Source organism: Musa acuminata, chromosome BXJ3-1 (genome assembly GCF_036884655.1).
Source record: "Musa acuminata AAA Group cultivar baxijiao chromosome BXJ3-1, Cavendish_Baxijiao_AAA, whole genome shotgun sequence".
In the NCBI taxonomy this organism is placed as follows: Eukaryota; Viridiplantae; Streptophyta; class Magnoliopsida; order Zingiberales; family Musaceae; genus Musa; species Musa acuminata.
The window spans coordinates 37,894,070-37,966,158 of record NC_088349.1 but is presented as its reverse complement, the minus strand read 5'-3'; the positions used below and the strand labels follow the sequence as shown (position 1 = coordinate 37,966,158).

Sequence of the window (72,089 nt, the reverse complement as noted above, 5' to 3'; positions counted from 1 at the left end):
TTTCCTTGGGGTATCCCACAAATTTACATCGCCCTGTCCTTGATTCTAACTTATCGGGGTTGTGTCTTTTAACATGGGCAGAGCAGCCCCAAATCTTAACTACTTTAAGATCAGGCTTCTTCCCTTTCCATATCTCATATGGTGTAGACACCACCGACTTAGTTGGAACTCTGTTCAGAAGGTAAGCTGTGGTTTCTAGGGCATATCCCCAGAATGAGATGGGTAGGTCAGCGAAACTCATCATGGACCATACCATATCTAATAATGTACGATTTCTCCTTTCAGAGACACCATTGAGCTGAGGTGTATAAGGAGGTGTCCATTGGGATAATATCCCATGGTCCTTGAGGAAGTGAGTAAACTCTGTACTTAAGTACTCACCTCCTCGATCTGATCAAAGAGTTTTGATACTCTTTCCAGTCTGGTTCTCCACCTCATTCTTATACTCTCTGAATTTCTCAAAGGCCTCGGACTTGTACTTCATTAAGTACACATATCCATACCTTGAGAAATCATCAGTAAATGTAATGAAGTAGGAGTAACCTCCAATGGCATGAGTTGACATGGGTCCACATACATCACTATGTATGAGTTCCAACAACTCAGTGGCTCTCTCTCCAGTTCCACTAAATGGAGAGTTGGTCAGTTTTCCACGAATGCAAGGCTCACAAGTTGCATATGACACATAGTCGAATGGATCTAGATATCCATCATTTAGCAACTTTTGAATCCTTCTTTCATGGATGTGACCTAGCCTACAATGCCACATGTATGCACTGTTCAACTCATCTCGTTTCCTTTTGGACACATTTATATTCATGATATGTGGAGTGGTGTCTAACATAAATAAACCATTATGCAATGTTCCTTTCGTGATGATCTTATCATCTAATAATATCGAACAACCATTGTTCTCAAAAACAAATTTATATCCACTAACTGTTAAACATGAAATGGAGATAATGTTTTTGATAATAGAAGGAACAAAATAACATGCATCTAATGCAATAAAAGCTCCACTAGGCAGATGTAGGGCGACCTCGCCAACAGCTAATACAGCAACTTTTGCTCCATTACCCATCTTGAGGTCCATCTCGCCTCTCTCTAGTCTCCTAGGCCTTGCCAGAACCTGCAACGAATTGCATATATGATAAGCACTACCGGTATCTAATACCCATGTGTTATCATAAGAGTCTGACAAATGGAGACTGATCATGAATGTACCTGAAGCTTCATCAAGCTTTTGTTTCGCCCTTTCTGCAAAGTACTCTTTGCAGTTTCTCTTCCAGTGCCCATCTTTACCACAGTGGAAGCACTGGCCTTTGTCCTTTGTTGGGTCTTTCTTAGCAACCTTTGCTTTACCTTGTTTGCCCTTGCCCTTTCCCTTCTTAAGGGACCTTTCTGCTTTCCTTTTCTTTCTGGTCTCACCAGTGTAGAGAACAGGCTTCTCTTTCTTAATAGTACTCTCTGCCTCCCTCAACATATTGAGGAGCTCTGGGAGAGTCACCTCAAGCTTGTTCATATTAAAATTCATTATGAACTGTGAAAAGGAATCTGGTAGGGACTGAAGCACAATGTCCACACACAAGTTATCCTCTAGGACCATTCCTAGACCTGTGAGTTTCTCTATCCACTCAATCATCTTTAGGACATGGTTCTGAACCGGTGTCCCCTCAGTCATCCTAGCGCGGAAAAGGCTCTTGGATATCTCATATCGTTGAGTCCTTCCCTGTTCCTCAAACAATTTGCGGACATGTAGGAGAATGGATCTGGCATCCATCTTTTCATGTTGTCTCTGTAACTCTGGAGTCATAGAGCCCAACATATAGCACTGAGCAAGAGTGGAGTCTGTTGGAAAATCATAGGGGGGGGGCGACATCATATGCGCAGCGGAAGAACAAGAAAACAAAAATCCCCGATTCCCAAAAAGATGTTCATCGTCGTGCGAAGATTGGTGCGCAAAATCCGCAAAAACACAAAAACTGCGTATAGAGATTGTGTTACCTAGGGAGATCGTATATCCCTGTTTCCTTGCAGATCCTTAGGAGAGGGTGAAGGAGGTCAAGCGTCCTCCTCTCTAGCGGTGATCCACACAGCAGGGTTGCGACGACGCTCCTCAAAAACTCCAGGCCTACTCTGAGGTGGAGAGGGAGAGGAGAATAGGAAGGGCAAGCAAAGACTCTAGCCTATGAGGCTGTGAATCCCTCCTATTTATAGAGATCCCGTGTCAAAACCCTAATGGGTCCTTTCCCTAGTGGGTATTGGATCTACATCCAATAAGACAAGGGCTCCGTCGGATATCTCATATCCGAACCTCTACTCATCGCAATGTCTACCATATGTGTGTGACCCTCTAGGCCCAATATCGAGCTGGCCGTGAGTCATACCTGTCAGAACTCCTTCTAACTAAGTGAATTATTATCTCTGTAATAATTCACTCGACTCATCGACTACGGAAGTACTAGGCCACTACGCCGTAGTCCCCAGACGATACAGGGGAATCCAATCCATTGGACCTGTCTGTCCTTAGTTACCATGTACCTATAGTCCTTCATCCATCTAATATCCCAGAGACCGTATATCGAGCATGGTGCTGTCAGACCCATACGGTTTCTACTCGAGTCTCGCTCTAATCGGATTCTCCCGGAGAACTCTTTCTCTCTCAACCCGAATGACCCTGGCCAGGGATTTGTCTGAGCAAGAACACATGGGATATTCCTCTCATGATACCGAGAGTGTATGATCCTCTATCGACACTCAATTGCCCTCGTAAGGTCGACTACCACTCCCAATGACCAGCTGTACTAGATCTGGGAACAGCCAAACCTATAAGTCTGGTATCAAAGAGTGGAGCACTCATACAGGACATCCTTGGTGTCTCAAGTCTAAGAACCAGATACACCACTAGGACTACGGAATTGTTGTCTGACAATAAGGCATCATCAACCATCCAGCATTCCGTAAGCGGATCAATCAGTGAACTCATTCTCCAATGAGCACCTGTACTGTATCCCTAGTGTCCCTACACGAGCAGCTATGAGACCAGCTGCATCCATCATATGGACGGGTATACAGCACACCAGTCTATCCGGTTATCACAATGTCCCTCTCGAGTAACCTATGACCGGGATTATTTAGGATATGTGTTTAAAGGTGAATCGATCTCATTATCGTGATCTCATCACGATCCGATTCCCATTGCATAAATCCAAGGACATCACAATATATATGCATTTATGCAATAGTTATAAAGTGATATACGCCAAAATATAATAAGCAAAAAGATTCTGTATCAAGTCACACGTGCCATCACTCACGTGATTGGCTTGTTGGGCACCTATGACTAGCAATCTCCCACTTGACCTAAAGCCAATCACCTATGTGTCTGATCCCCATCAGACTCCTGTGATGCTCAAAGACAATCTGAGACAACGGCTTTGTCAGTGGATCTGCAATGTTATCTTCGGATGGAACTCTTTCCACTACTATATCTCCTCGGGTTACGATCTCTCTTATAAGCTGGAACCTCCTCAGAACACTTCTAATGAGACCCGGGTTCCCTTATTTGAGTAATCACCCCATAGTTGTCGCAATATAGGGAAATCGGCTCCTCACTATCCAGCACGACTCCCAAATCTGTGATGAACTTCTTCAACCAGACTCCCTCCTTTGCTGCATCTGATGCAGCAATGTACTCCGCCTCTGTGGTCGAGTCAGCAGTGGTATCTTGCTCGGAACTCTTCCAGCACACTGCTCCTCCATTCAAGGTGTACACATACCCTGAATTCGACTTGCTATCATCGACATCAGACTGAAAACTTGAGTCAGTGTAGCCTTCAACCTTAAGGCTATTACCTCCATATACTAGTAAAAGATCCTTAGTCCTTCTCAAGTACTTAAGGATACACTTTACTGCTTTCCAGTGCTCCAAGCCTGGATCCGCCTGATACCTGCTCGTGACACTCAGAGCATGCGCTATATCAGGCCTAGTACATAGCATGGCATACATGATAGACCCTATTGCTGAGGCATAAGGTATCATATCCATGTTCGCCCTTTCTTCTGGAGTCTTTGGGGACATACTCGTAGAAAGCGATATCCCATGTCTCATCGGTATGAGACCTCTTTTGGAATTTTCCATGCCAAACCTTTTGACAATAGTTTCTATGTACCTGGACTGGGACAAGCCAAGCATCCTTTTGGATCTATCTCTATAGATTCTAATCCCCAAGATATAAGATGCTTCTCCTAAGTCCTTCATGGAGAAGTGTCTAGATAACCAAGCCTTTATTGTGGATAGCATTCCTATGTCATTCCCAATGATGAGGATGTCATCAACATATAATACCAAAAAGCTAACAGCGCTCCCACTTACCTTTCTGTATACACAAGGCTCATCTTCGTTCTTACCGAAGTCATAAGATCTGATTGCCTCATCAAATCTTATGTTCCAACTTCGGGAAGCTTGCTTTAGTCCATAAATGGATCTAAGCAACCTACACACCTTATCTGGGCAGTTCTTGGACACGAATCCCTCAGGTTGCATCATATACACCTCCTCCTCCAGGTTCCCGTTGAGGAATGCGGTTTTCAAATCCATCTGCCAGATCTCATAATCATAGTGTGCTGCAATAGCCAATAGAATTCTGATGGATTTTAGCATTGCTACGGGTGAGAAAGTTTCGTCATAGTCAACACCTTGCCTTTGACGATACCCCTTAGCCACTAGCCTTGCTTTATAGGTCTCTACCTTTCCATCTACTCCGATCTTTTTCTTAAAGATCCACTTGCAACCGATGGGTACAATACCTTCGGGTGCATCAACTAGGTTCCAAACCTTATTGGAGTACATAGAATCCATCTCAGAATTCATGGCTTCTTTCCACTTCCCGGAGTCTATACTCATAATAGCCTCCTCGTAGGTCTGAGGATCAATATCCTCTACATCCTCTGCTCTAATATGTCCCACATATCTCTCAGGAGGATGGGATACTCTATCAGACCTGCGTAAAGTTGAAACTTGTGTATTAGATACCTGAACAGACTCGGGCTGTAGAGTGGTGCTTGAGCTTGGTTCTCCAACCTCGCTCAACTCTATCATTCTCCCACTGTCTCCGCCAAGAATGTGTTTCTTCTCAAGGAACACTGCTCTCTTAGCTACAAAGACCTTTTGGTCCTCGAGATGATAGAAATAATACCCACAAGTTTCCTTGGGGTATCCCACAAATTTGCATCGCTCTGTCCTTGATTCTAACTTATCGGGGTTGTGTCTTTTAATGTGGGTAGGGCAGCCTCAAATCTTAACAACCTTAAGATCAGGCTTCTTCCCTTTCCATATCTCATATGGTGTAGACACTACCGACTTAGTTAGAACTCTATTCAGAAGGTAAGCTGCGGTTTCTAGGTCATATCCCTAGAATAAGATGGGTAGGTAAGCAAAACTCATCATGGACCGTACCATATCTAATAATGTACGATTTCTCCTTTCAGAGACACCATTGAGCTGAGGTGTATAAGGAGGTGTCCATTGGGATAATATCCCATGGTCCTTGAGGAAGTGAGTAAACTCTGTACTTAAGTACTCACCTCCTCGATCTGATCGAAGAGTTTTGATACTCTTTCCAGTCTGGTTCTCCACCTCATTCTTATACTCTCTGAATTTCTCAAAGGCCTCGGACTTGTACTTCATTAAGTACACATATCCATACCTTGAGAAATCATCAGTAAATGTAATGAAGTAGGAGTAACCTCCAATGGCATGAGTTGACATGGGTCCACATACATCACTATGTATGAGTTCCAACAACTCAGTGGCTCTCTCTCCAGTTCCACTAAATGGAGAGTTGGTCAGTTTTCCACGAATGCAAGGCTCACAAGTTGCATATGACACATAGTCGAATGGATCTAGATATCCATCATTTAGCAACTTTTGAATCCTTCTTTCATGGATGTGACCTAGCCTACAATGCCATAGGTATGCACTGTTCAACTCATCTCGTTTCCTTTTGGACACATTTATATTCATGATATGTGGAGTGGTGTCTAACATAAATAAACCATTATGCAATGTTCCTTTCGTGATGATCTTATCATCTAATAATATCGAACAACCATTGTTCTCAAAAACAAATTTATATCCACTAACTGTTAAACATGAAATGGAGATAATGTTTTTGATAATAGAAGGAACAAAATAACATGCATCTAATGCAATAAAAGCTCCACTAGGCAGATGTAGGGCGACCTCGCCAACAGCTAATACAGCAACTTTTGCTCCATTACCCATCTTGAGGTCCATCTCGCCTCTCTCTAGTCTCCTAGGCCTTGCCAGAACCTGCAACGAATTACATATATGATAAGCACTACCGGTATCTAATACCCATGTGTTATCATAAGAGTCTGACAAATGGAGACTGATCATGAATGTACCTGAAGCTTCATTAAGCTTTTGTTTCGCCCTTTCTGCAAGGTACTCTTTGCAGTTTCTCTTCCAGTGCCCATCTTTACCACAGTGGAAGCACTGGCCTTTGTCCTTTGTTGGGTCTTTCTTAGCAACCTTTGCTTTACCTTGTTTGCCCTTGCCCTTTCCCTTCTTAAGGGACCTTTCTGCTTTCCTTTTCTTTCTGGTCTCACCAGTGTAGAGAACTGGCTTCTCTTTCTTAATAGTACTCTCTGCCTCCCTCAACATATTGAGGAGCTCTGGGAGAGTCACCTCAAGCTTGTTCATATTAAAGTTCATTATGAACTGTGAAAAGGAATCTGGTAGGGACTGAAGCACAATGTCCACACACAAGTTATCCTCTAGGACCATTCCTAGACCTGTGAGTTTCTCTATCCACTCAATCATCTTTAGGACATGGTTCTGAACCGGTGTCCCCTCAGTCATCCTAGCGCGGAAAAGGCTCTTGGATATCTCATATCGTTGAGTCCTTCCCTGTTCCTCAAACAATTTAAGGACATGTAGGAGAATGGATCTGGCATCCATCTTTTCATGTTGTCTCTGTAACTCTGGAGTCATAGAGCCCAACATATAGCACTGAGCAAGAGTGGAGTCATCAATGTACTTCACGTAGCGAGCGATCTCATCCTCGCTTGCCCCTTCTTCGGGCGTAGGCATCACTGTATCAAGGACGTACACGATTTTCTCCGCTGTGAGAACAATTCTCAAGTTACGGAGCCAATCCGTATAATTTGGACCAGTGAGGCGGTTGACATCAAGTATGCCACGTAAGGGATTTGAAAGCGACATTTTCTGAAAATAAAGATGTAGCAAAAATGAATAACATGCAGATTTTGCAAGAAATAAACTATCAAGATATGGACTTCTATCTTAATATGCTCCCACTATTTTACTAACGAGTCACGCGACACCCTCAGCACGTGAAACGGAAGTCTCCGGCAGACTTCTAGTGGGGATCAGGATCCAATCAGCGTCTTAGTGTAACCTCGAGGGACTCGACCAATCACACTAAGCCTAAAAGGTAGACAACTCTTGCCGATCACAACTCCTTGTGATTCCCGTCCTGTTCGGCCTCCGAATCACCATGGCCTCGAGGGACTCGACCAACCATGATGCTCGGTTAAGTCAACACCTTCGTTACAAGATGAGTCTGATTTGATGATATACCCTCGAGGGACTCGACCAAGCATATCATGCCCTCAGGTCACCGGTGACATCTCTATGTCGTAAGCAAGATAGCGAATCGCGATATAGGTGAGTCTCGAGGGACTCGACCAACTCAACCTACACCGGGATTCGGTTCCTACTCATAACGATGGAAGGCCACGTGGGTCAATCTAATTGCCTCACGTTTACCGACTTAATATTATCGAGAGATGTTTCTATGATTTGGTCTCCTAATATGACATGTCACACATATACATATTTAATATATATCTACATCGCATGCAAATATATATACATATCTAGTATGTGTATAAGCAATCACACCAGATGATCATGGACCACAACCTAATATGATTAGGCCCGAGCCAGTAGGCCTAATCACTCACATCAAGATCTATGTGTGCAACGGTGCATCTCCATGCCTTGTGATCGTCCATCTCGTCCTCGTTGGTTCCGTCGACATCTTGATGCATCACGATCGTCCGTCTCGTGGGTCCCGCTATGGCTTCCACGCTCCCGCTGCGCCTCCTCATGTGATTACAACTTAATCATAGGCACGCAGGCCCGACAATAAACGAGAAATATAATGGAGGTTCGCAGACCTCAATAATAATAATCACAAGTACACACATCACACGGTCCATGATCATCCGTCCACTCATCATACATCACATGTATAAATAATCATCATCATGTAGGACTACTAGATAATAATAAAAATAATAATCAACTAAACCTTTTAATTAATTAATATTTTCTGAAATCAGGGATATATAGGGAATTTCTCAATTCCTAAGGGTATTTTCGTAATTTGGACAAAAGACAGAAACTGGAATTTCTCAAATTCCGAGGGGCAAAACTGTCTTTTGCACAGAAAACCCTAATACCCTTTCCCCTTTTCGCTGCTGCCGCCGCCGCCACCCTGCCGGCGGCGGCCTGTGCGGCGGGGCGAGGGCACTGCCCTCGCCTGCAGGCGGCACGCCCGCTGGCGGCGATGCCGCTGCGGGTGGGCGCCCTCTTCGGGCGCCGCCGCCTCCGCGGGCGGTTCTGCCCGCGAGTCAGCGCCCGCAGGTGGTGCTGCCTCGCTGGCGGCCGCCCCTGCGGGGTTTTTGCCCGTGGGAGCAGCGGCCACAGGCGCCACTGCCCTGCGGTGCCTCAGCCCGCGCTGCTGCCCCGCGGCGCCTCTGCCCGCGGGCTCAGTGGCCGCAGGCGCTTCTACCGAGCGGGCTCCCAGCCCCGCCGGCCGCAAGCCTGCTGCAAGCAGACCGCCGGCCGACTGCTGCAGGCACAGCGCTTGCGCATGCGCCGGCGCTGTGCTGCCTGGCTGCGGCTGCGGCTGGCTGCAGGCATGCAGATTGAGGGCAGCAACTGTTGCTGCCCTTCCTTGCTTTTGCGTCAACGATTTTGACGTCAATATTCTTCCTAAACACAACACACGCAGTTCAAAAACCAATCATTCACACGAACAACCTGGCTCTGATACCACTGTTGGAAAATCATAGGGGGGGGGCGACATCATATGCGCAGCGGAAGAACAAGAAAACAAAAATCCCCGATTCCCAAAAAGATGTTCATCGTCGTGCGAAGATTGGTGCGCAAAATCCGCAAAAACACAAAAACTGCGTATAGAGATTGTGTTACCTAGGGAGATCGTATATCCCTGTTTCCTTGCAGATCCTTAGGAGAGGGTGAAGGAGGTCAAGCGTCCTCCTCTCTAGCGGTGATCCACACAGCAGGGTTACGACGACGCTCCTCAAAAACTCCAGGCCTACTCTGAGGTGGAGAGGGAGAGGAGAATAGGAAGGGCAAGCAAAGACTCTAGCCTATGAGGCTGTGAATCCCTCCTATTTATAGAGATCCCGTGTCAAAACCCTAATGGGTCCTTTCCCTAGTGGGTATTGGATCTGCATCCAATAAGACAAGGGCTCCGTCGGATATCTCATATCCGAACCTCTACTCATCGCAATGCCTACCATATGTGTGTGACCCTCTAGGCCCAATATCGAGCTGGCCGTGAGTCATACCTGTCAGAACTCCTTCTAACTAAGTGAATTATTATCTCTGTAATAATTCACTCGACTCATCGACTACGGAAGTACTAGGCCACTACGCCGTAGTCCCCAGACGATACAGGGGAATCCAATCCATTGGACATGTCTGTCCTTAGTTACCATGTACCTATAGTCCCTCATCCATCTAATATCCCAGAGACCGTATATCGAGCATGGTGCTGTCAGACCCATACGGTTTCTACTCGAGTCTCGCTCTAATCGGATTCTCCCGGAGAACTCTTTCTCTCTCAACCCGAATGACCCTGGCCAGGGATTTGTCTGAGCAAGAACACATGGGATATTCCTCTCATGATACCGAGAGTGGATGATCCTCTATCGACACTCAATAGCCCTCGTAAGGTCGACTACCACTCCCAATGACCAGCTGTACTAGATCTGGGAACAGCCAAACCTATAAGTCTGGTATCAAAGAGTGGAGCACTCATACAGGACATCCTTGGTGTCTCAAGTCTAAGAACCAGATACACCACTAGGACTACGGAATTGTTGTCTGACAATAAGGCATCATCAACCATCCAGCATTCCGTAAGCGGATCAATCAGTGAACTCATTCTCCAATGAGCACCTGTACTGTATCCCTAGTGTCCCTACACGAGCAGCTATGAGACCAGCTGCATCCATCATATGGACGGGTATACAGCACACCAGTCTATCCGGTTATCACGATGTCCCTCTCGAGTAACCTATGACCGGGATTATTTAGGATATGTGTTTAAAGGTGAATCGATCTCATTATCGTGATCTCATCACGATCCGATTCCCATTGCACAAATCCAAGGACATCACAATATATATGCATTTATGCAATAGTTATAAAGTGATATACGCCAAAATATAATAAGCAAAAAGATTCTGTATCAAGTCACACGTGCCATCACTCACGTGATTGGCTTGTTGGGCACCTATGACTAGCAGAGTCATCAATGTACTTCACGTAGCGAGCGATCTCATCCTCGCTTGCCCCTTCTTCGGGCGTAGGCATCACTGTATCAAGGACGTACACGATTTTCTCCGCTGTGAGAACAATTCTCAAGTTACGGAGCCAATCCGTATAATTTGGACCAGTGAGGCGGTTGACATCAAGTATGCCACGTAAGGGATTTGAAAGCGACATTTTCTGAAAATAAAGATGTAGCAAAAATGAATAACATGCAGATTTTGCAAGAAATAAACTATCAAGATATGGACTTCTATCTTAATATGCTCCCACTATTTTACTAACGAGTCACGCGACACCCTCAGCACGTGAAACGGAAGTCTCCGGCAGACTTCTAGTGGGGATCAGGATCCAATCAGCGTCTTAGTGTAACCTCGAGGGACTCGACCAATCACACTAAGCCTAAAAGGTAGACAACTCTTGCCGATCACAACTCCTTGTGATTCCCTTCCTGTTCGGCCTCCGAATCACCATGGCCTCGAGGGACTCGACCAACCATGATGCTCGGTTAAGTCAACACCTTCGTTACAAGATGAGTCTGATTTGATGATATACCCTCGAGGGACTCGACCAAGCATATCATGCCCTCAGGTCACCGGTGACATCTCTATGTCGTAAGCAAGATAGCGAATCGCGATATAGGTGAGTCTCGAGGGACTCGACCAACTCAACCTACACCGGGATTCGGTTCCTACTCATAACGATGGAAGGCCACGTGGGTCAATCTAATTGCCTCACGTTTACCGACTTAATATTATCGAGAGATGTTTCTATGATTTGGTCTCCTAATATGACATGTCACACATATACATATTTAATATATATCTACATCGCATGCAAATATATATACATATCTAGTATGTGTATAAGCAATCACACCAGATGATCATGGACCACAACCTAATATGATTAGGCCCGAGCCAGTAGGCCTAATCACTCACATCAAGATCTATGTGTGCAACGGTGCATCTCCATGCCTTGTGATCGTCCATCTCGTCCTCGTTGGTTCCGTCGACATCTTGATGCATCACGATCGTCCGTCTCGTGGGTCCCGCTATGGCTTCCACGCTCCCGCTGCGCCTCCTCATGTGATTACAACTTAATCATAGGCACGCAGGCCCGACAATAAACGAGAAATATAATGGAGGTTCGCAGACCTCAATAATAATAATCACAAGTACACACATCACACGGTCCATGATCATCCGTCCACTCATCATACATCACATGTATAAATAATCATCATCATGTAGTACTACTAGATAATAATAAAAATAATAATCAACTAAACCTTTTAATTAATTAATATTTTCTGAAATCAGGGATATATAGGGAATTTCTCAATTCCTAAGGGTATTTTCGTAATTTGGACAAAAGACAGAAACTGGAATTTCTCAAATTCCGAGGGGCAAAACTGTCTTTTGCGCAGAAAACCCTAATACCCTTTCCCCTTTTCGCTGCTGCGCCACCGCCGCCGCCACCCTGCTGGCGGCGGCCTGTGCGGCGAGGGCGAGGGCACTGCCCTCGCCTGTAGGTGGCAAGCCCGCTGGGGTCGCTGCCGCTGCAGGTGGGCGCCCCCGCGGGCGCCGCCGCCTTCGCGGGCGGTTCTGCCCGCGAGTCAGCGCCCGCAGGTGGTGCTGTCTCGCTGGCGGCCGCCCCTGCGGGGTTTTTGCCCGTGGGAGCAGCGGCCACAGGCGCCGCTGCCCTGCGGTGCCTCAGCCCGCGCTGCTGCCCCGCGGCGCCTCTGCCCGCGGGCTCAGTGGCCGCAGGCGCTTCTACCGAGCGGGCTCCCAGCCCCGCCGGCCGCAAGCCTGCTGCAAGCAGACCGCCGGCCGGCTGCTGCAGGCACAGCGCTTGCGCATGCGCCGGCGCTGTGCTGCCTGGCTGCGGCTGCGGCTGGCTGCAGGCATGCAGATCGAGGGCAGCAACTGTTGCTGCCCTTCCTTGCTTTTGCGTCAACGATTTTGACGTCAATATTCTTCCTAAACACAACACACGCAGTTCAAAAACCAATCATTCGCACGAACAACCTGGCTCTGATACCACTGTTGGGAAATCATAGGGGGGGGCGACATCATATGCGCAGCGGAAGAACAAGAAAACAAAAATCCCCGATTCCCAAAAAGATGTTCATCGTCGTGCGAAGATTGGTGCGCAAAATCCGCAAAAAACACAAAAACTGCGTATAGAGATTGTGTTACCTAGGGAGATCGTATATCCCTGTTTCCTTGCAGATCCTTAGGAGAGGGTGAAGGAGGTCAAGCGTCCTCCTCTCTAGCGGTGATCCACACAGCAGGGTTGCGACGACGCTCCTCAAAACTCCAGGCCTACTCTGAGGTGGAGAGGGAGAGGAGAATAGGAAGGGCAAGCAAAGACTCTAGCCTATGAGGCTGTGAATCCCTCCTATTTATAGAGATCCCGTGTCAAAACCCTAATGGGTCCTTTCCCTAGTGGGTATTGGATCTGCATCCAATAAGACAAGGGCTCCGTCGGATATCTCATATCCGAACCTCTACTCATCGCAATGCCTACCATATGTGTGTGACCCTCTAGGCCCAATATCGAGCTGGCTGTGAGTCATACCTGTCAGAACTCCTTCTAACTAAGTGAATTATTATCTCTGTAATAATTCACTCGACTCATCGACTACGGAAGTACTAGGCCACTACGCCGTAGTCCCCAGACGATACAGGGGAATCCAATCCATTGGACCTGTCTGTCCTCAGTTACCATGTACCTATAGTCCCTCATCCATCTAATATCCCAGAGACCGTATATCGAGCATGGTGCTGTCAGACCCATACGGTTTCTACTCGAGTCTCGCTCTAATCGGATTCTCCCGGAGAACTCTTTCTCTCTCAACCCGAATGACCCTGGCCAGGGATTTGTCTGAGCAAGAACACATGGGATATTCCTCTCATGATACCGAGAGTGGATGATCCTCTATCGACACTCAATAGCCCTCGTAAGGTCGACTACCACTCCCAATGACCAGCTGTACTAGATCTGGGAACAGCTAAACCTATAAGTCTGGTATCAAAGAGTGGAGCACTCATACAGGACATCCTTGGTGTCTCAAGTCTAAGAACCAGATACACCACTAGGACTACGGAATTGTTGTCTGACAATAAGGCATCATCAACCATCCAGCATTCCGTAAGCGGATCAATCAGTGAACTCATTCTCCAATGAGCACCTGTACTGTATCCCTAGTGTCCCTACACGAGCAGCTATGAGACCAGCTGCATCCATCATATGGACGGGTATACAGCACACCAGTCTATCCGGTTATCACGATGTCCCTCTCGAGTAACCTATGACCGGGATTATTTAGGATATGTGTTTAAAGGTGAATCGATCTCATTATCGTGATCTCATCACGATCCGATTCCCATTGCACAAATCCAAGGACATCACAATATATATGCATTTATGCAATAGTTATAAAGTGATATACGCCAAAATATAATAAGCAAAAAGATTCTGTATCAAGTCACACGTGCCATCACTCACGTGATTGGCTTGCTGGGCACTTATGACTAGCATGGTATACTTGGTCGAGTCCCTCGAGGGTATATCATCGAATCAGACTTATCTTGTAACGATGGTGTTGACTTAACCGAGCATCTTGGTTGGTCGAGTCCCTCGAGACCATGGTGATTCGGAGGCCGAATAGGACGGGAATCACAAGGAGTTGTGATCGACAATAGTTGCCTACCTTTTGGGCTTAGTGTGATTGGTCGTGTCCCTCGAGGTTACTCTAAAATGCTGATTGGATCCTGATCCCCACTAGAAGCTTGCCGGAGAATTTTGTTTCACATGCTGAGGGTGTCGCGTGACTTCCCAGTAAAATAGTGGGAGCATATTAAGATAAAAGTCCATATCTTGATTTTTTATTTCTTGCAAAATCTGTATATTATTCATTTCTGCGGCATCTTTGTTTTCAGAAAATGTCGCTTTCAAATCCCTTACGTGACATACTTGATGTCAACCACCTTACTGGTCCAAATTATATAGATTGGCTCTGCAACTTGAGAATTATTCTCACAGTAGAGAAAATCGCATATGTCCTTGATACAGTGATGCCTACGCCGGAGAAATGGGCAAGCGAGGATGAAATCGCTTTCTACGTAAAGTATATTGATGACTCCACTCTTGCTTAGTGTTACATGTTAGACTCTATAACTCCTAAGTTATAGAGACAATATGAAAAGATGGATACCAGATCCATTCTCCTACATGTCCACAAATTATTTGAGGAACATGGAAGGACTCAGCGATATGAGATATCCAAGAGCCTCTTCGGCGCTACGATGACTGTGGGGATACTAGTTCAGAACTATGTCCTAAAGATGATTGAGTGGATAGAGAAACTCACAGGTCTAGGAATGGTCCTAGAGGATAACTTGTGTGTGGGCATTGTGCTTTAGTCCTTACCAAATTCCTTTTCACATTTCATAATTAATTTTAATATGAACAAGCCTGAGATTACTCTCTTAGAGCTCCTCAATATGTTGAGGGAGGCAGAGAGCACTATAAAAAAGGAGAAGCCAGTTCTCTACACTAGTGAGACAAAAAAGAAAAGGAAAGCAGAAAAGTCCCTTAAGAAGGGCAATGGCAAGGGTAGATCAGGTAAAGCAAAGGTTGCTAAGAAAGACTCGACAAAGGACAAAGGCCAGTGCTTCCACTATGACAAAGATAGGCACTGGAAGAGGAATTATAAATAGTACCTTGTAGAGAGGGCGAAATAGAAGCTTAGAGAAGCTTCAGGTACATTCATGATCAGTCTCCATTTGTTAGACTCTTATGATAACATATGGGTATTGGATATCGATAGTGCTTATCTTATATGCAATTCGTTGCAGGTTCTGGCAAGGCCTAAGAGACTGAAGAGAGGCGAGATGAACCTCAAGATGGGCAATGGAGCAAAAGTTGCTATAGTAGCTATTGGCGAGGTCGCCCTACATCTGCCTGGTGGAGCTATTATTGCATTAGATGCATGTTATTTTATTTCTTCTATTATCAAAAACATTATCCCCATTTCATGTTTGATAGTTAGTGGATATAAATTAGTTTTTTAGAACAATGGTTGTTCGATATTATTAGATGATGAGATCATCAAGAAAGAAACATTGCATAATTATTTATTTATGCTAGACACTACTCCACATATCATGAATGTAAGTGTGTCTAAGAGGAAACAAGATGAGGTGAATAGTGGATACCTATGGCATTGTAGGCTAGGTCACATCCATGAGGGAAGGTTCAAAAGTTGCTAAAGGATGGATATCTAGATCCATTCGACTATGAGTCATATGCAATATGCTAGCCTTGCCTTCGTGGAAAATTGACCAACTCTCTATTTAGTGGAATTGGAGAAAGAGGCACGGAGTTGTTGGAACTCATATATAGTGATGTATATGGACCCATGTCAATTGATGCCATTGGTGGTTACTCCTACTTCATTACCTTCACTGATGATTTCTTAAGGTATGGATATGTATACTTAATGAAGTATAAGTCTGAGGCCTTTGAGAAATTCAGAGAGTATAAGAATGTAGTAGAGAACCAGACTGGAAAGAGTATCAAGACTCTTCGATCAAATCGAGGAGGTGAGTACTTAAGTACAGAGTTTACCCAATTCCTCAAGGACTATGGGATATTATCCCAGTGGACACATCCTTATAAACCTTAGCTCAATAGTGTGTTTGAAAGGAGAAATCGTACGCTGTTAGACATGGTACGATCCATGATGAGTTTCACTGACCTACCCATCTCATTCTAGAGATATGCCCTAGAGACTACAGCTTACATTCTGAACAGAGTTCCAATTAAGTCGGTAGTGTCTATACCATCTGAGATATAGAAAGGGAAGAAACCCGATCTTAAGGTTATTAAGATTTGGGGCTGCCCTATCCACGTTAAAAGACATAACCCTGATAAGTTGGAATCGAGGACAAAGCGATGCAAGTTCGTGGGATACCCCAAGGAAACTTGTGAATATTATTTCTATCATCTCGAGGACCAAAAGGTCATTGTAGCTAAGAGAGCAGTATTCGTTGAGAAGGAACACACTCTTGGCGGAGACAATTGGAGCATAATAGAGTTGAGCGCGGTTGGAGAACCTAACTCAAGCACCACTCTACAGCCCAAGTCTGTTCAAGTACCTAATACACAAGTTCCAACTTTACGTAGGTCCGGCAGAGTATCCCATCCTCCGGAGAGATATGTGAGACATATTAGAGGAGAGGATGTTAAAGATATTGATCCTTAGACCTACAATGAGGCTATTATGAGTATAGACTCTAGGAAGTGGCAAGAAGCCATTAATTCTAAGATGGATTCTATGTACTCTAACAAGGTTTGGAACCTAGTTAATGCGCTTGAAAGTATTGTACCCATCAATTGCAAGTGGATCTTTAAGAAAAAGATCGGAGTATATGGAAAGGTAGACTATAAAGAAAGGCTAGTGGCTAAGGGGTATCGACAAAGGCAAGGTGTTGACTATGATGAAACCTTCTCACCCGTAGTAATACTAAAATCCATCTGAATTCTATTGGCTATTGCAGCACATTATGATTATGAGATCTGACAGATGGATGTGAAAACTACATTCCTCAATGAGAACCTCGAGGAGGAGATATATATGATACAACCCGAGGGATTCGTGTCCAAGGACTGCCCAAATATGGTGTATAGGTTGCTTAGATCCATTTATGGACTAAGGTGTGGATGACATCCTGATCGTTTGGAATGATATAGGAATGCTATCCATAGTAAAGGCTTGGTTATCTAAAAACTTCTCCATGAAGAACTTAGGGGAAGCATCCTATATCTTGGGGATTGTGATCTATATAAATAGATCCAAGATGATACTTGACTTGTCCCAATCCAGGTACATAGAAACCATTGTTAAAAGGTTTAGCATGGAAAATTCCAAGAGAGGTCTCGTTTCGATAAGACATGGGATATCTCTTTCTAGGAGTATGTCCCCAAAGACTCTTGAAGAAAGAGCGAACATGAATATGATACCATATGCCTCAGCGATAGGGTCTATCATGTATGACATGTTCCGTACTAGGCCTGATATAGCGCATGCTCTGAGTGTCATGATCAAGTATTAGGAGGATCCAGCCTTGGAGCATTGAAAAGCAGTAAAGTATATCCTTAAGTACTTGAGAATGACTAAGGATCTTTTACTAGTATATGGAGGTAGTAGCCTTAAGGTTGAAGGCTACACAGACTCAAGCTTTCAGTCCGATGTCGATGATAGCAAGTCAAATTCGGGGTTTGTGTATACCCTGAATGGAGGAGTAGTATGCTAGAAGAGTTCCAAGCATGATACTACTGCTGACTCTACCATAGAGGCGAAGTACATTGCTGCAGCAGAGGCAATAAAGGAGGGAGTCTGGATGAAGAAGTATATCACAGATCTAGGAGTCGGGCTAACTAGCAAGGAGTTGATTCATTCTATTGCGACAACTATGGGGCGATTACTCAAACAAGGGAACCCGGGTCTCATCAGAAGTATTTTAAGGAGGTTCCAACTTATTAGAGAGATCATGACCCGAGGAGATATAATAATGGAAAGAGTTCCATCCGAAGATAACATTACAGATCCATTGACAAAGCCGTTGTCTCAGATTGTCTTTGAGTGTCACAATGGTCTAATGGGGATCAGACACATAGGTGATTGACTTTAGGTCAAGTGGGAGATTATTAGTCATAGGTGCCTAGCAAGCTAATCACGTGAGTGATGGCACGTATAACTTGACACGGAATCTTTTTGCTTATTATATTTTGGCATGTATCACTTTATATTGACTATTGCATATATGCATGCATATATTGTGATGTTCTTGGATCTATACAATAGGAATTGAATCGTGATAAGATCATGATAATAAGATCAATTCACCTTTAAACACATATCCTAAATAATCTCGATCATAGGTTACTCGAGAGGGATATCGAGATAACCGAACAGACTGGTGTGCTATATACCCATCCATATGATAGATGCAGCTGGTCTCATAGTTGCACATGTGGGGACACTAGAGATACAGTACAGGTGCTCATTAGAGAATGAGTTCACTAATTAATCTGCTTATGAAATGCTGCATAGTTGATGATATCTTATTGTCAGACAATGATTTTGTAGTCCTAGTTGTTGAATCTCGTATTTTGATGATGAAACTACTTGATATATGTTTATGATTTAATCTGCGTTTTGAGTAACGCAGGATGCTTTGATCAGGATGAGACAATTAAAGCAGGAAAATCATGTTGTGCCGGAGGAACATGTCAGAAGATTGGACGTCGGGCCGGTGGATCGGTCGACGTATCGACAGAAGGCTTCGGGCCGTGGACTCGGGCATCGGGCCAAGTAGAGCGGGTATTGTGCCAAGGATATCGGAGTTGCGGAGTCAACTGGCCGATTGGGCAATAGGCCGCAGGAGAGGACGATGCGCCGAAGAATCAGACGAAGCGTCGAGGGACCAATGACATGCCGGACAACTTGGTTAATTGCTAAGGATTAATTGTCTCGATCGAAGTTTTGTTTTAAGTGTGCAGGATTAACTACGATGAAAGATAGACAAGCAGCAGGAGTTGCGCCGGAGTCAAGATCATGATCACGTTGGGAGTTCAAGAGTTCGACGGAAGTTCGGACGGTCGTCGGAGGTTCAGCGAGGACAGATCCGAGAAGTCCAGAAGCTTGCCAAGCGAAGCTCGTCGGAACTCGCCAAGTGGATCGTCGCAAAGTCCAAGAGTTTGCCGGAAGTCCGCAGAAGCATCACCGAGGGTTCATCGGATGATCGACGGAAGTTCGCCGGAAACTCGCCGGAAGAAGCGATTGACGCATCGGAGCAAAGCTGCAGAAGTTGTCTTAGAGTTAATCGTAGTTAGCATGATGATTAAGCATGAAAATGGGAGGTGATCCCATTAGCTTAATCTTGGGGCAATTGGGCCCCTGAAAAGATTCAAAGTGGGCCGAATGGAGTGAACCATTCGGACCCTAATTGCACCAGGAGGTGCAACCGCCCCAGCCAGGAGGTGCAACCGCCTGGGCTGTGGGGGTTGGGAGGTGCAACCGCCCCAGCCAGGAGGTGCAACCGCCAGGGCTGCGAGGCTGGGAGGTGCAACCGCCCCAGCCGAGAGGTGCAACCGCCCAGAGCTCAGTCTTCGAGCTAGACTGGGCGGTGCAACCTCCTCTGCCAAGAGGTAGCACCGCCAGAGCTCAAGTTTCGAGCTCTGCCAGGCGATGCAACCACCGAGCTCAGTCTTCGAGCTCTGGCAGAGAGGTGCATCAGCCTGAGCTCAGTCTCGAGCCCTGCTAGGTGATGCAATCACCGAGCTCAGTCTTCGAGCTCTGGCAGAGAGGTGCATCAGCCTGAGCTCAGTTTGGAGCTCTGCCAGGTGATGCAACCACCGAGCTCAGTTTCGAGCTCTGCCAGGTGATGCAATCACCAAGCTCAGTCTTCGAGCTCTGCCAGGTGATGCAATCACCGAGCTCAGTCTTCGAGCTCTGGCAGAGAGAAGCAATCGCCTGAGCTCAGTCTTCGAGCTCTGCCAGGCGGTGCCACCTCTCTAGTCAAGAGGTGCAACCGCCTGATCCCAGAATTCTGGGATTTGATCGATTTGATCGTTTTGAGCTCCAAATTTGAACTGGGTTGGGGCCTATAAATACCCCACCCATTCAGCACTGAAAAGATACAGATCCACACCGAATTCTTGATCTTTTCAGTGATTCTAAGAGCTCAAATTTGTGTAAAGTCCTAAAGTTCTCCTCCTTCTGTTCTTCAAGTCTTGAGTTGTAAAGAGAGGAGAGAAAGGATCTGTAAAGGTTGTCTCCTGAGCCTGTCAAAAGGAGAGAAACTGTAAAAGGGCAGTTAGCCTTCGCCCATTGAAGGAAGGCAGCTAGTTGACGTCGGCAACCTCGTCGGTGGAGGAAGCCAAAAGTGGAGTAGGTCAAGGCTGACCGAACCACTCTAAATCTCTGGTTTGCGTTTATTTTTGAGCACTTTATCATTACTGCAAACCTCCTCCATTACTACTGCTCTCTGCGCTTTCACGAACAAGTTCTAAGTGCTGTTCTTTCAGAATCTGCATTCAAACGTAAATCGTGTTTTCGTACGATCTTCACACTGCAGTTTACGCTTACATTCGGACTCCATTTATAACTGCAAATTGCTTTCTACGTAAAACGCTTTTCCAGGTTCAAAACTGCTTTTAAACGCAAAACTACATTTAGACGTAAATCTGAGTTTAGACGTAAATCTGCGTTTAGACGTAAAACTACGTTTAGACGTAAATCTACGTTTAGACGTAAATCTGAGTTTAGACGTAAACTGCGCTTAGACGCAAAACTGCGCTTAGACGCAAACTGTGTTCAGATGCAAACTGTGTTCAGACGCAAACTGCGCTTAGACGCAATCTGCGCTTAGACGCAAACTGCACTTAGATACAAACTGAGAATTAGCTTTTGCATCATAATAGTTTTTATTGAACGAACGCAGCTTTTAGCTTTTAATCGCTGTAAGATTTCCGCTGCACTAATTCACCCCCCCCCTCTTAGTGCTCTCGATCCTAACAATTGGTATCAGAGCGGGGTATCTCTCATTTCGGATTTACACCCGAGAGAAATGGCTCTTCAAGAGGGCTTTTCGGTCTTTCGTCCACCGTTCTTTAACGGATTGGACTACACTTACTGGAAAACTCGAATGAGAGTTTTCTTGATTTCTCTAAATCTGGATTTATGGAATATCGTTGAAAATGGTTTTCAACTTCCCTCTAAACCGACGAACGAATGGTCGGATTTAGAGAAGAAGTATTTTTCTTTAAACGCAAAGGCTATGAATGCCTTATTTTGCGCTTTGGACAAAAATGAGTTCAATCGGGTTTCTTTGTGCGAAACGGCTTTCGATATTTGGCGCACTCTTGAAATCACGCATGAGGGAACTAGTAGAGTCAAAGACTCGAAAGTTAATATTTTACTGCATGATTTCGAGCTTTTTCATATGAAACCAAGCGAAACCATTGTTGACATGTACACCCGTTTTACGGATGTCGTCAATGGTTTAAATTCACTTGGTAAAAGCTTTTCGGATTTTGAACTCGTTAACAAAGTTTTGCGCTCACTTTCTAAAACTTGGGATTCAAAAGTAACTGCTATTCAAGAATCGAAAAACTTGAACCAATTTCCACTTGAAGAACTAATTGGTTCATTGATCACATATGAAATGACGTGCAATGCACGTGAAGAACTTGAGAACCACCTTCCAAAGAACAGGAAGGATTTGGAACTCTGGACAAATGAATGCCACTTGAGCGATGACTCAAGTGATGAGGACAATGATGAACAAAACAACCTTCCAAAGAACAGGAAGGATTTGGGACATAGAACATTTGAAGACCACTCGAGCATAAGCTCAAGTGATGGTGAACTTAAACTACAAATGAAACGAAAATTAAAAAGCAAAAAGAATCAAACTACTTGCTTTAAACGCAAGAAGAAGAACAAAAATTGGGATGAATCGAGCTCCTCCGAAGAAGAGAAAGTCAACAAAAGCAAGGCGGCAAACTACGCCTTAACAGCCTACGACGTTGAGGTAATTAGAATGCCTTTGATTTATTTTGAAATTACTTGACGCTTTCATGATGTATTTTCTTTTTAGTTTAGAATTAATTTTCTTGAAAATTACATGATCATGCTAGTAATTTCGAAAATGATAATATTGCATATGCTATAATAAATAAATAAAATGATCTTGATTGAAAATATGAAATCATGGTTAAGAAGTAAAAATGTGTATTACGTTGATTTCCATTGATATTTCTCGACTTTAATTAAAGATCATGTTTGATTTGAAGAAATGCATAATGATGAAATTAAATATTTTGATTAACAATTTTATGCATGAGGTTTTAAGCCAATGATAAGCATGTGTTATTCTCATGAGTATATTTGAAAAACTATGGCAAAAATGTGCTCGAATGCATGAACGTGTTAAGATTATTTTTCGGACATTCTTGATTCAATGTTCAAATCACTTAATTGCCATGATGATTTTACACTATAACATGTTGGAAATTATATGTTTTGGATACATAAATTTTTATGATCATGAGCATGTTTTATCTTCATTGAACTTGAAAATCTATAGCAAAATCTTATCCGAATGCATGAAAGTACTAATTTCATTTTCGGATTCACTTAACAATTGGTATCCTAACAATCGGGTTTTCTCATACACTTATGAAAAATATTTTTCTAAAATGGAATGATTCCTGCTTATAAATTCCATCTTGAAATATGAATGATAGTGTCTTTGCTTGCAAAGATTTGTTTCACATACATATCTCCTATGATTCATGTGCAGAAAAAGAATTTATAAATCATAATACAATGAGAATTCTAATGCAAAAATAAAGTGCTTTTGTGATTCTTTGCTAAAGAGAATAATTATTAAAATCATGATCTTGATAATTATAACATGAAGCTCTTTATAAATCAAGATCGTTCATTATGCTCCCTAGATTTATCAAAAAGGAGTTCTTCAAATGAAATGCAACTTGTCTTTTGATTTCATGATATTTTGTGAATCTCGAAATTAATTTTAATGACTTGATTATGAATTGATTTGAATAAGTTTTATTTGAATCATAATCTTGATCTTGCAAAATTGAAGTCACAAATAATATCCTGTGGTATTCATAAATTGATACTCACAATATGAAAGCATTGATATTCATGACTTGAATTGGATTGAAACATTGTATGCTTAAATTAATCATTCTCCTATGTTTCAAAAATTCCTTAAATGCCTTATGTGATGATTGAAAACTAACTTGCTTTATGATGAATCACGAATCATAACTTGATCTATGATGCCTTGAAATGATTAAAATATTTAATACTTTTATGCTCTACCCCCTACTTTCTTCTTGTTTTCAATGATAAAATGGGGAGAAGTTTTGATCATGCATGGTAGGATATAATTTGACAAAATTGATACCATCATGATATGAAACATTTATGATGTGCAATTATGCATGCAATACTTGTGCTTTCTAATTATGATGTGATGTATTGCATATGATGTAAATCATGATCTAAAATGCTATGAGTGCCAAGTTACACATTTTGAGAAGAAATTGCTATATTGAAACATTAATGTAATTATGAATGGTGATATGATATCATGCATGTAATACTTCAACTTATGATAATGATGCATGCAATGATAAAATATTCATGATGAAAAATTGTCTTGACATTCATAACTTGATTATTCATCCTTTGTCATGATTTTGAAATCGTTGTAAAAGGAAAAAAGAAGTACAAAACTATATTCTCTCTTCCTTTTTACAATGACAAAGGGGGAGATAGCTAGCTTGTACAAGTCAAGAAGATGCAAAAACTTGACTGCTTGCTTGCCTATCTTAAGTAGCAAAGATTGCTAACTTGCTCATTTCAAGAAGAAAAATTGTCTTCTTGAACATCACTATCTTGAATATCTTAGTTGAAGCAAAACTTGCAATTTGCACATTGCAATAGGAAGCAAGAATCATGAGCTTACACAAGAAAGCTATCTTGTATTTGCTTTCGAAATTTTTGCTAGCTTATATATTGTGAAACTTGTATATCGTAAAAATTGCTAGCTTGTTGGTCTAAAGAGAAGCAAAAAGTTGCTATCTCAAAAGAGGCAAAAATGCTAACTTGCGCATCTAGCAAAGTGAGCAAAATTTTCAAGAAGCAAGAGTTGCCTTCTTGAACATCTCAAAACTGCTAGCTTGCATGTTCTAAAAGTGCTATCTTGTATGCTGTAAAACTTGCATATCTAAAACTTGATAGCCTGAATATTCTAAGCATGATGTAACATTTGCTAAATTTTCTGGCTTCAAAACTGCATGATGATAAAACTTGATAATATGTTTTTCATGCAATAAGTTGAACCAATATCACAAACACTTGATTGTGGTACTTCTCCTTTTTGTTGATGACAAAGGGGGAGAAGTATGTTGATGACATGACATGTGATGCATAAGTTTATGCATATGTTCATGTTGACGTGTTGCAAGTATTCATGATGAATATTGCAATGACTTGAATTCAGGTTGAATTCAAGGTTCTATCAATATGGCATATTGATAGGGGGAGTTTGTTTAAACTCCGGGAGTTAAGTTTAACTCCGTCATCAAGTGGTTGTCATCATCAAAAAGGGGGAGATTGTTGAATCTCGTATTTTGATGATGAAACTACTTGATATATGTTTATGATTTAATCTGCGTTTTGAGTAACGCAGGATGCTTTGATCAGGATGAGACAATTAAAGCAGGAAAATCATGTTGTGCCGGAGGAACATGTCAGAAGATTGGACGTCGGGCCGGTGGATCGGTCGACGTATCGACAGAAGGCTTCGGGCCGTGGACTCGGGCATCGGGCCAAGTAGAGCGGGTATTGTGCCAAGGATATCGGAGTTGCGGAGTCAACTGGCCGATTGGGCAATAGGCCGCAGGAGAGGACGATGCGCCGAAGAATCAGACGAAGCGTCGAGGGACCAATGACATGCCGGACAACTTGGTTAATTGCTAAGGATTAATTGTCTCGATCGAAGTTTTGTTTTAAGTGTGCAGGATTAACTACGATGAAAGATAGACAAGCAGCAGGAGTTGCGCCGGAGTCAAGATCATGATCACGTTGGGAGTTCAAGAGTTCGACGGAAGTTCGGACGGTCGTCGGAGGTTCAGCGAGGACAGATCCGAGAAGTCCAGAAGCTTGCCAAGCGAAGCTCGTCGGAACTCGCCAAGTGGATCGTCGCAAAGTCCAGGAGTTTGCCGGAAGTCCGCAGAAGCATCACCGAGGGTTCATCGGATGATCGACGGAAGTTCGCCGGAAACTCGCCGGAAGAAGCGATTGACGCATCGGAGCAAAGCTGCAGAAGTTGTCTTAGAGTTAATCGTAGTTAGCATGATGATTAAGCATGAAAATGGGAGGTGATCCCATTAGCTTAATCTTGGGGCAATTGGGCCCCTGAAAAGATTCAAAGTGGGCCGAATGGAGTGAACCATTCGGACCCTGATTGCACCAGGAGGTGCAACCGCCCCAGCCAGGAGGTGCAACCGCCTGGGCTGTGGGGGTTGGGAGGTGCAACCGCCCCAGCCAGGAGGTGCAACCGCCAGGGCTGCGAGGCTGGGAGGTGCAACCGCCCCAGCCGAGAGGTGCAACCGCCCAGAGCTCAGTCTTCGAGCTAGACTGGGCGGTGCAACCTCCTCTGCCAAGAGGTAGCACCGCCAGAGCTCAAGTTTCGAGCTCTGCCAGGCGATGCAACCACCGAGCTCAGTCTTCGAGCTCTGGCAGAGAGGTGCATCAGCCTGAGCTCAGTCTCGAGCCCTGCTAGGTGATGCAATCACCGAGCTCAGTCTTCGAGCTCTGGCAGAGAGGTGCATCAGCCTGAGCTCAGTTTGGAGCTCTGCCAGGTGATGCAACCACCGAGCTCAGTTTCGAGCTCTGCCAGGTGATGCAATCACCAAGCTCAGTCTTCGAGCTCTGCCAGGTGATGCAATCACCGAGCTCAGTCTTCGAGCTCTGGCAGAGAGAAGCAATCGCCTGAGCTCAGTCTTCGAGCTCTGCCAGGCGGTGCCACCTCTCCAGTCAAGAGGTGCAACCGCCTGATCCCAGAATTCTGGGATTTGATCGATTTGATCGTTTTGAGCTCCAAATTTGAACTGGGTTGGGGCCTATAAATACCCCACCCATTCAGCACTGAAAAGATACAGATCCACACCGAATTCTTGATCTTTTCAGTGATTCTAAGAGCTCAAATTTGTGTAAAGTCCTAAAGTTCTCCTCCTTCTGTTCTTCAAGTCTTGAGTTGTAAAGAGAGGAGAGAAAGGATCTGTAAAGGTTGTCTCCTGAGCCTGTCAAAAGGAGAGAAACTGTAAAAGGGCAGTTAGCCTTCGCCCATTGAAGGAAGGCAGCTAGTTGACGTCGGCAACCTCGTCGGTGGAGGAAGCCAAAAGTGGAGTAGGTCAAGGCTGACCGAACCACTCTAAATCTCTGGTTTGCGTTTATTTTTGAGCACTTTATCATTACTGCAAACCTCCTCCATTACTACTGCTCTCTGCGCTTTCACGAACAAGTTCTAAGTGCTGTTCTTTCAGAATCTGCATTCAAACGTAAATCGTGTTTTCGTACGATCTTCACACTGCAGTTTACGCTTACATTCGGACTCCATTTATAACTGCAAATTGCTTTCTACGTAAAACGCTTTTCCAGGTTCAAAACTGCTTTTAAACGCAAAACTACATTTAGACGTAAATCTGAGTTTAGACGTAAATCTGCGTTTAGACGTAAAACTACGTTTAGACGTAAATCTACATTTAGACGTAAATCTGAGTTTAGACGTAAACTGCGCTTAGACGCAAAACTGCGCTTAGACGCAAACTGTGTTCAGACGCAAACTGTGTTCAGACGCAAACTGCGCTTAGACGCAATCTGCGCTTAGACGCAAACTGCACTTAGATACAAACTGAGAATTAGCTTTTGCATCATAATAGTTTTTATTGAACGAACGCAGCTTTTAGCTTTTAATCGCTGTAAGATTTCCGCTGCACTAATTCACCCCCCCCCTCTTAGTGCTCTCGATCCTAACACTAGTGGTATATCTAGTCCTTAGACTTAAGACACAAAGGATGTCCTATATGAGTGCTCCATTCTTTGATACCAAACTTGTAGGCTTAGATGTCCTAGATCTATTATAGTTGATCATTGGGAGTGACAGTCGACCTTACGAGGGCTATTGAGTGTCGAAAGAGGAGCATCCACTTTCGGCGTCATGAAAGGAATATTCCATGTGTGCTTGCTCAAACAAATCCCTGGCCAGGGTCATTCGAATTGAGAGAGAAAAAGTTCTCCGGGAGAATCCGATTAGAGCGAGACTCGAGTAGAAACCATATGGGTCTAACAGCACCATACCCGGTATATGGACTTTGGGATATTAGATAAATGAGAGACTATAGGTACACTATAATTGAGGATAGACATGTCCAATGGATTGGATTCCCTTGTAATATCTGGGACTATGGCGTAGTGGCCTAGTACGTCCGTAGTCGATAAGTTGAGTAAATTGTTATGGAGATAATAATTTACTAAGCTAGAAGGAGTTATAACAGGTATGACTCACGGCCAGCTCGATATTGGGCATAGAGGGTCACACATATATGGTATGCATTGCGATGAGTAGAGGTTCGGATATGAGATATCCGTCGGAGCCCCTAACTTATTGGATATTCAAGAAGCCCCTGAATTATTGAATCCTATGGATGAGATTCAATAAGAGCCCATAAGAGATTATTAGATAGAGATCCACTAATCTAAGAGACTTTGGTAATTGGATGCAGATCCAATACCCAATAGGGGAGGATCCATTAGGGTTTGACAGGGGACCTCTATAAATAGGAGGGATTCAGTGGTTCATAGGCTAGAGCATTTACTTGCCTCTCTTATTCTCCTCTCCCTCTCTAGCTCAGAGCAGGCCTAGAGTTTTGAGGAGTGTCGTCATAGCCCTGTTGTGTGGATCACCGCTAGAGAGGAGGACGCTTGACCTCATTCACCCTCTCCTAGAGATCTACAAGGATTCAGGGATATACAATCTCTCTAGGTAACATAATCTACTCTATATGCAATTTTAAGTTTCGTGAATTTTTACGCATCAATCTTTGCATGACATCGAATATCTCTTTGAGAATAGGGGATTTTGTTTTTGTTCTTCAACTGCGAATGTGATGTCGCCCCCAGATTTCCCAATAGCATGCCTAGTCATGTGTAATGCACATGACTAATAGATGAGTTGGCCCAATCTAGCCTAATATTGTTATTCGATTTGAGCTCAAATATTGATTGAACTAAACTAGGCTTAATTAGTCTAGATCAATTCAGGGTGATTCCGAATCGATTGACTTATTTAAGTCAGTTTTACCTAAATTGAACCTAATCTAGTCCAAATTATACTAGGCTAGGGTGGTTCTAGACCAGTTAAATAAGGATTAAAGATCGGTTCGGTTAGGTTCTGGTAAATTGAGTTCAATTGGATTGATTGAACTCTAGGGTTCAAGTCAATTGAGGACTAATTTGTATTATTTGATATTGATAATATTTGAAAGAGATGTTTTAAATGTGTTATTTCATCCCGATATGGACATGACAAGTGTGAGATTATGTTATTTCCCTACAAAGAGTAGGTAGGGCGATTCCCTTCGGGGATTAGCGGGCCGTCAGACGTGACGGTTGGACGGTTCCTCCATCTGTTGTTGGGAGGAACGTGTCCCCACTTTGGCTGGTGAGGGATACCACTTCATCCGCTGTTGAGAGTGCGATATGAGATTGCCTCCATCCGTTGTTGGGAGAACACAAACTCATCCCATAGGATAAAGCCTCTCCATCCGTTATTAGGGGAGTGCTCCTTCGGGTATTTGATATACACCAATGGGATGATTAAATTTTGATCATGTATTCATTTTGAGTTGACTTTTAGGGTTCCTACTCAGTATTGTTGAATTTTCTTTGTTTTTAATTTTCAGAGTAACCTCCCTCTAGTACTAAATTGGATTCCAGTGGAGAGCAGACCTTCCTCTACCACTAAGTAGAGCCACTTGTATGATTTTTGAAGTTAACATCACTATGTTTATTTTTCTACTTGTGATTTGATGAATAAATGAATTATAATAAATATTTATAAATGATGAATAAAGTGATGTTTATCTACTTGACTCTGTATAAAAAAATATGGAAAAAAAAAATTCACCATTAACTATTGCATCTCATCATCAAGACCCCTAGTTTCTAAATTTGGTGGTATTCAATAGTTGCAAAATTCATTTAAATATAGATCGACATAATATTTGGGAACTTTAAGACCAGAAGGGTAGATGAAGAACTCATTTATACATAATATCCTTATAAGTGCACTAATAAGGTAAAACTGAAGCTATGCTTTCAGTGAAACCAAGTTATAATTAAGTGTACTACCTCATCTCCGTTCTAAACGAAAGGGATTCTAGAGGAGTGTAACTCGGTTTATGTGATAAACTTGAAAAATATCTCGGGGATATAAATAAACAAACTATTCTACTGTCATTGCTGTTTGCTAATGATAAGCTTTCAATCCCTCCCTTATCAGAACAAGTATAATTGTGCTAAGAGTTGGTTTCTAAGAAGGAGTGACGTCTAGAGCAGAGAAAATTGGCTCAACATGGTCCCCAAAGATCATTACACGATCGAGGTAACTGAGGCCAACCTTTTGAGGTATTGGATCTTCTATTTATAATACGAAGAGATTTGTATGCATATCTTGAGTAACAATGAAGCTTATGTGTTGCAATAGAGATGCACTAAACTATTTCTTAAACATTAGTTCAAAATATCAAGTTTATAGGTACATTAAAGAGCTTATTTATCCTATTTCACTCTGATCACATGGTTTAATACTTTTAGGTTCTTAATATCGTGTCCAAATGTTGGTATGACTTTTTCATATTCAATTACCAAAGATTACTATTTTAAATGTTTTTGCTGGCTTTTCCTTTGAACTATAATTTTTGTCTTAACATCAAGTTTGCATTTCTTGTCGTTTGACTAGTATCATTTTCAATTTAGGCTTTTCATGGTTGCTAATTTTTGGCATCTAGAATTGATAGTAGTAATTAAATTTAGTCAATGAGATTAACTACAATAACATATATGTGTTAAGTATTTGTATTTCAAATTTAGAAGGGCTCATACGAAAAAACCATCAACATTGAAAAATCTGCATGCAATTTCCCAAATAAATAGAAACATAATTTAAACTTTTTAAATAAAATTAAGAAATCAGAAATTTACATCTACAAAAAGGGAATTATATTTTTGGGATTTTTTGTTCAATGAGTTTTTGAGAGGGATAAGAGGATCACACTAGAATATGACATAATATAAAAAATAAGCAAAAAGTTATCAATTAAACCATTGACCTTCCAAATCTAATTTCATGAACAAAAACTTGAATTTTCTTCAGCCACAAGGAGAAACTCCTGAAGGTATGATCTTAAATTCTTAATTATGGATAATTTTGTGGTGTCCATAATTGTATAAGGAAGACTTACCGAGTGGAAAGCATGATTTGCAGATATAACTACAGTTGAAGGTTACACAGATATAATTGTTTTAAAACACTTCAAAAGTGGAGTTGCTAGATGGCAGCTTCGACAGCCAATATTCTTTTTTATAAAAGCTGGGATGATCAAGGACAGCATCCAACACAGGTAAAAGGAATAGTATCTCAAGTTATCTTGTTCAGGAAGGATGATAAAAACAGAAAAACACAACTGGAGGTTTTTATGCTGCATTTGCTCTCTGATGATTCTGATGTATGCATGATATGTAGACAGCCAGGTTTTCTATGTAGGGAAGTTTGCTTCACCATTAGAACTACATGTGAAAAAATACTTGAAACCTCAATGAATTATGATGACATAATTGTTCTTACTTGTCATATTAGGAAGTACATTACTTCATCAGAAAATATTCCTTAAGGTTGCTGTGAATTCTTTGAGGTCACCATAGGGAAATAGAAGTCAACCAGTTCATGATGCTAGTTGTAATAGAAAAATCAGATATTGGTATGAATTGCTAGCCTCAGTGTATAAGTACTATCGAGAGATATTTCACAAGCTGATAAGCACCACAATAATGCATTAATTTTCTTGGCATGTACATTGTGAACAAAGCTCTAGTTTTCTAGACATGGCTTCGAGGAGTGATGTTGCCTATCAAGCTCGCAAGTGCATTGTGGAAAAAGAGGTGTTAGATGTGCTTCCTAAGCATCGTGCTTTCATGCAAATCCTCACCCAAGACCTGAACATGTCTGAAACCATTTCTTTCGTAGTATGTGGAACAAAAGATCCATCGTCTCAGCAACCAACACTTCATTTTCACAAAGATAATTGCTAAAGAAATACAAGGTTTACTTTAATTTGAGATTTTCTTTTTTTTCTTTTCAAATACTGCAATCTCTATTTGTATTTGGACCTCGTAAATAAAATCACTTGATATCTCTTAAGCAACCATTCATTGCGAAGTGACTAAAACTTGGTTAATGTTATGCAACAAAGGATCAAAATTTAAAATTTATGAAATTGCATGGATGGTGATCCTAGAGCTGCATATTTCAAACAAGCCAAGAATGGTTTTTATGTTTGAATCACTCCATCGATGTTGTTGCTGCTTTGCTGGTAAGTATCGATACAAACTATGTCTTTTATTTGTTTTACGTAATTCGATAGGCCATTTTGACATTGTTCGTTGTTACATAATTATTTTTTCTACTTCTGTGTCCAAAAAATAAGTAGCATAATTTCATCAAAAGATTGTTGAGCTAATGTTATAAAGAGATTAGGTTGACTGATACTGTTTCTTAAAGATGTGATATGATCAACAAAAGCACAAAGGAGTATGAAAATTTAATACCATTTTGCCTATCTCATCTTGATGAGAAACACTAATTGTATTTATGCTCTGAATAATTGCTTGCTTGTTTCTTGTAAGATTAACTGTGTATTTATTTATTTATTTTATGTATTTTGGATGGGATCCCTTCTAAAATTTGGCTTTGATTGTAATAATATTATTCTACGTAGTAAATGTCAAATGAGTTTTATTTATCATAATGGAGTAATGTGGCGAAGCAATAAAGAGAGAAAAAAAACATCATGATGATTAAGGTCAAGAATTTAAGTCTTGATCTAAATAATTGGCTATATTATATTTGAATAAAAATAATTAAATTTTAATATAACATATGTGTTTTATTATTCTAATATAAAATTTTCATATGGCATCCCTAATAATTGGAATCATGTGTTATCTGTATTTTTAATAAGTCGTAATGCCTCAACTATTTAAGGTGGATAAATTCTTTTTATATCTAGTCTATTTTATATCATTCACATGACTTATTTATTTTGTGAATATTTTATATATATTTTTAGTTTAATCTACTATTACAGTCATGTCTAGTCCCATACATAATATAACTTAAATATATTTTAAAATAAAAATAATTTTTAAAGTATTCATATCAGATAAGATTGATGTAAATTATAATTTTAAGTGTTAAATGTAACTTAAATATATTTAAAATAAAATTTGATTATTTAAGAATTGTTGTCATATAATATAGAATGTTGATATAAATTAAAATCTTAAGAATTAAATAGATGGTGATTGGAGGGTACCTTAAAATTATAATGCTAATAACTATATTTAGACTCATGTATTTGCAATTTTGTGTCACTGTGAAGGCAAATAAGAATTGAGATCGGCTTCTCCTTTTATCGTCTCTCTTTCGAAGCCAAACCTTCTATGCTTACTTTCGATCTCGAGCTCTCTCGGTGGTACTCCACAAAACCCTAGGTTCCATGGGCCAGGGAACCCCCGGAGGCATGGGGAACTAGGGGCACCCCGGCGATCAGAAGCACGATGGCGACAAGAAGGATAAAAAGATTGAGTTGGCAGCATCGCCGTCCCAAGTCAAACGGAAGCAATGCAGGCAGAAGGGTTCTGAGGTTGTTGCTTGGTTCCCCACCATCACCTTGCTCTCTAAGTGCCGCCTCCACATCCTCAAGGTCGAGCTCGTCAAAGACTACCTCCTCATGGAGGTGGCGTTCGCCGCCAACCAGGAGCGCCTTTGTCCCTACGAGGAGAAGAACGAGGAGGATTGCTCCAAGTTCGATGATCTTCGAGAGTCGCCGATAAGTGTCAGAAACCTGGACGAGCTCATCGATGAGAACCATGTCATCGTTTCGTCATCGATTAGAATGAAGTACTACGTTACGATCCTATCTTTTGTCGACAAGGATCAACTGGTATTGGACTATGCTATTTTTATGCACAACAAGGTCAGTTTTGCTGGTTTAATGATTTATGGTTTTAGTCGCATGATCTCGGATTGGTGAAGATTTTTAGTGTTTAGGGTGCGAATTGGTTGTGGTTTTCTTGATATACCTAATTTGCTAGCATTCTAATAAAAATAACTTAAAATATTATGTGTATTTACATAGATCACTGGTATTTAGGCTCGACGAACATGGTTAACTGGAGATTTAGGGTTCGAGTGTTTTGTGGTCAATTTTTATGAGTGAGCATTGTGAAGCATTTGTAGGCATCATACGTTTGCCCATATAATTTCTATTGCCGGGGGTACCTTAAATCTCCAAAAGTTAAGAAGATAACAAAATAATTGAAATCTATAAGGTAAATGGAGCCCCATTTTGCTAGGATACATAGTAATATGTTAGATTCATGGGTTGGACTGTAGGAGATCCAAGTTCTGATGCATAATGTCTGCTTAATAATCATCAAGTTTTTTTCTTTTTAGGCACTTTGTTTCTTTTGAATGTATCTAAAAGTTTATGTGTTGAATCACTCAATGGTTGCTCCCTCAGATTGATTAACCAGCAATACCGATTGCTATTTTTGCCCATTTCTTGACCTCAGTCAGGTTTTGATAGTCGCAACTGCTATGCTGATGAACACTATCTTCCAACTCTGTCGAGTGTAAGTACATTAGATCATTTTGCATTTTGGCTTTCCTGAGTAATGGCTTATCTGGAAATTTAATAGTATCACTAACTAGACAGGACATTTCGACATCCTGTAGATAGTGGATCCAATTGGAAGTGCCAATTGGTCTGTGATGCGTGTTGATTGGTCTGAAAGAAAGTGGCATCCAAAAGCATATTGAGCACAAGATGTCACTTTTGAGCTCCCGAAGAATATTTCTGTAAGCATTCTCTCTTTCAAAAATTCATACTTTAGGATGTCCATATGCCTCTAAATTCTTGTTGACTGATATGGGTTTTGTTGACAGTCTATTGATGAGAGTTATCATGTCACCATTGATGAAAAGGTAAATCTTTTAGAACTTGTGTTCATATATGCTGATTCTTTCCTTTTTCTGGTTCACCTATTCCTGATTTACTTTCGTTAGTGTTGTCACAATCACCGAAAGCACATCAGATTAGGCAAAAGTAACTTAATCTTTGCAAGCTGACTGCCAAGTTCTATAGTTTTTCGTTTCCTCTGAGCTACTTCAGTGTATTCATGTGCTTAAGTTTAATGAAGCATATAAAAGGAAATTGGAATATGTTGCAGATATCCATCTAAAATTCTTGCATTTTTGTCATAGATAGTGATAAGTGGTAGGACTTTGCAAGAAAATGCTTGTTCTACATGACTACGTCAACCAAAACCTTTGAGACATTATGCAATCATACAGAGTAGCACGATACATGCATGAGGCACAGTACAAATTCGAAGGGATTGATGACCCTTAATCTGAGCCTTTAGAGAAATAAATAAAAAAATAATCCGATGGATGAAATTGAATTATTCAATTAGAAGCCGATATGACTTGTAAGAAAATAATGTCATATGTCAAAAGAAGTCAAATATTTTCTCAGCATGTTCACTATTTGGAGGATTGAACTCCAAAACACCAAAAGCATCTATTTTCATTTTTGTTTAGATAGTATTATTTGGTCCTTTACTATCTCTTACCCATTATGCAAATTCTGCATACTAAAATATTTATTCATGCTTAAAAATAATAACAACAATGGGTTACAAATCATGACAAGCATGTAAACTACATTGGAATATCGGATAATTGTTCAAAGTGATCGACTATGCAGTGTTCCGAATACTGTTACTGTTGAAGCTATCAAATAATTGTTTAATGCCATCGACTGTAACAAATCTGGTTAGTTCATGCCGAATCATAACTAATACTAGAAGAATTTCATTTTCTTTCCATGTTTGACTTGTATTTATCATCACAAAATCATTGCTGCTATCTGTTTTCAGCTAACAATTATACAACACAATCTGGAAGAGAAACTAATCACTCAAACTTGAGTACACCAAATCTGCTATTTAACTGTCCTTCCAGTGTTTTATAATCAAAGACCAACCTCAGCAATCATGTATTTATTTATTTATTTTGCAGAAAGTGGTGACAGTGAAACCTTGTTTGTGGAATGGAATGAAGAGACTTTGCCACTTGTTTGCTAGGAAATTTTATCCTGAAGCTCTTCACAACCTGATGCAGTTGTTCTCTAATGACACCCTCATATGAGACACATCAGCAGGAACACCATTGTTTGGTCTGGTTGTGCCTCCTGACATCACATTGTTGAGTCAATTGCTCCATGAAATCCATGCCAATTCTTGAACTCAAGCCACCTCATTTTGACACCAAACTCCACCATGTAGCAGCAGAAGATTGTTGGAGGCAATTGGGATGATTTGAATCTATGTTTCTCTTTAAGTAGGGATGAGGTGGATACTACTTTATTTGATGGTGCACTCCACCAAGTACTGGTCGTCTCTCTGTTTTGTGTTTTCCTGGTTATTTGATCTCTTGAGCAGCAAAATTTTGTTAGTCCATTTAACTTTATAGAGTGCTCAATTCTTTTGTAGAGAGAGAGAGAGAGAGAGAGAGAGATTATAAAACACTTTCTTTGTGAAGTCTTTATGGCAAATCTCTTTTTTTTTTTTGAAAGAAAACTGAAGCACAAAAAGAAGTGAATAATTTGGTTAGCAGATTCATAAAAGATGTCATTAAAAAAACTTAAAACAATAGAGAACAACTTAAAAGTTCTGAACAACTTAACTACTTTAACTCAATGAACATTGCCAAATTATTTCTCGATATAATATTGCTCATGTTAATGGATAAGGGAACCAAACATATGCTTTATTTCTCTGACTGAACTTGCCAATTAATTAAGCATTATCATCCGAGTGCTGAACATTGACTTATAGTTTAATGAAAAGGATTAATGGAGGTGAAGTCCTATGATATTGATGTGAAAAATGAGATCATGGGAAAATGGAAAGCTTATTTGCATTATCTATAGCAATATGAATCAGTGAAATCTAAAAATGCACTTTGTTAAGGATCATTTTTCCAGTGGTTTGGACTGACCATTGACTGATGCATATCATCATCAAGACTCCCAGTTTCTAATTTTGGTGGTATTCAACAGTTGCAAAATTTATTTAAATATAGATCGACATAATATTTAGGAACTTTAAGACCAGAAGGATAGATGAAGAACTCATTCATACATAATATCCTTATAAGTGCACTAATAAGATGCATAAAGCAAACTTGCACTATAATTTCTTCATTCATATTCCTTATGGTAGATAAATTGATGAGTTTCTTTAAGCTAAGGCAAAATTGAGGTTATGCATTCTATGAAACCAAGTTATAATTAAGTATACTATCTCATTTCCGTTCTATACTATAAGAATTCTTGAGGAGTGTAATTGGGTTTATGTGATAAACTTGAAAATTTTCCCAAGGATATAAATAAACAAACTGTTCTACTGTTGTCGTTGGTGTTTGCTAATGATAGGTTTTCAATCTCTCCCTTATTAGAACAAGTATAATTTTGCTGAGTATTGGTTGCCAATGAAGAGTGATGTCTGGAGTAGAGAAAATTAGCTCAACATGGTCTCCAAAGATCTTTCCACGGTAGAGGTAACTGAGGCCAACCTTTTGAGGTATTGGATCTTCTATTTATAATATGAAGAGATTTGTTTGCATATCTTGAGTAACAATGAAGCTTATGTGTTGCAATAGAGATGCATTAAACTATTTCTTAAACATTAGTTCAAAATATTAAGTTTATAGAGACATTAAAGAGCTTATTTATCCTATTTCACTCTGATCATATGGTTTAATTATTTTCGGTTCCGAATATCGTGTCTAAATGCTAGTATGTCTTTTTCATATTCAATTATCAAAAATCACTATTTTGAATGTTTATGCTGGCTTTTACTTTGAACTATAACTTTTGTCTTAACATCATGTTTGCATTTCCTGTAGTTTGACTAGTATCATTTTCAATTTTAGGCTTTTCATGGTTGCTAATTTTTGGCATCTAGAATTGATAGTAGTAATAAAATTTAGTTAATGAGATTAACTATAATAACATATATGTGTTAAGTATTTGTATTTCAAATTTAGAAGGGCTCATACGAAAAAACCATCAACATTGCAAAAATCTGCATGCAATTTCCCAAATAAATAGAAACATAATTTAAACTTTTTAAATAAAATTAAGAAATCAGAAACTTACATCTACAAAAAGGGAATTATATTTTGGATTTTTTTGTTCAATGAGTTTTTAAGAGGGATCAGAGGATCACACTGGAATATGACATAATATAAAAATTTAGCAAAAAGTTATCAATTAAACCATTGACCTTCCAAATCTAATTTCATGAACAAAAACTTGAAAAAAAGGTAATATTTCAGTTCAGATTGACTCTCATGAATCAAACTTGGCCAATCTACTATTACTGTTTTACTTGTGATTAATTGAGATTATTGGAGTTATAAGAAAGAGTGGAAAAAAAAGGGAAAGATGATGGCCTCAACTTCAACTGTCCCTAACATGCAACACTCCCCTGGCCGTGCTATCATGGCCAAGCATGACTCACCACAAATCCTTTTAATACTTACAGTAGAAAAAGTTCCTTGTACAAACAAATGATTTGCATAACTAAAATGATGAATTTCTCGTATCTCATTTATATATATTGTTGTTCATGTTACCACCAATTCTTTTTCTTTCTCCTCTAACTATCAAAATGAATGGCAAATTAACACTGTTTAGGATGTTGGTTTCATGTTAATTAGTTCTCACATTAGTTCTGTGCTTGTAGTTAATCTATGTTTGTTCAGTTCTTCCCCTTTAATTAACTTCTGATTTCTATTATGATATAGTTTTTGTATAATACATTCTTTTTATCACTTAATTTTTCTTATACTCCTCAAATTTGTCTGAAGAAATGATTTTGCGTTGTTTTAGTTGCCTCTTAATCTGCAATGGCTTTGTTCACTCCATCAGTTCTTGTAATGCAGAAGGATTTGCTGACTTCAAGTGATCGCTCAACGAGATGCCATCAAGCATCTATCTTTTCTCATTCAACTAGCAGTGTTGAGAACTTGCTCTTTCTCAGAGCACATCCTGTCTCCACCAATCTACTATGCAAACCATCATCTTTGACAAGACACCCTGAAGGAGGCCATTTTTAGATTTACCCATGAGTGGCAGCCAGTGCTATTTATTTGATTCTTAGAAGTTTTCAGCTTCATGTGGCAACAAGTTCTAGCTTGATGATGTCAGTGAATCTCAACAGTTTGTTCCAGATATTTTGAATGGAATATTTGAAATAGCAATTGAGATGGAAAAGATTGAGAAGAATTCATTGAGAAGCAAAATGCTGGAGGGGTATCTTATGGTAGCTCTGTTTGTGCCATCAACATCAACCAGACTTTCCTTTGAGCCAGCTATAAAAAGGTTCGGAGGAGAAGTTTTTGATTACAGAAGAAGCACGTGAATTTTCTTCAGCCATGAATAGAAACTCCTGAAGGTATGATCTTAATTATGGATAATTTTGTGGTGTCCAGAATTGTATAAGGAAGACTTAACGAGTGGAAAGCATGATTTGCAGATATAACTACAGTTGAAGGTTACACAGATATAATTGTTTTAAAACATTTCAAAAGTGGAGTTGCTAGATGGCAGCTTCAACAGCCAATATTCTTTTTTATAAAAGCTGGGATGATCAAGGACAGCATCCAACACAGGTAAAAGGAATAGTATCTCAATGTTATCTTGTTCAGGAAGGATGATAAAAACAGAAGAAGACAACTGGAGGTTTTTATGCTGCATTTTCTCTCAGATGATTCTGATGTATGCATGATTTGTTGACAGCCAGGTTTTCTATGTACGGAAGTTTGCTTCACCATTAGAACTACATGGGAAAAAAATACTTGAAACCTCAATGAATTATGATGACATAATTGTTCTTACTTGTCAGATTAGGAAGTACATTACTTCATCAGAAAATGTTCCTTAAGGTTGCTGTGAATTCTTTGAGGTCATCATAAGGAAATAGAAGTCAACCGGTTCATGATGCTAGTTGTAATAGAAAAATCAGATATTGGTATGAATTGCTAGCCTCAGTGTATAGGTACTATCGAGAGATATTTCACAAGCTGATAAGCACCACAATAATGCATTAATTTTCTTGGCATGTACATTGTGAACAAAGCTCTGGTTTTCTAGAAGTGGCTTCGAGGAGTGATGTTGCCTTATCAAGCTTGCGTTCAGAAAGAATGATTTGGTGAGATTATGCATAGACCTTTATAAAGAAATTCATGGCAAGTGCATTGTGGACAAAGAGGTGTTAGATGTGCTTCCTAAGCATCCTCACCCAAGACTTGATGAGGTACGTGAACATGTCTGGAACCATTTCTTTCTTAGTATGTAGAACAAAAGATCCATTGTCTCAGCAACCAACACTTAATTTTCACAAAGATAATTGCCGAAGAAATGCAAGGTTTACTTTTATTTGAGACTTCCTTTTTTTTCTTTTCTAAATACTGCATCCTCTATTTGTGTCAGTGATTTAAAAAGCGCTAAGCGTCAAGGTTCATAAACGCCTAAGGCGCTAGGCGCTCGCCTGAGCGAAGCGAGTCACTAAAATATAAAAATATATAATATAATTATTTAAAATTTTAAATATAATTATTTAAATATAATAAATTTAAAAAAATGAAAAATAATTGTATTAAAATCAAAATAATATATTATTAATCTAATAAATATAAATACTATTATTAATATATTGTTAATAGTATACTGTATACTGTTAACAATATACTGAAGGAGAAGAAGGAAGAGGTGTGTTAGGGAGTGCTGATTGAGAAAAGAGGAAGCGGGAGCGGGAGCGGGAGCGGAAGCGAGAGCGACGAGCGGCGACAGCGGCAGTAGCAGCGAGCAGCGGCAACGGGAGCGGGAGCAATGTCTGTTGTTTTCTGTTGTTTTTTCCTTCTCTTATTTGAATATTTTCAAAGTGGCTCAGAATATTTCTTGAAAATAAAGGAGAAATGTCTTATTTAGCTTGTCTACCTCTTGTTTTGGACTTCTCCTAGGAGTAAAAACAAGTGTTCGGTGCAATCCTTATTGAAGAGACAGCTGCAGAGATTGAAATATAGTTTTCTTGAAAAGCTTTCTTACAGCTGGTTGATACTTATTTTGTCTCCTCTGCAGTGTAACCTACACTGAATGGTCTGGAATATTTTTTTTGGTTGAATCAATATGCAACTTGACTTGTTTATAGGTGTGGGTGAAGAAACCGGTCAAGCTACATCTAGCTCTGGATTTTTCCAATCCAATTTTGCAGAATTATTATGTACCTGTATGTTATTCAACTGAAGTGTAAAATAATTATTGGTCTTTGTCCTTTTTATCTTAGCCTGTGCTTTAGATGTTTCTAATCCTTACCTTTTATGCATCTTCACATGACATGATACATAATGATATGCTTTTTACTTGGCGGCTTTTGTTCACATAATTGTTAAATTCTGAAATATTATATCAAGATATGTTATTATTGAGTGGATAAATGGGTGATTAGATTAAAATGTATTTTGCAGATCTTGTCTGTTGTTGGGCTTCTTCAGGATGAACTTGATCCTATGGTTTCTGTCATGAAAGTTGAAAAAGCTCATTTGGAATCTTATGCTGATATTGGTGGCTTAGATGCACAAATTCAATAAATTAAAGAAGCTGTTGACTTCCTTTTACTCATCCTGAGCTGTATGAAGATATTGGAATTAGGCTTCCCAAGGGAGTTATACCATATGGGGAGCCAAGGTGAGAGTGTAGCATGTGAATTTCCATAACATGGACTTTACAACTTTGCCCCACACATTCTTTACCCTCCCTCTTCTCTATTCTCTCGATCTCTATTTAGTTACATTTATATTTTGTGTTTATGTGTGCTATTTATTGGCTCTAACTCTAGCGACAACACTTTATTGATTTGTATAGTTTAGTATATCTATCAGCATTTATTATGAGTAAATAGAGAAGAGAAATGAGAAAGGATGTTTTTATTGCCTATGTACTTCTTCTTTACCAATGGATGTCTTTTTTTAAAAAAAATTGACCTTCTATTATTGCAAATTTACAATCTAGATGGTGGTGGCCAATTAAAAAAAAAAGCTTAACTGAGTTTCACTTTAGAATTGGAATTATCTTTCTCTTGTGGGTTTGCGACCTAAAAGGTTTTTGCTATACAATTTGTGTTGCATGGTGATCTGAATGCTATGGTATCTGCATTGGTTATTGCAAAGTCCTTATTTTCGTACTATTTATGAATGCTTAATTTCAGGCTGTGGCAAACTCAACTTGAGAAACTTTCTTGCATGTTTTTGGAAGTGAGTTGATTCAGAAATATTTGGGTGATGGCCCAAAACTTGTTAGAGAACTGTTTAGAGTGGCAGATGAACTTTCTCCTTCGATAGTCTTTATTGATGAGATAGAAGCAGTTGGCACCAAAAGGTCAGTCGATGAGAAATAAAAGTCCCACTTTTTTCTTTCTCTTGTATGTAAATCATAGTTAAAATTATCAGACTATTCTATCTGACCAATTTTAGATATGATGCTCATTCGGGTGGTGAGCGTGAAATACAGAGAACGATGTTGGAGTTGTTGAACCAGTTAGATGGTTTTGACTCAAGGGGGGATGTTAAGGTCTTGCAACCAACAGAATTGAAAGCCTTGATCCAGCCTTGCTTCGGCCTGGTCGTATTGATGGGAAGATTGAATTCCCGCTGCCAGACATTAAAACTAGATATCGTATTTTTCAGGTTTGTTATGCTTCATGAACAAATACAGGATGCTTACAGAACACCAGTGCATGTTTTTGTACACTTTGCGGGTTCTTGCTAAATTCTTATTTTCATGTTAATTTCTTTAGATACATACCTCTAGAATGACGCCGGCCAATAATGTCAACCTGGAAGAATTTGTCATGACGAAGGATGAGTTCTCTGGAGCTGATATCAAGACAATCTATACTGAATCTGGCTTGCTTGCTTTAAGAGAGTGTAGGATGAAGGTGTGTCACATATTTACATGTAAAATTGTATTCTTTTATATAGAAGGTTATTGTTAGATAAAGCTTTTGTTATTACACTAATATTATCAGCAATTGTTATTGTGGTTTTATATACCTTTTGTTTGGGATATATACATGCTTTTTAAAATGGATATTGACTTTTGAATGCCAATTGTCCATACCCTAGGGATTTTATGAATTTTTCCTATGTTCCTATTAATGTTCAGAAATTGATCACTTAAAAAGTTAACCACTAAAAGAGAGGAGAACTTTTCATATTACCTCTCCTATTCTATAAAGGTAACTCATTTCTTTATAATTTAAATGTGATGGTTCATGTAAGTTGTATTTAGTCTATGTTCTCCATTAGATTGCTTTTCAGATTCATATTATAAAGCTATATTGTCCAGATGACTTCTTCTGACCCCAGTTATAGTTCCTGGTATGTATTTATAAAGCCACTAATTTACCCGAATGAGGGTTCCTTATTGATTCAAGTTTTTATTACTTCTCTTTCTTGGGGCAAGAGGAGCATGACCATTTGAGGAAGCATCAATCTTTATTAGTGTATCATTGCTCTGGATAAAACTTGTTATAAGAAGTAGAATAAAGAACTAGAAACGATCATTCTTTGGGCTAGATGTAATAAAGTTATTTACCTGTTGAGGGAGATTTACTTACAAAAGCATATTGGAAATTTGTTCAGGTGACATTTTTGGTGATCTCTGAACACTCAAGTCTATGCTTCGTGTTTTCAAGTCTAAAGGTCTACAACCAGGTTTAGAAGCTCGGTCGACCTCTGGTCTTGACACCTTGTTGCATTGGTATCTCACCAGTTTATCGGGCAATATTCCAACCTTTTTCACACATTATCAGTAAAAGATAATACAAAAACAACACCATTTGATACTGAACCATATGATCCATACAGGTCCTTACTCAGGCTAATTAAGGTTTGTTATAGGCTCTAAACCTCCACCAATGTGTCTTAACAGTGGTTGACCACTGAAATAGTTTGTCATGCTACTAGAATAGAGATCCTCTTCTTCCTCCAAAAATAGAAAATGGAAAGGAAAGATGCTACTTATCTATTTTGTTCCCATTTCTTATGACAGCTTATCTCTCGTATAGAGAAGTGATGTGGTGATGCCTTGGCTCTTGGAAATGTCTTGATCTCGTCTTAATTTCTGATTCTCTGTTCTTTGTTTTTCTTTTCCCAATTCTCTTCTATAGCCTTGAGAAGTGAGACAATTTGGGAGAGAATCATTCAAGGCCCTAAATAATGAAATAAAGAAAAATTCAACTTAAAAAGTAAAATATAAACTGAATAAGATCAGTTCAACGTAAAAGAATATGGTTTGGCTTATAAGTAAAATTCTTGCTCTTGGGCACATGTTGGATCATATAGTTGATAAGAAACAATACGAATAATTCAAAACTAATATTGTTGATATGGATTCTGATGGTTTTCAAATGTTTGTTTTAATCAAAAGTTTTTCAAACAAGATCGTCAAATACTTGAATATTATCCTTGGTTTGGTGCATATTAAGTTTGACAAATCTGAGATGGTAGGGACATACCCAACAAATGGAATATTAACTAGTCTTCTTTGAAGAGACACTCTCACTTGACTAGTTTGAGTTGGACTACACGTCTTTAGTGGTTGGATCGGCTAGTTGAATTTGACTTGCATTGGATTAAGAGTTTAAACTAATACCCATTTGCTTTATCTTGCATTCCCAAAGTGCCCTAAGTTACATATCTCAGTAATTTATAGCTACATCATCTTACGCTCAGGTAACTCATGTAGACTTCAAGAAGGCCAAGGAGAAGGTGACGTTTAAGAAGAAGGGGTGCCTAAGGGACTCTACATGTGAGTTATTAATTCGCTTGCCTCATAACATGAAGGTTTGTCTCATATGTCGCTTTTGATTATCGTGATTCTCAATATATTATTTTTAGATGTTTGTTTGTGGACCTTGATGATCGCAAATTGGATAACAAAAATGGTTCAACATAAATAATCTTTTGAGAAATATTGTGCATCTTCATGCCCAAGTTGTAATCACATACCTTTTATATAAATGTGTTGTGTTTATATGTCTTAAGAAATCAAAGAACTAATTACAGAATACCCCTTGTATTTAACTACCTTGAGCATCTCGGTCCTTATGTTTTAAAAAGTTTCATTGGCATCCCTATAATTATGAAGGTAAAACATTTAGGTCTATTTACCATAATGTTGTTTGTTTTATCAACGGAAATTCAAAAACAAAAAAAAGGTAATTTAGCATTCTAGTTGACGGTAGTGGATGACGTCGGTGGTGGCGGATGGTGGCATTGTTGGGGGTTGCAGGTGGCTATTGTGGATGAGGAGAGTAGCGGTGAGAGGTAAGAGTGCCTCTGCTTCGGCGTCAGCGTCGACATCGTTGCCATTGTTGAGTGGCGAAAGGGCTGCTCGGCATCTGCATTGGTGGCTCTTTCGTCGCTTGGCAATTGCATCAACGTTGATGTAGATGCAAAGCGGTGTCGCTCTGCATCTGCGTAGGCGCCGACGCAAATGTAGAGCGACTGATGTAGTTGCCGAGTGACGTCGCTCTGTATCTGCGACGACGTCGATGCAGTTGCCGAGTGACGTTGCTTTACATTTACATTTACATTTACGATGCCGAGTGACTTTGTATCTACGTCGACGCGACGTAGTTGCCGAGCAAAAGGGCCATTGATGCATATGCCAAGTAGCGTCGCTTTACATCTGCATCGGTGACCCTTTCCCCGCTCGGCAACTGTATCGATGTCGATGTAGATGCATAGCAACCTTTATCTTTCGTCATCGCTCTCCTCATCCACAACAGTCACCCGTGGCGTTGTCGGGTTGCCACCACTGACGTTGTTTGCACATCATCAACTGGAACATTAAGGGTACCTTTTTGCTCTTTATTTTTATATTTCTATCGGTAAAATTAATGGTGTAATGGTAAATTGACTTAGATGTTTCATTTTCGTAACTATAGGGATGCCAATGTAAATTTCTGAAGTGTAGGGATCGAGATGCTAAAGAAAGCTAATTATGAGGGGTAATATGTAATTAGTTTGAAATCAAAAGTCATATGCTAAATTGTTTCATGTTGGAACATGTCTTTTAAGGAATTACGAAAGATAAACTAGAATGGCAATTCAGTAGGTGGGAGCTTCAACTTGTCACAAATGAAAATTGAAATGGGACAAAATATACATTGATTCATGTGTTGGCACATGACATTTCGGTCAGGATTCATGCTGACTAAGTTGAACTATTGATCTTTTGGGTTTTGGCTAAAGCATAAAGAAGGATCACTGATTCACTCACAGTTTTTCTCTCGGAATGTTTAATTGCCGCATGAACAAGTGGTCTCAGGTATTTGTTATTGTCACTGTGGACCACTACCTTCAAGATATTATTGTCTAAACCGTTTCATGTCTGATATTAAATAAGTTTTTAGACATCAAAAGGATAAATCAGTTTATTCTTGATGAAACTTGTGGTTGTGTTAATTCCATTGAGTTTTAGACCACTAGTCTTTGTTTTTGCCGGCCTTATTTCATTTGGTTATTTGGCAAATCTTTACACAAGTGTTTTGGTCTCTCTTTATTGATCTATGTTGTTGAGTAGTTTTCTGTCTCCCTTAATTCACCATATTCATTCTGCCTTCAAGTATAATTGCTCACACTTCAAGCAAAGACTATTTCCCGGTGATCGACTATGCAGTGTTCCGAATACTGTTTCTGTTGAAGCTATTAAATAATTGTTTAATGCCATCGCAACACAATCGGGAAGAGAAACTAATCGCTCAAACTTGAGTACACCAAATCTGCTATTTAACTGTCCTTCCAGTGTTTTATAATCAAAGACCAACCTCAACAGTAGTATTGAGTTCTTTTTTGTTTATATCAATCATGTATTTATTTATTTATTTTGCAGAAAGTGGTGACTGTGAAACTTTGTTTGTGGAATGGAATGAAGAGACTTTGCTACTTGTTTGCTAGGAAATTTTATCCTGAAGCTCTTCACAACCTGATGCAGTTCTCTAATTACACCCTCATACGAGACACATCAGCATGAACACCATTGTTTGGTCTGGTTGTGCCTCCTGACATCACATTGTTGAGTCATTTGCTCCATGAAATCCCTGCCAATTCTTGAACTCAAGCCACCTCATTTTGACACCAAACTCCACCATGTAGCAGCAGACGATTGTTGGAGGCAATTGGGATGATTTGAATCTATGTTTCTCACTAAGTAAGGATGAGGTGGATACTACTTTATTTGATGGTGCACTCCACCCAGTACTGGCCTTCTCTCTGTTTTGTGTTTTCCTGGTTATTTGATCTCTTGAGCAGCAAAATTTTGTTAGTCCATTTTACTTTATAGAGTGCTCAATTCTTTTGTAGAGAGAGAGAGAGAGTGAGAGACATTATAAAACACTTTCTTTGTGAAGTCTTTATGGCAAATCTCTTTTTTTTTTTTTTGAAAGAAAACTGAAGCACAAAAGGAAGTGAATAATTTGGTTAGCAGTTTCATAAAAGATGTCATTAAAAAAACTTAAACAATAGAGAACAACTTAAAAGTTCTGAACTTCTAAGATCTGATCTCAAACACATGCTATATGGTATATTGTGAACATATTGAATGACAATTATTATCTAATGGATGTTAATATGTACAACATACTTGTAATGTTATGATGTATAAATCAAATGTAATGTTCTAAATCTCATTAAAATCTGATATAATTTCTAAATTATACATAGAAATGATATAATAATATTTCAAATAATAAAAGCCTATCTATTGTGAGGAGGAAGAACAACTTCATGGCTTACTCAGCTCTTTCACAGGATAATTGATATCAAAATTAGTTGCCCGTGATGTTTAGAGAGAGAGAGATTATCTTCTACTCCTTTGCTTTAAAAATTATATACATATATATATATATATATATATGTATATATATTATTGGTGAGAATTCTGAAAACATTTTATGCTAATTATTAAATCATTATAGAGATCATTTTTTGGCTAAATACTGAAGACAGCATTTTATTGTGTTTGTAATGAATAAGCACACCGCAACCTTTTTTCTCTCCCGTACGACTACTCAGCACGTGAATCGCACATGTTTCGGATCCGTTTCGAGTGGATGTCGCATCGCACATGCTTCGGACCCGCTTCACTAGAAGATCCGATTCCAGTTGAACTTAACGCGGCCTATATATACATATATCCTCAGTCTCCACCCCCATCCCACTCCCGCTCTCGCTCTCTCTTCTCTTCCTCCTTCGATCTCTCTCCCTCTCTTCGTGTTTGGCTTCGCCGTCCTTGGTCAATCCTCCGCCGTGCCCTCCTCTCTCTCTGTCTCTCTTCGGGCGAAGATGAAGCGGCCGGTGAAGTTCATCGCCGACCCTAGGGCACGGCGCACCGCGTTCAAGAAGAGGAGGGCCTGCTTCCTCAAGAAGGCCTATGAGCTCTCCACCCTCACCGCCACCGACGTCGCCGCCATCTCCTTCGCTCCACATGATGCACCTCCCGGCGCCGTCCCCGACCTCCTCACCTGGCCTCAGGACCGGAAAGAGGTGGTCCGCATTATCCGCCGCCTCCCTAAGTACGGCGACGGCGCCGGTCCCGGCATCAATAAAACGCCGAAAATCAAGCCCCCGGAGGAGGTTGCCGTCGACCAGGCGTGGGACGACCAGGGGGCGCTTTGGACCATCGTGAGGTCCCTGCTGGAACCAGAGATCCTGGCCCTGAGAAATAGCGGAACTAAGTTACCGGAGGAACCGGAGTGCTCGAGCTCCCATCACATCCTAGGGCTTCAAGATCCTCTTCCTCCTCCTCCTCCTCTCGCGGCGGCGATCGTCGACGATGCCTCCGACCCCACTGCCATGAGGATTCACGAGCTCCTGAGTATGCCCGATACCTTCTACGGGAACGATGAGGCCTCCTTCGCTGAGTTGCTGCACCTGATGCAACAAGAGTAGACCAGCAACATCTGCGATAACTTCTTCAGCTACAAGGAAAATGGGTATTTTTTTTCTTTTTATTGCGAAGTTGGATACACAGTCAAAATCTGTCCTCTGATTCCACGAGCAATAAAATCAGCTTCTTTTTAAACAAAAATCGTGCAAAATTTTACTGGTAACATCTATTCAGCAACCAGAGTGCCAAATAGATGACTTGCATACACCATTGTTTCATACTTGTTTACCTCTCAGTACTTCTTTACATTTAGATTAGCTCAAGAAATAATAAGATTTTCTTATGCATTTTGTCTTTCCGACAAGAGTTACTTGACAGCAGTATCCAATTTTAGGCTTTTAGCCAATGATCTAACACTAGCGAGTTAAGAACTGCTTTCATATTTTATCCTTTCTCAATCAGTGCCATCTTGTGTTTCAATGGGTCATAGAGGAACTCTCAATTGTTCATCTCCTTATAAGTACATTTATAAGAGATGAATTATCCTACTTTGCTTTGATCATATGTTTTAATTGTTTATTTTTGGGGTTTTAAGTATGCTGTCTGCAGTCCTATCACAATCACTTTTGCCTCGAGTGCAGGTATGTCTTTGGCAGGCATATTCATCTACCAAGTTAGCTGTTTTTAAATGTTTATGCTTGCCTTTACTCTGAACTATAACCTACATTGTCTTACATTATCTTGGCATTTACTGTAGTTTAACAAGTATCATTTTCAGTTTAGGCTTTTATTCATGATTATTCAATTTTGGCACCTAATTCATGATTGTTCCATTATACTAATACATCCACCGTGTCCCCATTTTTTCTATTGGACATCATGTCTCGTAGTCAGCCTTAACAACATTAACTCAATGAACATTGCCAAATTATTTCTCGATATAATATTGCCCATGCTAATGGATAAGGGAACCAAACATATGCTTTATTTCTCTGGCTGAACTTGCCAATTAATTAAGTATTATCATTCGAGTGCTGAACATTGACTTATAGTTTAATGAAAAGGATTAATGGTGGTGAAGTCCTATAATATTGATGTGAAAAATGAGACCATGGGAAAATGGAAAGCTTATTTGAATTATCTGTAGCAATATGAATCAGTGAAATCTAAAAATGCTCTTTGTTAAGGATCATTTTTCCAGTGGTTTGGACTGACCATTGACTGATGCATCTCATCATCAAGACTCTCAGTTTCTAATTTTGGTGGTATTCAATAGTTGCAAAATTCATTTAAATATAGATCGACATAATATTTAGGAACTTTAAGACCAGAAGGGTGGATGAAGAACTCATTCATACATAATATCCTTATAAGTGCACTAATAAGATGCATAAAGCAGACTCGCACTATAATTTCTTCATTCATATTGCTTATGGCAGATAAATTGATGAGTTTCTTTAAGCTAAGGCAAAACTGAGGCTATGCATTCTATGAAACCAAGTTATAATTAAGTGTACTATCTCATTTCCGTTCTATACTATAAGAATTCCAGAGGAGTGTAACTGGGTTTATGTGATAAACTTGAAAAATGTCCCGGGGATATAAATAAACAAACTGTTCTACTGTCGTTGGTGTTTGCCAATGATAGGTTTTCAATCTCTCCCTTATCAGAACAAGTATAATTTTGCTGAGCGTTGGTTGCTAATGAAGAGTGATGTCTGGAGCAGAGAAAATTGGCTCAACATGGTCTCCAAAGATCTTTACATGGTAGAGGTAACTGAGGCCAACCTTTTGAGGTCTTGGATCTTCTATTTATAATATGAAGAGATTTGTTTGCATATCTTGAGTAACAATGAAGCTTATGTGTTGCAATTGAGATGCACTAAACTATTTCTTAAACATTAGTTCAAAATATCAAGTTTATAGAGACATTAAAGAGCTTATTTATCCTATTTCACTCTGATCATATGGTTTATTTCTTTTCGGTTCTGAATACCGTGTCTAAATGCTGGTATGTCTTTTTCATATTCAATTACCAAAGATCACTATTTTGAATGTTTATGCTGGCTTTTACTTTGAACTATAACTTTTGTCGTAACATCATGTTTGCATTTCCTGTAGTTTGACTAGTATCATTTTCAATTTAGGCTTTTCATGGTTGCTAATTTTTGGCATCTAGAATTGGTAGTAGTAATTAAATTTAGTTAATGAGATTAACTACAATAACATATATGTGTTAAGTATTTGTATTTCAAATTTAGAAGGGCTCATACAAAAAAACCATCAACATTGCAAAAATCTGCATGCAATTTCCCAAATAAATAGAAACATAATTTAAACTTTTTAAATAAAATTAAGAAATCAAAAACTTACATCTACAAAAAGGGAATTATATTTTGGGATTTTTTGTTCAATGAGTGTTTGAGAGGGATCAGAGGATCACACTGGAATATGACATAATATAAAAAATTAGCAAAAAGTTATCAATTAAACCATTGACCTTCCAAATCTAATTTCATTAACAAAAACTTGAAAAAAGGTAATATTTCAGTTCAGATTGACTCTCATGAATCAAACTTGGCCAATCTACTATTACTGTTTTACTTGTGATTAATTGAGATTATTGGAGTTATAAGAAAGAGTGGAAAAAAAAGGGAAAGATGATGGCCTCAACTTCAACTGTCCCTAACATTCAACACTCCCCTGGCCGTGCTGTCATGGCCCAAGCATGACTCACCACAAATCCTTCTAATACTTACAGTAGAAAAAGTTCCTTGTACAAACAAATGATTTGCATAACTAAAATGATGAATTTCTCGTATCTCATTTATATATATTGTTGTTCATGTTACCACCAATTCTTTTTCTTTCTCCTCTAACTATCAAAATGAATGGCAAATTAACACTGTTTAGGATGTTGGTTTCATGTTAATTAGTTCTCACATTAGTTCTGTGCTTGTAGTTAATCTATGTTTGTTCTGTTCTTCCCCTTTAATTAACTTCTGATTTCTATTATGATATAGTTTTTGTATAATACATTCTTTTTATCACTTAATTTTTCTTATACTCCTCAAATTTGTCTGAAGAAATGATTTTGCGTTGTTTTAGTTGCCTCTTAATCTGCAATGGCTTTGTTCACTCCATCAGTTCTTGTAATGCAGAAGGATTTGCTGACTTCAAGCGATCGCTCAACGAGATGCCATCAAGCATCTATCTTTTCTCATTCAACTAGCAGTGTTGAGAACTTGCTCTTTCTCATAGCACATCCTGTCTCCACCAATCTACTATGCAAACCATCATCTTTGACAAGACACCCTGAAGGAGGCCATTTTTAGATTTACCCATGAGTGGCAGCCAGTGCTATTTATTTGATTCTTAGAAGTTTTCAGCTTCATGTGGCAACAAGTTCTAGCTTGATGATGTCAGTGAATCTCAACAGTTTGTTCCAGATATTTTGAATGGAATATTTGAAATAGCAATTGAGATGGAAAAGATTGAGAAGAATTCATTGAGAAGCAAAATGCTGGAGGGGTATCTTATGGTAGCTCTGTTTGTGCCATCAACATCAACCAGACTTTCCTTTGAGCCAGCTATAAAAAGGTTCGGAGGAGAAGTTTTTGATTACAGAAGAAGCACGTGAATTTTCTTCAGCCATGAAGAGAAACTCCTGAAGGTATGATCTTAATTATGGATAATTTTGTGGTGTCCAGAATTGTATAAGGAAGACTTAACGAGTGGAAAGCATGATTTGCAGATATAACTACAGTTGAAGGTTACACAGATATAATTGTTTTAAAACATTTCAAAAGTGAGTTGCTAGATGGCAGCTTCAACAGCCAATATTCTTTTTTATAAAAGCTGGGATGATCAAGGACAGCATCCAACACAGGTAAAAGGAATAGTATCTCAATGTTATCTTGTTCAGGAAGGATGATAAAAACAGAAGAAGACAACTGGAGGTTTTTATGCTGCATTTTCTCTCAGATGATTCTGATGTATGCATGATTTGTTGACAGCCAGGTTTTCTATGTACGGAAGTTTGCTTCACCATTAGAACTACAGGGGAAAAAATACTTGAAACCTCAATGAATTATGATGACATAATTGTTCTTACTTGTCAGATTAGGAAGTACATTACTTCATCAGAAAATGTTCCTTAAGGTTGCTGTGAATTCTTTGAGGTCATCACAAGGAAATAGAAGTCAACCGGTTCATGATGCTAGTTGTAATAGAAAAATCAGATATTGGTATGAATAGCTAGCCTCAGTGTATAGGTACTATCGAGAGATATTTCACAAGCTGATAAGCACCATTATAATGCATTAATTTTCTTGGCATGTACATTGTGAACAAAGCTCTGGTTTTCTAGAAGTGGCTTCGAGGAGTGATGTTGCCTTATCAAGCTTGCGTTCAGAAAGAAAGATTTGGTGAGATTATGCATAGACCTTTATAAAGAAATTCATGGCAAGTGCATTGTGGACAAAGAGGTGTTAGATGTGCTTCCTAAGCATCCTCACCCAAGACTTGATGAGGTACGTGAACATGTCTGGAACCATTTCTTTCTTAGTATGTAGAACAAAAGATCCATTGTCTCAGCAACCAACACTTAATTTTCACAAAGATAATTGCCGAAGAAATGCAAGGTATACTTTTATTTGAGACTTCCTTTTTTTTCTTTTCTAAATACTGCATCCTCTATTTGTGTTTTGCCCCCCATAAACAAAATCACCTGATATCTCTTAAACAACCATTCATGGCGAAGTGACTAAAACTTGATTAATGTTATGCAACAAAGGACCAAAATTTATGAAATTGCAAGGATGATGATCCTAGAGCTGTATATTTCAAACAAGCCAAGAATGGTCTTTATGTTTGAATCACTCCATTGATGCTGCTGCTGCTTTGCTGGTAAGTATCGATACAAACTATTTCTTTTATTTGTTTTACGTAATTCGATAGGCCATTTTGACATTGTCCATTGTTACAGAATTCTTTTTTCTGCTTCTGTGTCCATTGTTAATGGCTGAAAAACAAGTATCTTAATTTCGTCAAAAGATTGCTAAGCTAATGTTATAAAGAGATTAGATTGACTGATTCTGTTTCTTAAAGATGTGATGTGATTAACAGAAGCAGAAAGGAGTATGAAAATTTAATGCTATTTTGCCCATCTCATCATGATGAGAAACACTAATTGTATTTATGCTCTGAATACTTGCTTGCTTGTTTCTTGTAAGATTAACTGTGTATTTATTTATTAATTTTATATATTTTGGATGGAATCCCTTCTAAAATCTAGCTTTGATTGCAATCATATTATTCCACATAGTAAGTGTCAAATGAGTTTTATTTACCGTAATGGAGTAATGTGGTGAATCATTAAATAGAGAAAAAAAAACATCCTGATTATTAAAGTTAAGAATTTAAGTCTTGCTCTAAATAATTGGCTATATTATATTTGAATGAAAATAATTAAATTTTAATATAACATATGTGTTTTATTATTTTAATACAAATTTTTCATAAGGCATCCCTAATAATTGGAATAATGTGTTATCTCTTCCACGGTATTTCTAATAAGTCGTAATGCCTCAACTATTAGGATTGATGAATTCTTTTTATGTCTGGTCTATTTTTATATCATTCACATTGACTTGTTTGTTTTTTGAATATTTTATATAATTTTTTTAGTTTATTCTTCTATTACAGTCATGCCTAATCCCATATATAATATTACTTAAATATATTTAAAATAAAACTAATTTTTAAAGTATTCCAATCAGATAAGATTGATGTAAATTATAATTTTAAGAGTTAAATGTAACTTAAATATATTTAAAATAAAATTTAATTTTTTAAGCATTCTTGTCATATAATATAGAATGTTGATGTAAGTTAGAATCTTAAGAATTAAATAGATGGTGATTGGAGGGTACCTTAAAATTAGAAGGATAATAACTATATTTAGAGGGGTGTATTTGTAATTTTGTGTCACTTTGAAGGCAAATGAAAACTGAGATCGGCTTCTCTTTTTTCGCCTCTTTTCCAAAGCCAAATCCCCAAGCCTTACTCTCGATCTCGAGCTCTCATGGTGGTACTCCTCGAAACCCTAGGATCCATGGGCCAGGGAACCCCCGGAGGCATGGGAAACTAGTGGTGCCTCGACGATAGGAAGCACGATAGCGACAAAAAGGACAAAAAGTTCGAGTACTACGTTAGGATCCCGTCTTTTGTCGACAAGGATCAACTAGAACTAGACTTTGCCATTCTTATGCCCAATAAGGTCAGTTTTGCTGGTTTAATGATTATGGTTTGGTCGCATGATCTCGGATTGGTGAAGATTTTTAGTGTTTAGGGTGCAAATTTGATGTGGTTTTATTGATATACCTAATTTGCTAGTTTTCTATGGAAAATAACTTGCAATATTATGTGCATTTGCATAGATCACTGGTATTTAGGCTCGACGAACTTGGTTAGCTGAAGATCTGGGGTTCGAGTGATTTGTGGTCAATTTTTATGGGAGAGAATTTCTTGCATTATGAAGCCTTTGTGGGCATCATACGTTTGCCAACATAATTTCTATGGCCGGGGGTATCTTAAATGTCCAAAAGTTAAGAATATAACGAAAGAATTGAAGTCTAGAAGGTAAATTGAGCCCCATTTTGCTAGGATACATGGTAATATATTAGATTCATGGGCTGGACTGTAGGAGATCCAAGTTCTGTTGCATATGCCTGCTTAAGAATCATCATGTTCTTTTCTTCTTAGGAACTTTGTTTCTTTTGAATGTATCTAAATGTTTGTGTGTTGAGTCACTCAATCTAGGAAACCTATGTTGGGTAGCTAGAGCATTGATTTTGTTTTTACAAATTATATTATCTACTCTGTTTGATTTGAATTCTAATCCTTTAAGATTGTTTCATTTATTTTCAGTGGTTATTTAATTCTGTGAGTTAGTCAAAGTCTTTGATAAAGTGACAGTTTGGGTTCATTTTTTATCTATATGTTTGAATAATTAGATATTATTCAAATGGTGGCCTCATTAGCTTCTTAATAGATGGGTTGTGTACTTGCTTTCAACAATCGTAGAAATTCTAAATGTGAGAAGAAATTTGGGTCACCCACTCCTGTATGTCTTGCCTCCATCTCCACCTCCACCTCCACCTCCACCTCTTCCTTTTGTTTTCTGTTGTTTTTTCCTTCTTCTCTTATTTGAATATTTTCGAAGTGACTCAAAACATTTCTTGAAAATAAATGAGAAATGTCTTATTTAGCTTGTCTACCTCTTGTTTTGGACTTCTCCTAGGAGTAGAAACAAGTGTTCGGTCCAATCCTTATTGAAGAGACAGCTGTAGAGATTGAAATATAGTTTTCTTGAAAAGCTTTCTTACAGTTGGTTGACACTTATTTTGTCTCCTCTGCAGTGTAACCTACACTGAATGGGCTGAAATATTTTTATTGGTTGAATCAATATACAACTTGACTTGTTTATAGGTGTGGGTGAAGAAACCGGTCAAGCTACATCTAACTCTGGATTTTTCCAATCCAGAAGATTTTGCAGAATTATTATGTACCTGTATCTTATTCAACTGAAGTGTAAAATAATTATTGGTCTTTGTCCTTTTTATTTTAGCCTGTGCTTTAGATGTTTCTAATCCTTACCTTTTATGCATCTTTACATGACATGATACATAATGATATGCTTCTTACTTGGTGGCTTTTGTTCACATAATTGTTAAATTCTGAAATATTATATCAGGATATGTTGTTATTGAGTGGATAAATGGGTGATTAGATTAAAATGTATTTTGCAGATCTTGTCTGTTGTTGGGCTTCTTCAGGATGAACTTGATCCTATGGTTTCTGTCATGAAAGTTGAAAAAGCTCCTTTGGAATCTTATGCTGATATTGGTGGCTTAGATGCACAAATTCAATAAATTAAAGAAGCTGTTGAAATTCCTCTTACTCATTCTGAGCTGTATGAAGATATTGGAATTAGGCTTCCCAAGGGAGTTATACCATATGGGGAGCCTGGAACTGGGAAAACTTTACTTGCCAAGGTGAGAGTGTAGCATGTGAATTTCCATAACATGGACTTTACAACTTTGCCCCACACATTAGTATATCTACCAGCATTTATTATGAGTAAATAGAGAAGAGAAATGAGAAAGGATGTTTTTATTGCCTGTGCACTTCTTCTTTACCAATGGATGTCTTTTTTTTAAAAAAATTGACCTTCTATTATTACAAATTTACAATCTAGATGGTGGTGGCCAATTAAAAAAAAAAAGCTTAACTGAGTTTCACTTTAGAATTGGAATTATCTTTCTCTTGTGGGTTTGCGACCTAAAAGGTTTTTGCCATCCAATTTGTGTTGCATGGTGATCTGAATGCTGTGGTATCTGCATTGGTTATTGCAAAGTCCTAATTTTTGTACTATTTATGAATGCTTAATTTCAGGCTGTGGCTAACTCAACTTAAGCAACTTTCTTGCATGTTTTTGGAAGTGAGTTGATTCAGAAATATTTGGGTGATGGCCCAAAACTTGTTAGAGAACTGTTTAGAGTGGCAGATGAACCTTCTCCTTCGATAGTCTTTATTGATGAGATAGAAGCAGTTGGCACCAAAAGGTCTGTCGATGAGAAATAAAATTATCAGACTATTCTATCTGACCAATTTTAGATATGATGCTCATTCTGGTAGTGAGCATGAAATACAGAGAACCATGTTGGAATTGCTGAACCAATTAGATGGTTTGGACTCAAGGGGGGATGTTAAGGTCTTGCAACCAACAGAATTGAAAGCCTTGATCCAGCCTTGCTTCGGCCTGGTCGTATTGATGGGAAGATTGAATTCCCGCTGCCAGACATTAAACATCGTATTTTTCAGGTTTGTTATGTTTCATGAACAAATATAGGATACTTATAGAACACCGGTGCATGTTTTTGTACACTTTGCGGGTTCTTGCTAAATTCTTATTTTCATGTTAATTTCTTTAGATACATACCTCTAGAATGACGCTAGCCAATAATGTCAACCTGGAAGAATTTGTCATGACAAAGGACGAGTTCTCTGGAGCTGATATCAAGACAATCTGTACTGAATCTGGCTTCCTTGCTTTAAGAGAGCGTAGGATGAAGGTGTGTCACATATTTACATGTAAAATTGTATTCTTTTATATAGAAGGTCATTGTTAGATAAAGCTTTTGTTATTACACTAATATTATCAGCAATTGTTATTGTGGTCTTATATACCTTTTGTTTGGGATGTATACATGCTTTTTTAAATGGATATTGACTTTTGAATGCCAGTTGTCCATACCCTAGGGATTTTATGAATTTTTCCTATGTTCCTATTAAATGTTCAGAAATTGATCACTTAAAAAGTTAACCACTAAAAGACAGGAGAACTTTTCATATTACCTCTCCTATTCTATAAAGGTAACTCATTTCTTTATAATTTAAATGTGATGGTTCATGTAAGCTGTATTTAGTCTACGTTCTCCATTAGATTGCTTTTCAGATTCATATTATAAAGCTGTATTGTCCAGATGACTTCTTTTGACCCCAATTATAGTTTCTGGTTTGTATTTTATAAAGCCACTAATTTACCCGAATGGGGGTTCCTTGATGATTCAAGTTCTTATTACTTCTCTTTCTTGGGCCAAGAGGATCATGACCATTTTAGGAAGCTAAATTTTGCATCAATCTTTATTAGTGTATCATTGCTTTGGATAAAACTTGTTATAAGAAGTAGAATAAAGAACCGGAAACGATCATTCTTTGGGCTGGATGTAATAAAGTTATTTACATGTTGAGGGAGATTTACTTACAAAAGCATATTGGAAATTTGTTCAAGTGACATTTTTGGTGATCTCTGAACACTCAAGTCTATGCTTCATGTTTTCAAGTCTAAAGGTCTACAACCAGGTTTAGAAGCTCGGTCGACTTCTGGTCTTGACACCTTGTTGCATTGGTATCTCACCAGTTTATCGGGCAATATTCCAACCTTTTTCACACATTATCAGTAAAAGATAATACAAAAACAACACCATTTGGTATTAAACCATATGATCCATATAGGTCCTTACTCAGGCTAATTAAGGTTTGTCATAGGCTCTAAACCTCCACCAATGTGTCTTAACAGTGGTTGACCGCTGAAACAGTTTGTCATGCTGCTAGAATAGAGATCCTCTTCTTCCTCCGAAAATAAAAAATGGAAAGGAAAGATACTACTTATCTATTTTGTTCCCATTTCTTATTACAGCTTATCTCTGGTATAAAGAAGTGATGTGGTGATGCCTTGGCTCTTGGAAATGTCATGATCTCGTCTTAATTTCTGATTCTCTGTTTTTTGTTTTTCTTTTCCCCATTCTCTTTCATAGTCTTGAGAAGTGAGACAATTTGGGAGAGAATCATTCAAGGCCCTACATAATGAATTAAAGAAAAATTCAACTTAAAAAGTAAAATATAAACTAAATAAGATCAGTTCAACGTAAAAGAATATGGTTTGGCTTATAAGTAAAATTCTTGCTCTTGGGCACATGTTGGATCATATAGTTGATAAGAAAAAATACGAATAATTCAAAACTAATATTGTTGATATGGATTATGATGGTTTTCAAACGTTTGTTTTAATCAAAGGTTTTTCAAACAAGATCATCAAATACTTGAATATTTTCCTTGGCTTGGTGCATATTAAGTTTGACAAATCTGATATGGTAGGGACATACCCAACAAATGGAACATTAACTAGTCTTCTTTGAAGAGACACCACTTGACTAGTTTGAGTTGGACTACACGTCTTTAGTGGTTGGATTGGCTAGTTGAATTTGACCTGCATTGGATTGAGAGTTTAATACCCATTTGCTTTATCTTGCATTCCCAAAGTGCCCTCAGTTACATATCAAAGTAATTTGTAGCTACATCATCTTACGCTCAGCTAACTCATGTAGACTTCAAGAAGGCCAAGGAGAAGGTGACGTTTAAGAAGAAGGAAGGGGTGCCTAAGGGACTACATGTGAGCTATTAATTTGCTTGCCTCATAACATGAGGGTTTGTCTCATTTGTCGCTTTTGATTATCGTGATTCTCAATATATTATTTTTAGATGTTTGTTTGTGGACCTTGATAATCGCAAATTGGATAACAAAAATGGTTCAACATAAATAATCTTTTGAGAAATATTGTGCATCTTCATGCCCAAGTTGTAATCATATACCTTTTATATAAATGTGTTGTGTTTATATGCTTTAAGAAATCAAAGAACTAATTAAAGAATACCTCTTGTATTTAACTACCTTTAGCATCTCGGTCCTTATGCTTTAAAAAGTTTCATTGGCATCCCTATAATTACGAAAATAAACATTTAGTTCTATTTACCATAACGTTGTTTGTTTTATCGACGGAAATATAAAAACAAAAGACAAAAAGGTAATTTTAGCATTCTAGTTGACGATGGTGGATGACGTCGGTGGTGGCGGATGGTGGCATTGTTTGGAGTTGCGAGTGGCTATTGTGGATGAGGAGAGTAGCAGTGAGAGGTAAGAGTGCCTCTGCATCGGCATCGGCGTCGGCGTCGTTGGCATTGTCGAGTGGCTAAAGGGCTGCTCAGCATCTGCATTGGTGGCTCTTTCTTCACTTGGCAATTGCATCAGCGTTGATGTAGATGCAAAGCGGTGTCGCTCTGCATCTGCGTAGGCGTCGATGCAAATGCAGAGCGACCGACGTAGTTGCCGAGTGATGTCGCTCTGTATTTGTGTCGACGTCGATGCAGTTGCCGAGTGACGTTGCTTTACATTTACGTCGACATTGATGTAGTTGCCTAGCGACATCACTTTGCATCTGCAAGGGTCGTCGATGCAGATGCTGAGTGATGCTACTTTGCATCTACGTCGGCGCGACGTAGTTGCCGAGCAAAAGGGCCATCGATGCATATGCCGAGTAGCGTCACCTTACATCTGCATCGGTGACCCTTTCCCCGCTCGGCAACTGCGTCGACGTCGATGTAGATGCATAGCGACCCTTATCTTTCATCGTCGTTCTCCTCATCCACAATAGTCACCCGCGGCGTTGCCGTTTGCCACCACTGACGTTGTTTGCCATGACCAACTGGAACATTAAGAGTACATTTTTGCTCTTTATTTTTATGTTTATATCGGTAAAATTAATGGTGTATGGGTAAATTGACTTAGATGTTTCACTTTCGTAACTATAGGGATGCCAATAGTTTTCGCCTCTCTTAATTCACTAGATTCATTTTGCCTTTAGGTACAATTGCTCACACTTCAAGCAAAGACTATTTCCAGGTGACTTTAATGCCCCTAAGTCGGAGCTTAAAGATCATTTTTATCTTTATCTTTTTTGCTTTTTTTGCATGTTTCTTTCCTCTCACCTCAATTATGTGGATTGTATTATAATTATTTGAATTTATTATATTTGCACATTTAATATTTGGGATTTGCCACATGACGAAGATATGATTGAATGTTTCTGAGCCAATTAAGCTTTTACCTTATTGTTTGATGATTATACTCAAACGTCAATGATGGGAAATAATTCACATAATTGACCCTAAATAGTTGGATTATAGTGTTTTTGTTGGTATAATGTAGTTCAAATATTGATTTAATTGTATCGAAATGTTTGCCTTGATAGCGCTAAACCATTTTGACCAAATTTCTGCATAGGACAAGTAGCACATTTAACATTAATATCCTGTGGAACTTTATTTTGTTAAGGGGAAAGGATTTTTGGTTACATGAAAACATCATGAGGTAAATCTAAAACTGATATTCCTGTAAAGTTAGGAGTTTAACAATGCAAGCATGCTACGTGGTTCTGTTCTTGGATATTTGGAATCTACATATTCATATAGCAGTAGTAAGATCTTATGATAAATTACCATTTCTGAAATTATATCTAATTAGCCCTCATTTTCCATGAGACTGGGTGTATACCCCATCAGTAGAAAGAGTTTTGGTTTGTACTCATGATATGCATGACTTTAGTTCAATTGATATCAAAGAAAGATGTAGAATGTCAAAAACTAGCAGAATTGACTATAAGATTTCTTGTGGGTTAATTTATGGGATGTTGTTTTGTTTAGACCGGTATGAGATGGGCGATGTTTAGCAGTCTCTGAATAGATACGCGGACCTCCCTTGTTTTGGGTGTTTAGATCTAACTTATTAAAAAAAAAAACTATTTATTAAATGGTTTAGAATGCGAGCCCTCTTTGCCCACGAGCTGCCTGCTATCAGTTGTCGTCGCGCATATGCTGCTCATAGTGCGCACCATGTGCCACTAATTCTGGGTATGCTTCCTCCTCTTTGCTTTCATCTTCCTTCCAGTGATTTAAAAAGCGCTAGGCGCCAAGGTCCAAAAACGCCCGAGGCGCTAGGCGCTCGCCCGAGCGAAGCGAGGGCTAAAATATAAAAATATATAATATAATTAATAAATATAATTATTTAAAATTTTAAATAAAAATATGCTATTAAATTAAGAAAATCTAAGATACAAAATCACAATGTCACATTAACAAAAAGTTTTAACATTCAAAATAATAAAATTTTACATCAAAGTCATTCATCATAATCAATATTATCGTCATTTTCATACAAATAATCTTCATTAAATTCGTCTTTTTCCTCTTATCCTTCGACTTCTTCCTCTTCATCAAAATATGTTTAATTCTCTATGTCTTCAATAATAGCAGGAGCCGAGCTTTATGCTTTTGCACTCATTTTTCTCTTTGTCATATGTCTTATATATGTTTGTAATTCTCCAGCACCTGAAGCTCTTGCCACATCTCCTTATGTCAATCTATCATCTTCAAATACAAGCTCGTCTTCGGCATCTTGCAAGTTAGCACCCATTTCTCCTACCAACCACTCATTTGAATCATCAATATCTTACGATGAGATTGAATCGATTCTATTTTACAAATCATGATGAGCCTTCAAAGCTTAATTATACTTTATGTAAAAAAGATCGTGCAATCGTTGATGTTCCAACCGATTTCTTCTCTTCGAGTGAATCTGTCATGTCATATAATTTAAAAATATATTAATATATCTATCTAAATAAATTAATTAATTAAAATAAAAATATTTAGTGATCCTTACATGCTCAAAGACACTCTAGTTTCGCTCACAACCCGAAGCACTACATGTCAAACTAAGTACTTTGATAGCAAATTGCTGTAAGTTCGGAGTGAAGTTTCCAAATAGACTCCACCATTCAGCTACAAAATTTATGTTATTATTAGCAATAACATAGTAACATAATATATATGAAATTAATTATATCAAATTATTAATACTTGGAGACGTAGTTGTCCTGGATCGAACGACCATTGGAATTCCAAAAAGACCTTCGGTATTTTTATATAAAGATAATTCATGAATAATCTTATCTTGAACCTCAAGGCTGGGAACTAATCTTGCAACGCACTGATATAACCGATCCAAAACTTATGCATCAAACCCAACAGATTTAATTTTATAAAAGAATTCAGGGTTCAAATAATATCCTGCTGCATGTAAGGGACGATGAAATTGATAATTCCATCTTTCATCAATTATTGTAAAAAATTTCTCATATTTTTCTTCATTTTCATTAAAAAACCTTTTAATCGTCTCCTTTGCTCTATCCATAGCCTCATAAATATATCCCATTACAGGCTTATTTTCATTATCCACCAACCGAATGACTTGAACAAAAGGGCTCATTACCTTTAATGTATAAACTACATGATTCCAAAAGGATGGCATTAAGATGATATCAGTAGCCCTCTTGCCTTTTGCTTCTTTTGCCCATTTGTTTGTCACCCATTTCTCAGAGGTAAACATGTTTCTCGGATTATGTTTTTGACGATGTACGCTCTGTAATGTCAAGAATGAAGTAGCAAATCGGGTGACACCATATCTCACTAATTCTTTATTCCCTATAAATTCTCTCATCATATTCAAAGCCCCAATATGATTATAAAAAAATCCAACAACAAAAATTGCCATTTCTAGGGTTTTCTTGATGTCTAAGATCTTTCTAATATCCTCCAACATTAAATTAATACAATGTGCTGCACATGAAGTCCAATATAAGTGGTCTTTTTGTTTCAAGCAATTTACTTGAGACAAATGATAATAAAAATGATAAGACTTAAGAGTTTAACACATTTAATTGAAGATAAAATAATTAAAAATTTTAAAAGATTAATATTACCAGCTAATACATAGTTGCTTCCATTGTCGATTATTATTTGAACGATATTTTGTTCTCTAATTTCTTTCACGAAGTTGTCAAGTAAATCATATATCTTATCTTAAGATTTTACAAAAGATGAAGCATCTATTGACTTTACAAACATAGTCCCTGAAGAACAATTAACCATAAAATTAATTATACTCTTGCGCCTCCTGTCAATCCAAATATCTGACATAATAGAGCAACAATGTGTTGCCCATGATTCTTTATGACCCTTTAGTAAGTCATTTGTATAATTCAACTCTTTTTGCAACAATGGAACTCGCATCTCATAATATTAACTTGGAGGTTTTAATCCTGCACTATATTTTCCAATAGCTTCAATCATATCCTTAAAACTGTCTAAACGAGTTGTAATAAGGGGAAGACCAGCCTGATAGAAGAAGCGAGCAATGTGCTGAATTGTTCTTCCTTTTATTTTTTATCACAAGCATCACTTATATTTGTTTGTCTAAATTTTGAGCCTCCTACTTGGCCTTGTTGTTTCTGGGATCCTTGAAACATATATAGATCCATCGGTCCTTTTTTACCATTTTTAGTACTCAGAACTTCTTTTTCTCTTTTGTCGTATACTTTTTTTCCACTTGAGTTAATACTCATAAAATAATCTTCTTCTTCGTCCCTGAGATGTTCAACATTGTCTTCTGGTAAATTCTCATAAGATTCATTCTTTTGTGTCTTCTTTTCATTCATATAACTCAGCAACTCTTCTTTTACCTCAGGTGGACACTTTTTGCAAGCTACTGTATTCTTGAAATTTCCTACTAGGTGTTGTTTTGCACGAAAAATACCACCTCCAGTAGTCTTATCGCAGAATATGCAAGTCACTGCATTAGGATCTTTCGGATCCTTCAGATAATTATAACTCCATGCAGGATCTTTTTTTGATGCTATTGGAGACTCTATTGAGTTGCTCTGTATACTTGCCATTTATCTTGAAACCTAACAATAATTTCAAATAAATAAAAATTAATAGTATTAAAATCAAAATAATATATTGTTAATCTAATAAATACAAATACTATTATTACTCTATTATTAACAGTATATAGTATACTGTTAACAGTATACAGAAGGAGAAGATGGAAGAGGAGTGTAAGGGGGTGCTGACTGAGAAAAGAGGAAGCGGCAACGGCGACAGCGGCAACGAGCAGCGGTGAGCAGCGGGAGCGGGAGTGGGAGTAGGAGCGGCGAGCAGTAGGAGCGGCGACAGCGGCGAGCAGCGACAGCGGCGAGCAGCGGGAGCGGGAGCGGGAGCGGCAACGAGCAGGGTTAGGGTTGGGCAGCGACAACTGATATCGGTTTTAGTTGGTTTGATTGAACCAACTAAAGCACCAAGACCGAACCATACCTAAAATCCTGGTTCGGTCGCCTGGTTTAACCCAAGCGCTGGGCGCTGGGTGCTTGGCTCGGGCGAGCGCCCAAGTAGCACCTCTTTGAAGCGCGCCGCCTGGAAGTGAAGTGAGGCTCTCGGGCCTCGCCTCGCCTCGCCCGAGCGCCTAGGTGAGCGCCCGAGCGCCTTTTTAAATCACTGCTTCCTTCACCACTTTCTCCACGTCTTTCTTGTTTCCCTTCCTCTTCCTCCACCATCTCATCTTCTTCCTTTCTCTTCCTCCTTTCTCCTTCTCTTATCCTTTTATCTTCTTCCTCTTCCTCCATCACCTCCTCTTCTTCCTACCTACTTCGTCTTCCTCCTCTTTCTCCACTGCCATCTGTGCCTTTCTTATCTCCTTTTTCCTCTTTGAGTCTTCTGTACATACTAGCGTACAATATGTCGATACACATACCAACTAGTACATATCGGTCTGGCTAGGGACCGATACCGGTGGTCATACGAGACAACAATCCTTGGGTTACTTAACAATGATGTTAATGTGAACAATTATTCTTGGGTTTCAATACAAACACATGCTTAAGAGTTAAGAAATTAAAAGCGTGAAGGACGTTGAGAATCAGGAGAGGGGAAAGATGGTCGCAATATTTTCTTTCATTGGTAATCTTTTAAAGTGCTAATAAGTAATAACTATATATTTCATGCGAGATGGTATTCTACTCTAGGATTTATTTGAAGCAAAAGTATCTTCTTTCTTCAAATCCTTGCTTGGCACTTGTATTTTTGCCAATCTAGCAACATCTTTGGAAAGAAGTTCTTAATTTATCTAGTTGTTTTGTGTCACCATTCAGTATTTTGTACTCTTTGCAGTGTGATTGTTGAAGCTTTGAAAATGGACAGTCTGCAGAAAATTTGCTCATCATTGGAGCCCATTCTTCGAAGAGTTGTAAGAGAGCTTAAAACTTATTCCACACCAGAGTTTTCTTAAAATCATTTTCCAGCATTCTATGATCTGCCAATTTAAGTTACTTAATTTCATTAAAGAATTTGCACTTGAAGAATCCACAACATGCCCATGTTATCATTTCTCACTTTGATTTTCCAGTGCGACATCTGATTATTGTATAAATACATCTTTGACACCATTATTTGAGATAATACATTTTTTAACTAGTTTGTTTGTGTACACAAGGAACTTATTCAATCAAATAATATAAGAAGATAAGCTCTATTTTTTTAATCTTGATTAGTATTTAAAGTTAAGTCATGTCGTGTTGACTTTCTATGTAAATGATGTTTGTTTGGAAGAATTTGAGTGACACCTCTAAATTACATGTGTAATATACTATAGTTAAATTGCTCATGTAGCAGATATTTCTCTCATCTTGAGATTCTATAGAGAGAAAGAGATCTGCAAAAGCGATTGCCTCTTGTTGGTGACTGACAACCAGACAACCTGAGTCCTTTCCTATTCATTGGGATGCTAAGTCTTCTCTATGAGTGGTTTTCAGTCTCTAAAAATTGCATTCGGCTAATTTGTAAATCTATCTATAGTTTGGTCAGATAATTAATGCTTAAGATTGTTTGAATCCTTTTATTCTTAAGTTAGTGTAAAGTATCTCTTTCTTTTTGTCTGATTGCTTTGGATATATGTTGTGATTTGTAAAACTTCATTTCTTTATTCCATAATTGTGTTGTTTTCTCATTCTGTTGGATGTTGAAACATGGCCCCTAAAAATTATTCTCGATCTTTTTCTATGACATTGATAACTCACCTTCTATGAACTTTCAATTTTTTGGTCTCGAAGTTCTATATTCTGAATGGACCCTATTTATTAGTAATATCTGATGTTTCTTCTTGACAATCTGATGCTGTATGGTGCTTCATTAGGTCAGTGAAGAAGTTGAACGAGCCTTAGCAAAGCTAAGTCCTCCAAAAATTGGTGGAAGGTAAGACATATTATGACATCATACATCATGAATCAGATGGATTCTTTGAGAATGAACTTATTTTGGATTTTTTTTCCTCTGCATGGAATTATAAGTGACTAAGATGTTATAACCAAATAGTTATGTTGCCATGCTTTCTGATACAATCTTTCCGGTAAAATATCTGAAAGCATGTCAAGTTTCTTGTGAACTTGTTACAGGCTGCACAACAAGTGTTTAAATTTAATGAAATGAAGGATGGTTGAGACAGATAACAGCTGTATATTATGATTTTTAAATTGTTGTCCTAGAGTCTGATTGCTAGAATTTTAATTTATGGTCATTCTGCTTAACAGATTGTAGTCTATTTTTCAGAAGCTACTATAGACATATATAGGCATGATGTTATTTTCCTACCGAGAATTTTATGTATCTTATATTAAAAGGAAAACAAAATTATTAACATTTGCTTGGTTTAGCAAAAAAAGCTGCAAAAAGTCATGCAAACACACTATGATTATGATTTTCATACAATCTTTATGATTATACAAGCGGCACTGTTTCTTCATCCCTTTGTGACCAAGTAAGCTGTCTTTTTAATCTTGGACTTTTAGATTTTGTTTTGTGTGCCACTGTCAGTATCAGATTGCTTTGGGGAGACTATAGTAAATGAAGAGTGCATTACATCACAAACAGCAATATGAAGCAAAAGTCTGCAAGGTAATAAGTTATAAGAAAACAGGAACAAACTTTTCTGTTACAGCAGAAATAATGGAGTATGACGAAAGAAGTGAAACATGAGGAGAACAAAGAGTAAGTTATGACTGGGTTACCAAATTTGTTTGATGAAAATGCATTCTGTAAGAATGATCTTTGCTGCACATCTTTCTGTTTTAAGTCTAACCACATACTGTTCCTATAAAAGATAGGAGTCCTTAGGGATAAAAGTAGGTAATAAAGGTAGTTGACCAAATCGGATAAAGATCATAATCAGAAAGTACCCAATCAATTACAAAAATTTCATAAGTGGAATACAACTAAATAAGCTCATGTCTAATGATATCTAGCTTTGTGAAGATGTTCTAAAGTTGTGATAATATTGCCTTGTAAATTGAGAATAGGCCAATTAATCTAATTAACTCAAACAAGAATTAATAGAACTCTGCACAAACCTAACTTTAAGACTTGCTTTATCATATTCAAGCCATTCAATTTCAGTCCATCTTGTTAGTCTTTGCTTGTTAGTTGTGATGTTTCCCAGTAATTGATGTGCACATCTAAGAAAGATTATTTCCTTCAGTTTGTTGCTTATTGTTTGAAGAAATATTAGCTTCATTTTTATCTTCCGATAGTAAAGAACTGATTCATCATCTAGCCTATAAGAAGTTCACCAATTCATCTTCTAGCCTATGAGAAGTTCATTGTCGCAGCATCATTTCTCTGAGGGGTAGATTTGGTAATTTTCCAGATTTAATAGTTTTAAGGGTATTCTTGGAATCATCAAATTTCAGAATTGGTCCTGCAACTCAGCTCTTCCACTTGGACATATGAGTTATCCTATGCCTAATATGCATCTTTGACTATTTATGCTTGTTTCGATTCCTGGATTAGGTGCTTTATGAATAAAGACTAGCATTATTGTTTGTTGTTTTGCTTCAATCTTCTTGTTCTCCAATTCATATGCAAAACTAGAAGTTGTAGTCCTTGAGGGTGATTTTAGCAATGAAGACAATGATGATTGGACAGAAGAAGAGTTTGACAGTCATGTAGTGAAAGAACGCGAAGGAAAAAGGCCTCTTTTGATTGGAGACTTATACGTCTCATGGAAAGAAGGTATAGGAACCCTTGGAGAGCTCACATTTCCAGACAATTCTAGTTGGATACGGAGTAGGAAATTTAGGCTTGGACTGAAGATTGCTTCAGGTTTTTGTGATGGTATTCGAGTCCGTGAAGCGAAAACAGAAGCTTTCACTGAAAGGACCACAGAGGGGAATGTAGGTTAGCTTTGCACTATCTTTGGTTTCTTTTTCTCCATTTACTTAAGTTTTCTTTTTGATGTTTATAGTGGACAAGAAACACTATCCACCTGAATTGAAAGATGAAGTCTGGAGATTGGAAAAGATTGGTAAGGATGGTTCATTCCACAAGAGGTTGAATAAATATGGACTCTTTACAGTTGAAGACTTTCTCAGACTTATTGTTAGGGATCCCCAGAAACTCCGCAAGGTAAGTTTTTGGTTTTCTTGTTTGCTGTAATGAGTCTCTTATTACCTCCACTGTTTGTGGATCTAATTTACTTCACAATGTAGGTTCTTGGAACTGCTATGCTGATGAACACTATCGCAACTGCTATGCTGATGAACACTATCTTCTTGACCTTAACCAGGTTTTGATAGTCGCAACTGCTATGCTGATGAACACTATCTTCCAACTCTATTGAATGTAAGTACATTAGATCATTTTGCATTTTGGCTTTCCTGAGTAATAGCTTATCTGGGAATTTAATAGTATCAATAACCAGACAGGACATTTCGACATCCTGCAGATGGTGGATCCTATTGGAATTGCCAATTGGAAATGTCATCCTGCAGATGGTGGATCCTATTGGAATTGCCAATTGGTCCGTAATACATGTTGATTGGTCTGAAGGAAAGTGGCATCCAAAAGCATATCGAGCACAAGATGTCACTTTTGAGCTCCTGAAGAACATTTCAGTAAGCATTCTCTCTTTCAAAAATTCATACTTTAGAATGTCCAGATGCCTCTAAATTCTTATTGGCTGATATGGGTTTTGTTGACAGTCTATTGATGAGAGTTACCATTTCACCAATGATGAGAAGGTAAATCTTTTAGAACTTGTGTTCGTATATGCTGATTCTTTCCTCGTTCACCTTTTCCTGATTTGCTTTCTCTATAGTTGTCACAATCACCGAAAGAACATCAGATTAGGCAAAAGTAACTTAATCTTTGCAAGCTGACCGCCATGTTCTATAGTTTTTCTTTTCCTCCGAGTTACTTCAGTATATTCATGTGCTTAGGTTGAACGAAGCTTATAATAGGAAATTGGAACATGTTGCAGATATCCATCTAAAATTCTTGTATTTTTGTCGTAGATAGTGGTAAGTGGTAGGACTTTGCAAGAAAATGCTTGTTCTACATGGCTATGTCAACCAAAACCTTTAAAACACTATGCAATCATATAGAGTAGCATGATACGTGCGTGAGGCACAGAACAAATATGGAGGGATTGATGACCTACTATCTAAGCCTTCAGAGAAGCTAATAAAAAAATATGCGGATGGATGAAACAGAACTACTCAATTAGAAGCCGGTATGACTTGTAAGAAAATAATCATGTCTGTTGAAACAAGTCAAATATTTTCTCAGCATGTTCACTAGTTGGAGGATTGAACTCCAAAGCACCAAAAGCATCTATTTTCATTTTTGTTTACATAGTATTATTTGGTCCTTTACTATCTCTTACCCATTATGCAAATTCTGCATACTAAAAGGTTAAGTCATGCTTAAAAATAATAACAACAATGGGTTACAAATCGTGGCAAGCATGTATACTATGTTGGAATATCGGATAATTGTTCAAAGTGATCGACTATGCAGTATTCCGAATAATGTTACTGTTGAAGCTATTAAATAATTGTTTAATGCCATCGACTGTAACAATCTGGTTAATTCATGCCGAATCATAACTAATACTACAAGAATTTCATTTTCTTTCCATGTTTGACTTGTATTTATCGTCACAAAATCTTTGCTGCTATCTGTTTTCAGCTAACAATTATACAACACAATCCGGAAGAGAAACTAATCACTCAAACTTGAGTACACCAAATCTGCTATTTAACTGTCCTTCCAGTGTTTTATAATCAAAGACCAACCTCAACAGTAGTATTGAGTTGTTTTTTGTTTATATCAATCATGTATTTATTTATTTATTTTGCAGAAAGTGGTGACAGCGAAACCTTGTTTGTGGAATGGAATGAAGAGACTTTGCTACTTGTTTGCTAGGAAATTTTATCCTGAAGCTCTTCACAACCTGATGCAGTTGTTCTCTAATGACACCCTCATATGAGACACATCAGCAGGAACACCATTGTTTGGTCTGGTTGTGCCTCCTGACATCACATTGTTGAGTCATTTGCTCCATGAAATCCCTGCCAATTCTTGAACTCAAGCCACCTCATTTTGACACCAAACTCCACCATGTAGCAGCAGAAGATTGTTGGAGGCAATTGGGATGACTTGAATCTATGTTTCTCTCTAAGTAGGGATGAGGTGGATACTACTTTATTTGATGGTGCACTCCACCCAGTACTGGTCTTCTCTCTGTTTTGTGTTTTCCTGGTTATTTGATCTCTTGAGCAGCAAAATTTTGTTAGTCCATTTAACTTTATAGAGTGCTCAATTCTTTTGTAGAGAGAGAGATTATAAAACACTTTCTTTGTGAAGTCTTTATGGCAAATCTCTTATTCTTTTTTTGAAAGAAAACTGAAGCACAAACAGAAGTGAATAATTTGGTTAGCAGATTCATAAAAGATGTCATTAAAAAAACTTAAACAATGGAGAACAACTTAAAAGTTCTGAACTTCTAAGATCTGATCTTAAACACAAGCTATATGGTATATTGTGAACATAGTGAATAACAATTATTATGTAATGGATGTTAATACGTACAACATACATATAATGTTATGATGTATAAATCAAATGTAATGTTCTATATCACATTAAAATATGACATAATTTATAAATCATACATAAAAATGATATAATAATGTTTAAAATAATAAAAATCTTCTTGGGTTTGGTCGGATACTATAGTAGATTTGTAGAAGATTTCAAAAATAGCAGCACCATTGATCACACAAAAACATATATAAAGTTCATATGGGATGATAAATGTCAACAAAGTTTTTGGGAATTGAAG

At 38.5% G+C, this 72,089-nt stretch overlaps 1 long non-coding RNA gene and 2 pseudogenes across 2 annotated transcripts; all 3 read left to right on the top strand.

Moving 5' to 3' along the window:
- Window positions 1-33,091: 33,091 nt before the first annotated feature.
- LOC135629269 (26S proteasome regulatory subunit 4 homolog) lies at window positions 33,092-44,540 on the top strand (annotated as a pseudogene).
- An 11,133-nt stretch (window positions 44,541-55,673) lies between these two features.
- Window positions 55,674-59,648, top strand: LOC135629268 (26S proteasome regulatory subunit 4 homolog; annotated as a pseudogene).
- Window positions 59,649-65,896: 6,248 nt separating this feature from the next.
- On the top strand, window positions 65,897-69,586 carry LOC135629121 (uncharacterized). 2 transcript variants are annotated; one of them, XR_010493173.1, is made up of 4 exons: window positions 65,906-66,161; window positions 67,107-69,138; window positions 69,210-69,370; window positions 69,454-69,586. It is a non-coding gene; the product is annotated as an uncharacterized LOC135629121 (long non-coding RNA). The 2 variants fall into 2 exon arrangements; XR_010493172.1 differs by having other exon boundaries at window positions 65,897-69,138.
- Window positions 69,587-72,089: the final 2,503 nt, after the last annotated feature.